The sequence below is a fragment of the Notamacropus eugenii genome, chromosome 1 (assembly GCF_028372415.1).
Source record: "Notamacropus eugenii isolate mMacEug1 chromosome 1, mMacEug1.pri_v2, whole genome shotgun sequence".
Lineage (NCBI taxonomy): Eukaryota > Metazoa > Chordata > Mammalia > Diprotodontia > Macropodidae > Notamacropus > Notamacropus eugenii.
Window position 1 is genome coordinate 121,530,236 of NC_092872.1, and position 72,089 is coordinate 121,602,324.

Below are 72,089 nucleotides of genomic sequence, written 5' to 3' on the forward strand. Positions count from 1 at the left end.
TTTAACTTCTGGGAACCAAGATGGCAGAGTAACTTGTAAGTGCTCTCCCTTTATTGATCTTGAAAAACTGAAATTCTGTTTCCCAGAAAAATTCTGCAATAGTGAGGATGGAAAAATTCTGCAATAGTGGGGCCCAGGAAAATTTCTGCAATAGTGGGGCCATCCTAAGGTGTAAAAAGTGACTCAGATAGGAGGCTAAGGAGATCATCAAGGAGAATCCCCCTTACTGAGACTGAAAGGGACAAGTGGGAAACCATAACTGTCACAGATAGCCCCATCTCAGTGAACCAGAAGGAGATTTTGAGCCTCAGAGGGGTTGAGCCAGTAAGCCCCAACACCAGGATTCCAGGCTTGCCTTAGGAAAAACAGGGAATCAGGGAAACACCAACGCAGAAAAAGGTTCACTAGTCACTGAGCTCTATCTAGTTCAGGGGATGAGGAAACCTACTGCAGTCGGACCACCTTTCTCAAACATCTCACACAGTGAGCTTCAGGGTAACCACAGGGAAAATCAGAAAGACTTTCCCTGACCTCAGCTTTGGCACACACCAATCAGATCAGCACCAGGTAAGCCACAGCATTCCAGTTTCTAGCTAAAAGAACGAGAGACCACAACACATAAAGCCTCTAGTTATCAGCACAAAAAATGTAACAAAGGGACCCCTGTGTACCATCAGCAGAGATTCCCTTTAAAAGTCAGGAAAAAAGCAATCATCATGAGCAAGAAGCAAACCAGAAGGCAATAAACATAGAATCTTACTATGTGGAAAAGGACCAAAACAGAAATTCAGAAATGGACAGCATTGAGACTATACTCACAACTGAAACCTCAGGAGAAAATATGAACTTGTCTCAAGGGAAAAGATCATTCTTGGAAGAGCTCAAGAAGGATTTAAAAAGTCAAGTGAGAGAGGTAGAAGAAATATAGGTCAATGATTTTAAAAATACAATTGACAAAATGAAAGAAAAGAATTCACTGAAGTGAACAGCCCCGTACAAAGGAAAATTGGCCAAATGGATGAGGAGGTACAAAACTTAACTGAAGAAAATAAATTCCTAGAAGGAATAGTTGGACAAATGGAAAAGGAGGCTCAAAAGTTAACTAAAGAAAACAACGTATTAAAAATTGGAATTCAGCAAGTAGAAGCTAATGACTCTATAAAACACCAAGAATCAATCAAACAAATTTTAAAGAATGAAAAAATAGAAGAAAATGTAAAATATCTCATTGGAAAAACAACTGACCTGGAAAATAGATGAAGGAGAGAAAATCTAAGAATTCTTGGTCTCCCAGAAATCCATGATAAAGAGAACCTGGACAATATCGTCCAAGAAATCATCAAGGAAAACTGTCCTAAGGTCCTGCATAAAGAGGGAAAACCAGTCATTGAAAAAATTCACCAATCACCTCCTGAAAGAGACCCCAAGCGTAAAACAGAAAGGGATATTGTTGGCAGATTCCAGCACCATCAGCTAAGGAGAAAATACGGAAAGCAGCTTGAAAGAAACAATTCAAATATCGAAGAACTACAGTCAAGATCAGATAGAACCTTGTAGCTTCTACATTAAAAGACAGGAGGGTTTGGAATATGGTCTTCAATAAGGCTAAGGTATTTCAACTGTAACCAAGGATCATTTATTTAGGAAAACTAAGCATATGCTTTCAGACAAGGAGATGGACATTCAATGAAATAAAGGATTTCTGGACCTTCTGGATGAAAACACCAGAGCTCAGTTTGATTATCAAATACAAGCACTCAAGGGATGCATAAAAAGATAAACAAGGGGAGAAAAAAAAAACTTGTATTCCATATGGGCAAACTGTTTGTATCCCTATGTAGGAAGATGATAATTATCAATCTTGAGAATTGTATATTTATTATGAAATTTAAAGGTATATACATGATAGAGAGGGTGGATATAAATTGACAGATGTGATGATGGAAAACGTGATTAAATGGTACAAAGGAATTATAATGGGAGAAGAGAAAAGGAAGAGGCAAAAATAAGTAAATTACATCACAGGAAGACGAAGAAAAACATTATAGTAGAAGAAAAAAGGGGGTGAGATGAGTATTGTATGAGATTTATTCTCATCTGATTTGGTTCAAGGAGGGACCAACATATTCAGTTAAATATAGAAATCTAAATTGCCCTATAGGCCATAGGATGGGATGGTGGAAAGAAAAGAGAGGGGAAGTTAAAAGGGAGGGAAGAAGTATTAAGGAAATAGGAGAATAAAAGTGATGGGGTCTTATAGCAGGGAGAAAAGACTGAGGGAGCTGGTGGTCAAAAATACAACTCTATTGTGGAGAAAAAGCGAGAATGGATGAATTAAAGCATAAACTAGGAAAATAGCATGGAAAGAGAGATAAAGCAAGCAATCATAACCGTAAATGTGAATTGGATGAACTGTCCCATAAAAAGGAGGTGGATAGAAGAATGGATTAAAAACCATAATTCAACAATAGGTTGTTTACTAGAAACACATTTGAAAGAGCGGGATACTCACAGGGTAAAGGTAAAAGGTTGGAGCAGAATATATTATACTTCAGCTGATGTAAAAAAAAATAGGTGAAGCAATCCTAATCTTAGACAAAGCAAGAGCAGAAATAAATATAATCAAAAGAGATAAGGAAGAAAACTATATCTTGCTAAAAGTCACCATAGACAAAGAAGCAATATCATTATTGAACATATGTGTACCAAGTGGCATATCATCCAAATTCTTAGAGGAAAAGTTAAGGAAGTTACAGGAACAAATAAAGAGAAAAACCATACTTTTGGAAGACCTTAACATCCCCCCCTCCAAACTTCATAAATCTATCCTCAAAATAAGCAAGAAAGAAAGGAGGTGAATAGAATTTTGGGTAAGATAGATATAATAGATATCTGCAGAAAACTGAATAGGGATAGAAAGTAATACATGTTTTTCTCAGCAGTACATGACACATACAAGAAGACTGATCATGTGCTAGAGCATAAAAACCTCAAAATCCAGTATAGAAAGACAGAGTCAAGGCATCCTTTTCAGATCATAATGAGATAAAAATTGTATGTAATTAAGGACCATGGAAAGATAGATCAAAATTTATAGGGAAATAAATAATTTAATATTAACAAATGAGTGGGCCGCTGGGGTGGCATGAAGCAGTGGGCAGAAGGACTGAGCGGCAGCCCATGTTGGGAAACCAGCAGCAGCTGAGCCAGTGAAAGCCACTGAGCCCCAGGTATAATTTACAGCTGCTCCTGAGACAATCAGCCCAGATATTAAACATCTGTGTCACCTTCTTGACCTTCCAGGAGCCAAAATGGCGGGGTGATCAGTAAATGTTCTGTCCCCTCCCCTTGTTGACCTCAAAAGAACCTTAAAATATTTCCCCAGAAAAATTCTGGACCAGTGGGAACGGCTGAAGGGATAAATAACCTCACAGCACCTGAGGCTAGGAAAATAGCTAAGGGAGATTCCTCTTACTGGGATGGAGGTGAACTGGAAGGAGAGGAGCCCTGGGGGGAGGGAGGGTGGAAATTCACACTAGGACCCAGGAGTGCCTCAGCACTCCAGGGGAAATGGGAAGACAACAGGGCAGCCAGGATCACCAACCCCTGAGCTAGCCTTTGCTCCAGCTCAGCCAAGGAGATCTCCTGTGAACAAACCATCCCTCCCCCCACACGAGCCTCAGGGCTGATCCAAGGAAATAGAAAACAAAAAGAGGGGAAAAAAGGCACCTACCCTTAGCATTTTCTCACCAGTCAGCTCAATACCAGGTTCTCCAGACTCTAACTGAAAGAACCAGAGGCCACAACCCAGAAAGCCTGACCATCATAAGCAAGAAGCAAAACATTCCATTTATTTTAGTTCGTCTATACAGCATGATTATAGTGAAAACGTATTCAATAAGAAAGTATGTGGAGATCCTATTGTATGCCATCTAGGAAAGGGAGTGGGATGGTGAGTGGTATGTGGGGGGGGGGGGAATCTAAGTTTTATGGCAGTGATTGTAGAACATTAAAAATAAACAAATAAAATATGCAGACTATGAAAAAAAAAGAATGAAAAGACAGAAGAAAATGTAAAATATCTCAATGGAAAAAGAACTCACCTAGAAAATAGATCCTGAAGAGAAAATTTAAGAATTGTTGGCCTACCAGAAAACCATGATGAAAAAAAGAGTTTGGAAAATATCTTCCATGAAATCATCAAGGAAAACTTCCCAGAAGTGCTAGATCAAGAGGGCAAAATAGTCATCAAAAAAATCCACCATTCACCTCCCATAAGGGATCCTAAACCAAAGACACCAAGAATGCAATTCCAGAACTATCAAGTGAAGGAGAAAATACCACAGACAGTCAGAAAGAAGCCATTCATATATCGAGGAGAAACAGTGAGGATCACACAGGACCTTGCAGCTTCTACATTAAAAGATCAAAAGATCTGGAATATGATATTCTGTAAGGCAAAGGAGATGGGATTACAACTAAGGATCAATTACCCAGCAATGTTCAGTATAAAATTTCAGCCAAGGAGATGGACATTCAGTGAAATAAAGGATTTCCAGACCTTCCTGACAAAAAGGCCAGAACTGAACAGAAAATGCGATCTTCAAATGCAGGTCTCAAGAGAGGCATCCAAAGGTAAACAGGGGAAAAGAAAAACTTGTAACTCAATTTGGGCAAACTGTTTACCTCTCTGTAAGGGATGATGATAATTGTTAATATTGAGAATTGTTCATCTATTATGAAATATAAAAGGGGCATTCAGAGATAGAGGGAATAGGTATAAAATAAATGATGTGATTAAAATGTGATTTAAGCATGGCAAGGGATTGTAGCAGGAGATGTGAAAAGGAGGAAGGGTAAAATGGTAAATTATATCATAGGAAGAAGTACAAATTATAGTAGATGGAAAGATGGGAGGGAGATGAGCATTGTTTGAGATATACTCTCATCTGATTTGGTTCAAAGAGGGAACAATAAACTTAATTAAGTTTATAAATCAAACTAGCTCTATAGGAAGTAGAAGGGGAAGCGGGAGGAAAGGGGAGGGGAAACTAAAAGGAGGGAAGAAATCGTAAGAGTAAAGGTGAGTAAAAGGGAGGGGGACTGAAAGAAGAAAGGAAAGACTGAAGGAGCTGGTGGCCAAAGGTGAAAACTCTATTGAGGATGGGAAGGGAGAAAAACTAAATGTACAAATGGTGGGAAAGAGGATGGAGGGAAAAACAGAGATTGTAATCATAACCTTGAATGTGAATGGAATGAACTCTCTCACAAAATGGAGATCTATAGCAGAATCGATTAAAAGCCCAAATCCAACAGTATATTGTTTACAAGAAACACACTTGAAACGTGGGGATACACACAGGGTAAAGCTACAAGGTTGGAACAGAATATATTGTGCTTCAGCTGATGTAAGAAAAGTAGGGATAGCAATCCTAACCTCAGACAAAACCAAAGCAGAAATAGATCTAATGGAAAGAAAAAAGGAAGGAAACCATATCCTGCTAAAAGACACCATCTACAATGAAGCAATATCATTAGTAAACATGTATGTACCAAGTGGTATAGCATCCAAATTCTTAGAGGAGAAGTTGGGGGAGTTGCAGGAAGAAATAGAGAGCAAAACTATACTAGTGGGGGACCTCAGACTCCCCTCTCTGAACTTGATAAATCTAACTTCAAAATAAACAAGAAATAAGTTAAGGAGGTGAATAAAACTCTAGATAAGGTAGTTATGATAGATTCTGTATAAAACTGAAAGGGGATAGAAAGGAATATACATTTTGCTCAATGGTACATGGCACATAGACAAAAACTGACCATGTTCCAGGGTATAAAAATCTCACGATTCAGTGCCAAAAGATAGAGATAGTCAATGCATCGTTCTCAGATCATAATGCAATAAAAATTATGTTAATAAAAGGCCATGGAAAGATAGATCAAAAATTAATTGGAAACTAAATAATATAATCAGGAAGGAGTGGATTAAACAACAAATCACAACAATTTCCAACAACTTCATTGAAGAGAACGAGAGTAATGAGACAACCTACCAAATCCTATGAGATACTGCAAAAGCACTTCTTAGAGGAAGTTTTATATCTTTGAATGTCTATATGAATAAAATAGAGAAAGAGGAGATCAATGACTTGGGCTTGCAGCTGAAAAAGCTAGAAAAAGAACAAATTGAAAATCTCCAAGTAAATATCCAATTGGAAATACTGAAAATGAAAGGAGAGATTAATAAAATTGAAATTAAGAAAACTATTGAGCTAATAAATAAAACTATTGAGCTAATAATAGTTTTACTCTTTATTTGTCCTTTTTTATTTGTTAATTTATTTATTTTAATGTTCTACAATAACTGCCATTTAACTTAGATTTTTTCCCCCTCCCTGCTCTCTACTTCCCCTGCTCCTCGAGAAGGCATACAATTTAACATAGGTTCTACACATACATTCCTATTAAATATATTTTCACCACAGCCATACTATGTAGAAGAATTAAATTGAACGTGAGAAATCATTTAACAAACCAAAATGTAATACACACAAAAAAGTGGTCTGCTACATTCTGTGATTGAATTCCATAGCTCTTTCTCAGGATGTGGAAGGCATTTTACCTTAAAACACCATTGGGAATTTTTTTAAGTCCTTGCATTGCATTGAAGCCCCAAGTCTACCACATAAAACTCTCATGCACTATGGTCTTGCTGTGCACAAAGTTCTCCTGGTTCTGCTCCTTTCGCTTAGCATCAGATCATATAAGACTTTCCAGGCCTCTCTGAAGTCTGTTCATCATTTCTTAGAGCGCAATAGTGTTCCATTACATTCATATATCATAATTTATTCAGTCATTGCACAATTGATGAGCATCCCCTTGATTTCGTTTTTGGCCAATACAAAGAGTGCTGCTATAAGTATTTTTGTACATGTGGGACCCTTTTCCATTTTTATGATCTCTTGGTGATATATTCTTAGAAGTGATAGTGCTGAGTCAAAGGGTATGGATGTCTCTGTAGCCTTTTGTACGTAGTTCCAAATGGCTCTTCAAATTGGTTGGATCAGTTCACAGTTCCACCAACAATGAGCTCTCCCACATGCTCTCCAACATTTATCGCCTTCTTGTTCTGTCATGTTTGCCAATCTGATAGGTGTGACGTGGTATATCAGAGCTGTTTTGACTTGTAACTCTCTAATCAATAGTGATTTACAACATTTTTTCATATCATTATAGATATCTTTAATTTCTTCTTCTTAAAATTGCCTGGTCATGTTCTTTGACCATTTATCAATTGAGGAATGACTTGTATTGTTGCACATTTGACTCAGTTCTCTCTATGTATTCTAGAAATGAGGCCTTTATCACAGACACTTGATGAAAAAAATTCTTTCCCAGTTTTCTGCATCCCTCTGAATCTTGGTTGCATTGAGTTTGGTTGTGCAAAAACTTTTCAATTTAATGCAATCAACATTATCCATCTTGCACTTCATAATGCTTTCTATCTCTTTTTTACTCCAAAGTTCTTCCCTTCTCCATAAGTCTGATAAATACACTATTCTTTGTTCCACCAATTTGTCCATAGTATCAATATTTATACCTAAATCGTGTACCCATTTGGACTTTATTCTTGTACGTGGTGTCAGATATTGGTCTCTCCCTAGTTTCTACTGCAGTGTTGCCCTGTTTTCCCAGCAATTTTTGTCGAATGGTGAGTTCCTATCCCAGAAACTGGGCTCCTTGGGTTTATCAAACAGGAGATTGCTATATTCATTGCGTATTGTGTCTTGATTACTTAGCTTATTCCACTTGTGTACCCTTCTGTTTCTTGGCAAGTACCAAGTGGTTTTGATAATTGCTGCTTTATAATACAATTTGAGAACTGGAAGAGCTAGGTCACCTTCCCTAGCATTTCTTTGTTCTTAGTTCCCTTGATATGCTGGACCTTTTGTTCTTCCAGATGAATTTTGATATTATTTTATCCAGCTCTAGAAAATAATTATATGATAGTTTAATAAGTATGACATTAAATAAGTAAATTAATTTAAGTAAAGTTGTCATTTTTATTGTGTTGGCTTGACTTACCCATGAGCAACTGATATTTTTCCACGTACTTAGATCTGACTTTATTTATATGAAAAGTGTCTTGTAATTGAGTTAATATAGTCCCTGTGATTGTTTTGACAGGTAAGCTCTGAAATATTTTGTTGTATCTACCCCAGTTTTAAATGTTATTTCTCTTTCTATCTCCTGCTGTTGGGCTTTGTTACTAATATATAGAAATGCAGAATATTTGTTCAGGTTTATTTTGTAACCTGAAACTTTGCCAACATTGTTTGTTGTTTCAAGTAGTTTTTTACTTGAATCTCTGGAATTCTCTAAGTATATCATGATATCATCTGCAAAGAGTGATAACTTAGTGTCTTCTTTGCCTATCTAATTCCTTCAATTTCTTTTTCTTCTCGTATTGCTAAAGATAACATTTCTGTACCATATTGAATAACAGTGGTGATAATGGACATCCTTGTTTCACCCTTGATCCTACTGGAAAAGCATCTTGCTTATCCTCATTGCATATAATTCTTGCTGATTATTTTAGGTAAATACATCTTATTATTTTATGGAAAGTTCCATTTATTCCTATTCTGTTTAATGTTTTCAATATGAATGGGTGTTGTTTGTGTCAAAAGCTTTTTTATCATCTATTGAGATAATCATGTGTTTTCTGTTACTTTTGTTGATGATGTGATCAATAACTCTGCTACTTTTCCTAATCGTGAACCAGCCCTGCATTCCTGGCATAAATCCTACCTGATCATAATATATTATTCCTGTGATAATTTGTTGTATTCTTTTTGTTAATATCTTATTGAAAATTTTTGCATCTATATTCATTAGAGAAATTGGTCTATACTTTTCTTTCTCTGTTTTGGCTCTTCTTGGTTTAGGCTTCACAACTATATTTGCATCATAAGTGTAGTTTCGTAGGACTCTTGCTTCATCAGTTTTCCCAAATAGTCTATATACTATTGCAATTAACTGTTCTTTTAATGTTTGATAGACTTCACTTGTGCATCCCTCTGGCCCTGTAGATATTTTTTTCCTAGGGGACTCATTAATGGCTTGTTCAATTTCTTTTTCTGAGAAGGGTTTATTTGAGTATTCAACTTACTCTTCTGTTAATCTGGGGAATTTATAAAATATTCATCCATCTTATTTAGATTGTGAAATTTATGGGCATAGTGTTGGGCAAAGTAATTTCTAATTCTTGTTTTAATTTACTCATTGCAGGCGAGTTTGCCCTTTTCATATTTGACATGGGTAATTTGGTTTTCTTCTTTCTTTTTTTAATCAAATTAACCATAATTTTATCAATTTTATTTTTTCCATATAATCAACTCTTAGTTTTATTTATTAGTTAGATATTTTACTTTTTCTTCTATCTTTTCATTCTTGCTGTCTCACAGAGTCATTAGCTTCTACTTGCCCAATTCTCTATCAAAATATTTTCTTCAGTTAACTTTTGCAGTTCCTTTTACATCTGTCCAATTATTCCTTTTAAAGAGCTATTTTCTCGAGTTAGTTTTTTTTTTACTTCCTTTCCAATTATTCCAATTTTCCTTTTAAATTCTTCTGTGATTTCTTTTCTCATTGTTTAAAAACCATTGGCCAGTTTTTCTTTTACTTCTCTAATTTGACTTTTAAAATTCTTCTTGAGTTCTTCTAATAATGCTCTTTGGGCTTGAGACTGGTTCATATTCTCTTGTGAAATGTCATATGGGAGAATAATCTCAATGCTGTCCTCTTCGGTCTTTCTGTTTTGGTCTTTGTCCCCAAAGAAAAATTCTATGGTCTTATCTTTTCTGGTTTACTTCTTGCTTATGATGGTAACCCTTTTCCTGACTTGTAAAGTGGATCTCTGCTTCTGGGGCACAGGGGGCTCTGTTCAACCATTATTTTGCTTAGAATTTGAGGCTTTGTGTACTGTGACCTCTAGTTATTTCAACTAGAAGCTAGAATACTGTAACTTACCTGGTGCTGAGCTGGCTGATATGCCAAAGCAGAGGCCAGGTGAAGTGTTTCTGAGTTTCCCTGTAGTTACTCTAGAAGTAGCTGTATTGCCTGTGGGCTAGGGGTGGGCTACCACAAGAGGTCTTCTCTCCCGAGCACAGACAGGCTCAGTGTTTGGCGAACTCTGCTTGCATTAGGGTCTTCCCTATTCCCTTGACTGTTCTGACACACACCTGAGTTTCTGGTGTTGATAATTGAGGGCTCCACTCCCCTGGGGCTGAGGATTTCCTTCCTGTTATCTGAGCTGGGGTTGTCTGGGACAGCTCTGGTCCTGCACTGGTCCCCTTCAGGCAAAGTGAGAGGGACCTCATGTTGCAATTTTCCTTGCCTCACAGGCTAAGAGATTGTTTATGCCTTTGGCTGATTCCACTGTTCCAGTATTTTTCATGGGGAAATATTCTATGAGCTTTCCAAGGTCAAGGAGAGCATTTTTTGATCTCTCTGACATGTTGGCCCCTAGAAGTTCAAATAGGTGACTTACACACATTTAATCTGCAGGTTGATAGTCTGAGGAGCAGCTGCTGCAGTTACATGGGGTTTTGTGGTTCTCTCTTTCTCAGTTCTAGTGGACTCTGATCCTGGGCTGATATGTTGGAGATTCAGCAGTGCTTCAGACCTCCTGGGGCTTCCTGCTTGGCTTTGCTTTGGCAGGGTCCGCAATGGTGCAGCCTGTGCATTGTGCACATCTCAGGCCCTGTGCAACAGATCATTCCCATCGACTTTGCAGTGTGTCCTGGGTTGGAAATCTGCCACACTCTGTCTCCTATTGGATTCTTCCAGTCTCAAATTTGTTCAGATTCTCTTTTTTTTAGAGGTGGCTGAAGGAGTTTATTTTATAACTTATGTGAGTAGCTGCTCTCACTCCACCATCTTGGCTTTGCCACCTCACTTTCAAGTATTTTGGTTAAGAGAACAGAGCTTAATAGACAACTTAGCTTTCATATACAAAACTCAAGAAAAACATAGAGAAGTAAATGAGAAAGAGAAATTATCAGGTACTTAATTAGTTTAAACTGTTTATAGTACTACATCAAAGATGATATTTATAACTCATACTACTTTTCCCATTTTTAGGGTAGATAGAAAGAGTGTATATAGACACAGGGCACAGGTGTGAGTTGAATATGAAGGCATGATATCTAAAAAGTAATATTAAGGGGGATAGGGAGATACTGGAAGAAAGAGAAACAGAAAGGTAGAATGGAACAAATTAACTCACACAAATGAGAAAAGAGAAAGCTTTTTTCAGTGGAAGGGAAGAAGGTTAATGAGAGGGTAGTGAGTGAGCATTACTCCCATTAGAATTTGTTCAAATAAGGTATAGCATACATTCTTAATTGGGTAGAGGAATGTATCTTACTCTACAGGAAATTAGGAGCGAAAAGTAATAAGAGAAACTGGTTAGGTGATAGATGGCAGGATAGATTGAAGGAGGGAGGTAGTCAGAAACAAAACACTTTTGAGGAGGGACAGTGTGAAAGGAGAGAGAGAATAGAATAAATGCAGGGGAAACAGGATGAGTGAAAATGGTTAACAATAGTAGTAATAGTAGTAACAATAGAAAACATTTTCTCTGATTGAGGCCTCATTTCTCATACATATAGAGAGCTGAGTCAAATTTATGAAAAATTGTGAGCCATTGTCCAATTGACTAATGATTAAATAATACGATCAGTTTGCAGGTGAAGTAATCATAGTTATCTATAGCCATATGAAAAAACTATTCTAATTCAATTCATGTATTGGAGAAATGCAAATTAAAATCATTCTGAGTCACGTCCTCCTACCACTAGATTGACTTATGGTATAGAAGGAGTAAATGACAAAAGTTGGAGGGGATGTGGGAAAAATGAGACATTAATGCAGCATTGGTGGAGATGTGAACTTCTCAAGCCATTCTGTAGAGCACTGTGGAACTATGCCCAAAGTGCTATAAAGTCATGCATACCCTTTCACCTAGTAACACCAATATTAGGTCTGTATCCCAAAAGAGACTAATAACAAACAAGAAAAGGAAAATACACACACACACACACACACATACATACATATATACATACACACAATATTTATAGAAACTCTTTTCTGGCGTGGGTGAGAAATTAGAAATTGAGGAGATGCTCATCAATTTGGGGAGGGCTGAATAAGTCATGGTATGTGATTGTAATGGAATATTTTGTTTTAAGAAATGATGAGCAGGATTGCCTCAGAAAAATCTGGGAAAATTTTAATGGGCTGATGCAAAATGAAATGCCCGGTGTGCAAAGTGAGAGCAATATTACAAGATGATTAGCTCTGAATGACTTATGTGTTTTCAGTAATACCACGATGAAAGACAACTCTGAAGCACTGGTGATGAAAATATGCCATCCATCTCCAGAGAAAGAACTAATAGTGTCTAAATACAGATTGAAGAGTATTTTTTTAAACTTTATTTTCTTGACTTTTGGGAAGGCCATGTTTTCTATCACCATGTAACTATTATGGATATATTTTGCTTGACTGCACATGTATAACTCATATTGAATTGCTTGTCTGCTCAATTGGGAGTTGGGTGTGGGGAGAAGGGGTAAGAATTTGAAACTCAAAGTTTCAAAAATTAATATTGAAAATTGTTTGTACATGTAGCTGGGGGAAAATTTTTTAAATGCTAAATTTAAAAAAGAAACATTGATGTGTGGTTTTATTTTTCTCTCTGGTTTACATATGAAAATCACATCTGTAAATTCATATGCATAATATTGTTATTTGAAATATATTAGCATAGCCAAGAATGAGAAATTTGAATTGATCTAGGTATTTAGGTGTATCTTTAATTGTATAAAAAGCAAGGGTCTTGATAGGATTCCAAATTTCCTATATATTTTTTTAAATTTATGTGATATTGAATTTGATACGTAATTATTTCTCAAATTCACTTAAAAATCTACACCATTCCCCCCTTGGTTTCTTTATTTTTTTATTCCCTCTTCAATTAATGAGCTTTTTAATATTTTGATATATATTAATACATTTCAGTCTTCAGTTATGTTGCTTTACCCTTAGGCAACATAACTTGTAACAGTCTACTCTTTATCTTTTTTATTTTCTTTTCATTTTTTAGTTTATTAATTGTGTTTTATTTCTTTTTATCAAATTAACAATTGTGTAGTCTATTGCATATTCTAATATTAAAACTATCTAGTTTTATTTATTAATTCAAAGTAGAATTGTCTCTCTTTTCTTTTGATTTTCAGAATTTCTGTTTTTTAGTGTAGGGGTTTAATTTGTCAGTTTTATATATCTTTTAAAATATGTGCATAATACTTTGATTTTATTTTTCCTTTGTGCAGAAGTTTGATTATTCAATCATTGTAATATTGACCAAATTACATATTTTTATGATTTGAATCTTTTTTTAAATGCTCTTTATCATTGCCATTAAGAAATGTGTTTAATATTTGTACTTTTTAAAGAGTATTACTTGGCCTTGCATATGTGAATTTTTGATGCCCATGCACATCTGAAAAACAAGTATTTTCCTTTTCATTATTATCCTGTAATTTCCTGTCATCTATTATATTTAACTTTCCTAAGAGTCTTTTCAGTCCTAAACATTTTTCTCATTTATTTTCTTTGTTAATATTTATCTAAATTTGAAATGAGTACATTGAATTCCCCAGTTATTAGAGACCTACAATATCTATTTCTCTCCCGGCTGAATTTACTTTTTCTACATGTACAGAGATGCTTTTCCATACATATAAACCAAGTATTATTTGCATTATATATTCTACCTTTAATAACACAGCTTTCCTAAATATATCTTCTAAACATGCATATATATAATATTATATACATATACATACATACATGCACGCATATATATGTATATATACATATCATATACATACATACATACATACATACATACATACATATATTACGGTTGTCTGCGTGAGATTATTATTTCAATTTCAATTTTTAAAATTTTGCTTGAGGCCTATTTGTCCGAATAATATTCCTTATTTTGAATCTATGTGAATTTTACATTTTAAGCATCTTCTTGCAAACAACATAATACGGATTTTGCCTTCTAACTCAATCTACTGCCATCCTGTGATATATTGGTTGGCTTATCCCATTCCTTCTGTTAATTAGTTTTGTTTCTCCCTCCATCATATCTTCTTGTAGTTTTCCCTTTCTTTACTTCCTTTCAGTTCTTTATGTGGACAACATGTAGAAAAAAAAAGGAATGAGATCAGTAGTAATAATGTATATTACTAGACATACTTTTTATACACAATATGTAACTGAAGTAGCCTGCCTCTGTCCGTTTGTCACTCCTTTCTTCTTCCAGATCAAACTCCAAGCATTGATTCTTATGCTTTATTTTCATTTAATCCTCCCTTTATAATGACCAAATACCCCCAAAAGTAAATCAGAAAGAATTCAAAATAGCGGGTACCTAGCAACATTACAAAAAAACATGGCTTCATCTTACATTGTAAACAACTGAATACTTCAATGGAATTCCGAAAGCAATCACATGTCAGAACCAGTATGGTAACAGCCTAATGAATAACTGTGTGGTAAAACAGAAAAAAATATTAGTAGAATGAGAGGGCCTAATACTTGTTGCATGTGTATTATTTGGGCAAGTTATTTTATTTCTCTGTGCCTCAGTTTTGCATCTGTAAAATGAGGGGCTTAGTACATGGTCCACAAAGATCATCATGCTTTAGCTTGTTATATCATAGCTAAGAATCTGAGGACGTCCAAGAGAAATTGAGATAATTCCTGGTCTTCAATATATCACAATATTTTAGTAATTTAAAAATCTGATTTTATTACTAATTTATTTGTTTTCAGTTTTCCTCAATCACTTTCATACTCTCAGATTTTTCTCCCCCTCCATCCTCCCTCTCAATCTTATATGGGTCGTACGCATACATTCTTATTAAACAAATTTTCACTAATATTAGTCATGTTGCAAAGAAGAATTAAACGTATGAGAGAAACATTGAGAAAAACACAAACAAAACACACACAAGAGAAAATATTCTGCTTCATTCTCCGTTTCAGTTCCACAGGTTTTTTTTTTTTTTCCTCTGGATGGGGATGGCATTTTACCTCGAGTCCTCTGGGAATATTTTAGGTCCTTGCATTGCTGTGAAGGGTTAAGTCTACCAGAAAAATGCCTCGCACATTGCATCTTACTCTGTACAACGATCTCCTGATTCTGCTCCTTTCACTCAGCATATATTTCAGATATGAGTTTGTTGTCACAGATATTAGCTGCAAAAATTATTGGCCAGTTTTCTCTTTTCCTTTCAATCTTGGTCCTTTGAATTTGTTTGTGCAAAAACTTTTCAATTTCATGTAGTAAAAATTATGCATTTTGTGCTTCATACTGTTGTCTTTCTCTTGTTTAGTCATAAACTTCTGCTTTTTCCATAAATCTGACAAATACACTGTTCATTGCTTCCCTAATTTGTTTATAGTATCAGACTTTATACCTAGACCATGTATCCATTGGGACTTCATTCATATGTATGGTGTCAAAAATTGGTCTATGCCCAATTTCTTCCACAGTTATCCTATTTGCCAGCGGCTGTATTAAAAAAAAAAATGAGTTCTTATCCCAGAAGCTAGGATTCTTGGGTTTACCAAAGAGGAGAGTGCTATATTCATTGACTACTATGTCGAGTGCCTAACCTATTCCTCTGATCTGTCCCTCTGTTTCTTAGGCAGTACCAAGTGTTTGAGTGAATGCTGTTTTGCAACACAATTGGAGATCTGGTAGTGCTAGGCCACCGAATGCATGTCTTTGCATTAATTCTCTTGATATTCTGTACCTTTTGTTATTCTATATGAATTATGGTGTTATTTTTCCCGGCTTTAGAAAAAAGTTTTTCTGGTAATTTAATTGGTGTGGCACTGTGTAACAAACTAATTTAGGCAGAATTGTCATTTTTATTATATTAACTTGCCCTACCCACGAGCAACTGGTGTTTTCCACCTACTTAGATCTGATTTTATTTTTGAAAAAAACTGTTTTGTAATTCTGTTCATATAGTCCTTGGGTTTGTTTTGGCAAGTAGACTCCCGGATATTTTATAGTATCGGCCCTAGCTTTCAATGGAATTTCTCATTCTAGGCGAAATGCAGATGATTTACATGTGTTTATTTTGTACCCAGAATCTTGGCCAAAGGTATTTATTATTTCAAGTAGTGTTTTACTTGATTCTCCAGGATTCTCTAAGTATATCATCATATCATCTGTAAAGAGTTACAACTTAGTTTCTTCCTTGCCAATTCTAATTCCTTCCATTTCTTTTCTTCTCTTGTTGCTAAAGCTAACATTTCTAGTACCATATTGAATAACAGTGGTGATAATGAACATCCTTGTTTCTCCCCTGATCTTATTGGAAATGGATCTAGCTTATCGTCATTGCATATAATGCTTGCTGATGGTTTTAGGTAGATACTGCTTATTATATTTTGGAAAATTCAGTTTTTTCCCTATGCTCTTCAGTGTTTTCAATAGGAATGGGAGTTGTATACTGTGAAAAGCTTCCATATGGTTTCTATTAGTTTCATTGTTGATGTGATCAATAATGTTGATAGTTTTCCTGATACTGAACCAGTTCTGCATTGCTGATATGATTCCTATCTGCTCGTAATGTATTATTCTCATGACAAGTTGTTGTATTCTTTTTGGTAATAACTTATTTAAAATTTTTGCATTTTATTCATTACAGAAATTGGTCTATAATTTTCTTTCTCTCGTTTTACTTTTCTTGGTGTAGGAATAAAAACCATATTTATATTATAAAAAGAATTTGATAGGACTCTTTCACCTATTTTCACAAATGATCTAGATAGTATTGGAATTAACAGTTCTTTAAATGTTTCAAAGAATTCATTTGCAAATCCATCTGGCCATGGAGATTTTTGCCTAGGGATTTCCTTGATGGTTTGTTCAATTTCTTTTTCTGAGATGAGGTGTTTTAAGTGTTCAACTTCCTCTTCTGTTAATCTGGGAAATATAATTTTTTCAAATATTCATCCATCTCACTAAGATTATCACATTTATGGGCCTGAAATTGGGCAAAGTATTTTCTAATTATTGTTTAAATTTCCTCCTCTTTGGAGGTAGTTCACCCTTTCCATTTTTGATATGGGTAATTTGCTTTTCTTTCTTTTTTTTTTAAACCAAATTGATCAAAGGTTTATCAATTTTTTTTTCACAAACCCAACTCTGAGTTTTATTGATTAGTTCAATAGTTTTCTCAATTTCAATTTTATTAATCTTTCGTTTTATTTTCAGTATTTCTAACTTGGTATTTTCTTAGGGAATTTCAATTTGTTCTTTTTCGAAATTTTCAGTTGCATGCCCAATTCATTGATCTCCTCTTTCTCTATTTTATTCTTGTAGGTGTTCAATGAAATCAAACTTCCCTTAAGAACTGCTTTTGCAGCATCTTACAAGTTTTGTTAGGTTGGTTCATAAGTGTCATTTTCTTGAATGAAGTTAATGTCTGTTTGTATGATATGTTGTTTAAACCACTCATTTGTTAGGATTAGATTATTTAATTGCAATTAATTTTTGGTCTATCTTTCCATGGTCTTTTATTACATATAATTTTATTACATTACAATTTGAGAAGGATGCATTGACTCTCTCTACATCTCTGCACTGGATTGTGAGGCTTTTATGGCCTAGTATATGGTCAATTTTTGTACGTGACATATACTACTGAGTAGAAGGTATATTCTTTTCTATACCTATTAAATTTTCTCCACAGATCTATCATGTCTGCCTTATCCATAGTTCTATTAACCTCCTCAACTTCTTTCTTGTTTATTTTGATGTTACATTTATCAAGTTCAGAGAGGGGTAGGTCTCAGTCCCCTGCTAGTATAGTTTTCCTGTCTATTTCTTCCTGTAACTTCCTTAACTTCTCCTGTAAGCACTTGTATAGTATAACACTTGGTGCATATATGTTTAGTAATGGTATTTCTTCATTGTCTGTGGTGCCATTCAGCAGGATTTAGTTTCTTTCCTTATCTCTTTTGATTAGATCTATTTCTGCTTTTGCTTTTTCTCGGATTATGATTACCATCCATGCTATTTTACATCAGTTGAAGCAAAACATATTTTGCTCCAGACTTTTTCATTTACTCTCTTTGAATCCCCCTATTTCAAATGCGTTTCTTGTAAACAACATATTTCTGGATTATGGTTTTTGATCCATTCTGCTATCCCTCTCTATGTTTTATGCTCATTCTATTCACATTTGCAGTTATGATTAATATCTGTGTCTTTCCCTCCATCCTGTTTCTCCCCATTTATGCTTTTAATTCTCCCTACTCCATTTCACTCCAGAGTAGAGTTCTAATTTTTTGACACCTCCTACTTCAGTTTTCCCTCCCTTCTGTTAGGCTCTCTCCCTTTGTTTCTCCTTTTCCCTTACTACTTCTTCTCTCCCTTTTAACCTCCCCTCCCTTATCTTTCTCCTTTCCTCTCCTACTTCTTATAGGGCAAGTCAGATTTCTGTCCTTAACTGACTTGGTTGTTCCCTCCTAGAACAAATGCGATGACAATAAATCTCAAAGAGTGCTCATCTCCTTCCCCTCTTTCCCTCTTCTGTAATACGTTTCTGTACCTATTCTTGTGATGTAATTTGGCTTTTCCTGCCTCCTCCTTTTCACATCTACCATTAAAATCTCTTCAAACCCTTATATCACATTTTTTATCATCTCATCATTTTATTTATACTCTTTCACTCTCTCTCTCTCTCTCTCTCTCTCTATATATATATATATATATATATATAGATATAGATATACATATCTAGATATATATATATAGATATAGATATATACAGATATATATATCTTCAAAATATCATAATAGACATACAATTCTCAAGGTTAACAAGTATCATCTTCTCTTGTAGGGATGTAAACAGTTTGCCTGTATGGAATACCAAGCTGATTTTTTTTTTACTATGTACCTTTATATACCTTCCTTGAGATATACTAGTAGATTAAATTTTCTATTGATGTCTAGCTTTTTCATCATAAAGATCTGGAGATCCCTTATTTCATTGAATGTCCACCTCCTTGCCTGAAATATTATGATCGGTTTTTCCTGCGTAATTGATTCTTGGTCTTAGTCCAAGCTCATTTTCCTTCCAACATGTCATTTTACAATTTGTCCGATCTTTCAATGGAGAATTTGCACGTTCTTGTGTGATCCTGAATGGAGTTCCTACATATTGGAACTGTTTCTTGCTTACTGTATTTTCTCCTCAACCTGACAGTTTTAGAATTTGTCTAGAATATTCCTTGCTGTTTCTATTTTGGGTCCTCTTTCAGGAGGTGATTGGTGGATTTTTTCTGTCTTTTTTTTTTTTTTTTACAAATTATTTTATTTGTTTTCAGTGTTCAGTAGTCACTTACATTTTTCACCTCCCTCTCCCTCATTTCCCCGTCCCTCCTCACTCCCTCCCTGAGATGGCATACAATCTTATATAGGTTCCACACATACATTCCTATTAAATATGTGTTGCATAGAAGAATTAAAATGAATGGGGGAAATCATAAAACAAAACAAAGCATAATACAAAAAAAATAGTCTGCTTCTGTAGGCAACCCAATTCCATAGTTCTTCCTCTAGATATGGAAGGCCTTTGTACCTCAAGAGTCCATTGGAAACTTTTTAAGTCCTTGCATTGCAATGAAATACTAAGTCTACCAGAAAAATTTCTCGCATACTGTGGTTGTTTCTGTGTACAAAGTTCTCCTGATTCTGCTCCTTTCACTCCATATCAGTTCACATAAGTCTTTTCAGGTTTCTATGAAGTCTTCCTGTTAATCGTTTCTCATAGTTCAATAGGATTCCATTACATTCATATACAACAACTTGTTCCCTAATGGGCATCCCCTTGAATTCCAGTTTTGGGCCAATGCAAGGAGAGTTGCTATAATTTTTTTTTTTTGTACATGTGAGACCCTTTTCCATTTCTATGATCTCTTTGGGATAGAGTCCGAGAAGTTATATTGTTGGATCAAAGGGTATGCACATTTTTGTAGCCCTTTGTGCATAGTTCCAAATTGCTCTTCAGAATGCTTGGATCAGCTCACAGGTCCACCAACAATGAATTAGTGTTTCAACTCTCCCACATCTTTCCCAACACTTATTATTTTCCTGTTTTATCACGGTTGCCAATCTGATACGTGTGATGTGATACCTCAGAGTTGTTTGGATTTGCATCTTTCTAATAAGTAGTGATTTAAGCATTTTTTTCATATGATTATAGATAGATTTAATTTCTTCCTCTGAAAACTACCTGTTCATATCCTTAGACCATTGATTAATTGGGGAATAACTTGTATTTTTGTACATTTGCCTCATGTCTCTATATATATTAAAAATAATGTCTTTATCACAGACGCTCTTTGTAAGAATTGTTTTACAGTTTTCTGCTTCCCTCCTAATCTTCCTTGCATTGGGTTTGTTTGTTCAAAAACTTTTCATTTTAATCTAATCAAATTATCCATTTTGCACTTCATAATGTTCTCTATCTCTTGTTTGGTCATAAATGACTCCATTCTGCATAAATCTGTCAAATGTAGTATTCCTTACTCCCCTAATTTTTTATAGTATCAATCTTTATCCCTAGATCATGTATCCATGACTTCATTCTTGTGTACGACGTCCAGCATTGGTCTATGACCAGTTCTTGCCACACTGTTATCCAGTTTTCCCAGCAAATTTGTCAAACCCTGAGTTCTTATCCCAGATGCTGGGGTCCTTTAGTTTATCAAACAGTAGCTTGCTATACTCTTTAACTACTGTGTCTTGAGTACCTAACATATTCCACTGGTCTACTCCTCTGCTTCTTAGCCAGTACAAAGTGGTTTAAGTGATGGCTGCTTTATAATACAATTTGAGATCTCATAGGACTAGGCCACCTTCCCTACCATTTCTTTTCCTTAGTTCCCTTTTTATTCTGGACATTTTGTTCTTCCAGATGAATTTTGATGTTAACTTTTCTAGCTCTAGAAAATAATTATCTGGTAATTTCATTGCTATATTACTGAATAAGGAAATAAATTTATATAAATTTTCATTTTTATTATATTACCTCGTCGTCTCCTGGAGAAACTGATGTTTTTCTCTTGACTTAGATCTAACATTATTTGTGAAAAAACTGTTTTGTAATTGTGTTCATATAGTCCCTGGGTTTGTTTTGGCAGGTAGACTCCCAGATATTTTATAGTGTCTTTCATCGCTTTAAATGGGTTTTTTTCTTTCTATCTCTTGCTGCTGAGCTATTTAATAATACGTAGAAATGCGGATGATTTATCTGGGTTTATTTTGTATCCTGAAACTTTGCCAAAGTTGTTTATTATTTCAGGTAGTTCTTTACTTGACTCTCTGGGATTCTCTAAGTATATCATCTGCAAAGAGTGATAACTTAGTTTCTTCTTTACCTACTCTGATTCCTTCAATTTATTTTTTCTTCTCCTATTGCTACAGCTGGCATTTCTAACACCTTCTTGTTTTGCCCCTGATCTTACTGGAAATGCATCTCTTTTATCCCCATTGCCTCTAATGCTTGCTGATGAGTTTTAGTTAGATATTGCTTTTTATTTTTTCCAATGACTACTTTTTCCCTATGATGTAGGACCCTCTAAGCAGTTTTCCATGATGATTCTTTGGAAGATATTGTCCAGGCTCCTTTTTTCATCATGCTTCTCGGGTAGACCAATAATTCTTAGACTTTCTTTCCTGAATCTAATTTCCAGGTCAGTTATTATGGAATGATATATTTACATTTTCTTCTACTTTTTTATTATTTAGATTCTGTTTGGCTGATTCTTGGTTTCTCATATACTCATTAGCTTCTCCTTACCCAATTCTATTTTGTAATGGATTGTTTTCTTCGGTTAACTTTTGCATTTTCTTTTTCATTTGTGCAATTGTTTCAGTTGTGTTTTGTATCTCTTTCTCCATTTGTCCAATTTTCTTTTTAAATTCTTCCATGAATTCATTTGCTCATGTTTTTAAAAATCTTTGCCAAATTTTTGTTCTACTTCTTCAAATTGACTTTTAAAATTCTTGTTGTGCTCTTTCAAGAATGCTCTTTGGGCCTGAAACCAATTCATATTCTCTTCTGAGGTTTTAGAAGGGGGTACATTTCAGTGCTGGTATTTTTATTATTCATGTTTTGCTCCTTGTCCCCATCGTGAGCTTCTCCTTTTTTTTTTCTTTTCTGATTTGCTTCCTGCTCATGATGATTGTCCGTTTTCCAGGCTTTTAGAGTGGATCTCTGCCTCTGGGGCACAGAGAGCTCTGTCTCATGGTTCCTGTGCTTAGAACTTGAGACTTTGTGTATTGTAACTTCTGCTTCTTTCAGCTAGAAGCCAGAATGCTGCAGGTTATCTGCTGCTGAGATTGCTGGTGTGCCAACATAGAGCTCAGGTGAAGTCTTTCTGAGTTTCCCTAGAGTTACCCTGAAGCTTGCTGCACGAGCTGTGCAGGAGTGGTGGTCTGCATACAAATCTTCTCTCAAACTAGAGCATAGGCAGACTCAGCTGCTGGTGAACCACCTTCTGTACTTGTGGGTACCCAATTCGCCTGCCTATGGTAAGGCACACCTGCATTATGTGCTCCACCCCTCTCGGGCTCATAATCTCCTCCTGGTTTGCTGAGGTGTAACTGTCTTGGACATCTCAGTTCTGCACTGGTCCTCTTCATCCACAGCAAAAGGGACATCCCTTTCCTAGCCTCTCAGGCTAAAAGAGTGTTGACCCCTTGGACTGATCTTGCTATTCTAGGATTTTTTTCTGGGGAAATATTCTCTGGATTTTTCAATAGGAGGGAGATAGCACTTAAGAATCACTCAGCCAGCTCCCCCTATTCCAGCTTCGCAACCAGGTTGGGCTCCCTTCCTCCCTCCTTCCCTCCCCTGCAGCCTGTCCTCCTGTCGGCCACGTTGGGCACCAGCAGGGTGAGAGGCACTACAGGGTAGGGGGCAGACAGGAGGGGAGGAGGAGGAGGGAAGAAGGGGGGACACCAGAGTCACCCCCTCTCTTCATCCTGCCCCTTGGCCTCCACTGGATCAGTCGCGGTGCTGCGGCCACCTTTGCAGGAGAATATATAAAAAACTGGAGGCCAAGATGCTTCCTTTTGAAGACAAATGGTTCATTCATAGGATATAAGGAGAAACCTCAAGATGTGGATTTACCTTACCCCCTTAACAACTTTTCAGTAGCAAAATGCCAGCTCATGAAAAAAGAACGACCAAAATCAAATACATTTATTATCAGATGCCTCCAGTGGACCACTGTTATAGAATGAACATCTCGTGTGGATACTCCAGAGGAAATGGAAGAATGGACAGAAGCTATCCAAGCTGTAGCAGATAGACTTCAGAGGCAGAAATAGGAGAGGATGAACTGTAGTCCAACTTCACAAACTGACAATATAGGAGAGGAAGAAATGAATGCTTCTACAACTCATTATAAAAGAAAGACAATGAATGACTTTGACTAGTTGAAACTATTGGGTAAAGGCACTTTTGGGAAAGTGATTTTGGTTCGAGAGAAGGCAAGTGGAAAATATGCTATGAAGATTTTGAAGAAAGAGGCAATTATTGAAAAGGATGAAGTGGCACATACTGTAACACAAAGTAGAGCATTAAAAAACACTAGGCTTCCCTTTTTAACATCCGTGAAATGTTACTATCAGACAAAGGATCCTTTGTGTTTTGTGATAGAGTATGTCAATGGAGACGAGCTGTTTTTCCATTTGTTGAGAGAGTGAGTGACCGCAAACACTTCCATGGTGTAGAAATTGTCTCTGCTTTGAACTATCTACATTCTGAAAAGCTTGTGCACCGTGATCTCAACTTGGAAAATTTGATGTTGGATAAGATGGCCACATAAAAATTACAGATTTTGGACTTTACAAAGAAGAGACTACAGACGCAGCCATAATGAAGACGTTTTGTGGTACATCTGAGTATCTTGCACCTGAGGTATTAGAAGATAATGACTATGACTGTGCAGTAGACTGGTGGGATTTGGGGGTTGTCATGTATGAAATGATATGTGGGAGATTACCATTCTACAACCAGGATCAAGGGAAACGTTTTGAGCTAATACTAATGGAGGACATTAAATTTCCTCGAACTCTTTCTTCTGATGCAAAATCCTTACTTTCAAGACTGTTAATAAAAGATCCAAATAAACGTCTTGGTGGAGGTCCAGATGATGCAAAAGAAATTATGAAGTATAGTTTCTTTGTTGGAATAAACTGGCAGGATGTATATGATAAAAAGCTGGTACCTCTCTTTAAACCTCAAGTAAAGCCTGAGACAGACATCAGATATTTTAATGAAGGATTTACAGCCCAGACAATTACAATAATATCTCCTGAAAATATGATGAATATGGTATGGACCACATGGACAATGAGAGATGGTCACATTTCCCACAGTTTTCCTACTCTGAAAGTGGACGAGAATGATCCTCTTGAATTCTGCTGCATCACTGTCATCTTAGGTTTATTATCAAAAATTATTCCTGGGCATCACCAGTACTAGCTATTCCATAAGATAGTGTAGCAGATGGCCTGCGTCCCTACATGGCTCGGTGATGTGATGAAGAAGAAAGACACAGGAGGCTGAAGAAGAAAGATCAACTCCACTTTATTGATCTGAGGGTCCAGATATTTATAGACAGAAATTGCAAGCCTATGTGACATTCTGCTTGTCTCCACCCTAATCAGACTGTGAGCCTAGTGGGCATCTATTTTACATATCCCTTGTTTTCTGTAATTCTCTTGTTTGTCTCAAGGAGAGAGCAACATCTGGGAGGCATGGAGAGCCATTCTGGATGATAATGAGCAGAGTCTCAAAGAACTATCCCAAGGTCTATCCTGATCTTGTCAACCACACTCCACCATGGCCCTCAACAAGATAGCAGAAGCACTTTCAGACATTGTCCCAAATTGAACAAGATTCTTCATCCCTCTCCCCCTTTTATCTTCACCCCTGCCCCCATCCCCTTTTCCCCCCTTCATCCCTCTCTTACAAACATTTTCACAGGCGTGAACACACACAAAGAGACACAAACACACTTGCCTTTTTGTTTTTGCATGAAATTTTATCTCGGTCTAAGGTCTTATGCTATTACTGCTACAGTATCACTATTACAGCAACTTTAAGAAGTAATTTTGTAATTTTTGGAAGTCAAGAGTCCTCCATTATGCGTTTTTGCACTAATTGTGATCTTTTGTTTTTCCCTCACCTCAGAGGTTATAAAAGAGATAAATTGGTTGTATATGGATTTCTTAACTTTCTAGAAGGTGAATCAGAATATTAACTAGGCTAAGAAGACTTAGTTCCTAACGTTTTCTTGCATCTGTTTGTGCTGGGCCAAATAAGCAATTTGAAGAGGGTGGTGATATACTTAGCTTTTAGTAATTTCTTCTACCTACACTTCATGATTTTCAAGAAGCAGTACATGCCACCAGGAAGCATTGTCCACAAGGGCCATCTTACTTAGCTAATTTTATCATAGGTAGTAATGTGAGAATGCCAAATAAAAAAGTTGAGATAATTCATTCTCACACACTCTTTCCTGTTCTTCCCCATACCAGAACATTTTAGGTATCAAAATAGGAAAGAAAGCAGTCAGGATTATATGTGTTCGCTTTCCTTTGAACTTTTACAGTTAAGTACTTTGTGACGTTAATGTACTTCTGTTTGCCATACTCTGACAAAATATTTGCATATGCCTTTATATCCTTTTTTTAGATGTTAGGCAATAAAAAGGAAGAAGTTGAAGGCGGGAAGACTTTGTTCATCTCTTTTTCTTCTTTGATATACTGTATCCAATTAAAATGTTTTCACTGAATATATGGAATAAAACAACATATGAAAGAATGTGAAAGGCATTGCATGAAGTAGAATGAACATTGAATATAACGTTTAGGATTTGGATTTGAAGCCAGACTATACCATTTACGGTGTGAAACTGGTAAAGTCACTTAACCTCTAGGGAGCTATTTCCTATTTTAAATCTATGTGTGAGAGACAGAGAAGGGGAGGGAAACATTTGGGAACTTGCCCTAAAAAATGATATGGCATTTCTCTTATGCCAAAATAAAAAACCTTAAATAGAAGGCAATTTTTGTCAGTTCTGTTGTCATCTATATCAGTGTCCCAACAATCTTAGTAGTTTTAAATCTCAGTACCTCTAAGCTGCACTAAGATTTGGGGGACATAGGTATAACGCAATAGTTTATTACCGTCTTTAATTGACAGCTGAATTGACTCAGAGAACTGAGAACTCAAATTAACCAAGTATGAAAATAAGACAAGTTAAGATTTGGTGACTCCAAGTGTGTAATGTTAAGTTTAAGTCTCCGCACTGAGGAATGTTATATAAATATTGATATCAGATGTAAATGGGTAAAAGTGGTAGTCAAGGCAGCCCAGCGTGTCTGAATCTGTTCTGTTATTAACGATCTCTATTTCCATGGGAATATTTCTTAACTATTATGAGCAATTGTTTCCTCATATGTAAAATTGTGATTATACCCGTAGTCTCCATTTCACTGAGTTGGTGTGAGATTCAAGTGGAATTAGACAGAATTTGTGAGCTTTAAAACGTTACATTAATGTCCATTTCTTATAGTGCTTAGGACAGAATACCATTGTATGGTGTTTTGTATCCAAAAGTGTTGCCTTCTGGACCTAAGGGAAGCTGTAGCACCTACATACAAAGCAGGCGGTTTATATACCTGTGCTTGACACCAACCACTGGGACTATACAAGTCATATCCTGCATCATATGCTAACTACAACAGGATTCTATTCTTCATTTCTAACTTTAGGAAGAAATTAGAATGTGTTAACAGGTTTTACATTTCTGGTGTTTAGTCACTAATCAGAGGAAGGATTTGACCTATTTGAAAAGTGGATCATACATAACTCCTCAACCCCTGTCATTTCTCTCAATGGCAGTACATTCAAAGGTTTTAAAATTGCAGCTCCTTCTGGATTCCCCAAAGAGTATCTGTGCACTTTTTCAAATGGCTGTCCTCCAGATTCAGGTTGACCTTCAACACATCTGAAATGTCATTCTGCCCCAAGACACATGGGACACTAAGACAGACATCCTCATTAATGCCATAGAGTTCTTAATCATGGTGGAAATTGAATGCACTCTCCTAAGATTCTTCATAATACTTTCTGCCAGATTTGCCACAGACAAGTCAATGGCCCAGGAAGTGTAGCCCTTCAGTTTGATTACTTCATAAGCACTTTCAACCACCAATATGTATGAACTTTCAATATGTATGAACATATTTCCAATGCTTTGCATCAACATCAGTTTCCAAAGAAGGATGAAGGTCTTTAGAGACACACTGGCAAGATTCACACCACTCCACACAGGAACACTGGAGTCTCCATGTTCCCCAAACACCCATTCATGACAACTTGAAGAAAGGACACCAAGTCTCTCCCCCATTAGGTAACAGAAACGAGCAGAATACAGATTGCAACCACTTCCAATAATACCGTTTTTAGGAAAGTCACTTAGCTTCAGGCCACATATGTCAAAACATCCACTGGGTTGTAAACAATAAGCAGCTTGCAATTAGGGCTGTATTTAACAATATTGGGAATGACGAATTTAAATATATTCACATTATGCTGCACCAAATTAAGACGACTTTCTCCCTCCTGTTGATGTGCCCTAGCTGTAACAATGACCAGTTCTGAGTTTGCATTCACACTGTAGTCTTTGCCAGAAACAATCTTTGGCGTTTTGAAGAAAACGCTGTCATGTTGGAGATTCATCATCTCTCCCTTTAGTTTGTCTTTTATTACATAAACTAGGGCAAGTTCATCAGTCAGTTCCTTAGTTAAGATACTAATGGCATATGCCATTACAACTACACCAACTCCAACAACAGTGATCTTGTTCTAGAAAACCTGATCTTCCTTTAGAACATTCAAGATAAGATGGTCCTTGAGAGTTGGAGGATAGCGAGGTCGTTGGTCAGGCTGCGAAAGTTCTGAGTTAGATGTGAGGTTGCTGCTCCCAGACTCCCATGACCCATAATCTTACAGGAGTGCCTTATGCCCTGAGTGGCTAAGTTAATTGCCTATGGTCATTCAGATAGTAAGTATCAGAGAGAGGACTTGAGTTCAACTCTCATTGATTTTTAGGAAAGCACTGCATCCATTACACCATACTGTTTTTCCTTCACCCTCAAATCCAAGTTAAAATCCTTGTCAATTAGTCTGATGTCTAATAAGTTAATGGCATGACTAACCTTGAAAAATAAAGAGAACTAAAATAGGTAGAAGCATCACTGGACCCCTTGGGTTCTGTTTTCAATTTCAATGATGTAGGCAATAGGTTTCTAAAAAGGAATCATAGTTGCAATCAGCAGGAATGAGAACTTAACTATTTTATTAGGAGAACCAGGCATCCAGGGGGGAATCTTGACATATGGGTAATGTTTATAGGAAATTTCAGTGGCACAGCAACCTGGCAGATACAATTACTGTAGCATCTGACAAGGAATTAGATTTGTTTATAGAAGCTTCGGGGGAAAATGAGGAAGTGCTATATTCAAAGCATCTGGTGTTTTGAGAATTGACTTGAATAGTGAAATATTGAATGGGAGTGCAAAAATTATTCATTTTCTGGCATTGTTTCTTAGCCCCATAGGTCTGGACACATGGGGAAAAGAGCTGAAAGATTGTAAGATGAGTAATTTTTTGGAAAAAAATTATCCTGAAAGTAGTTTAAACAATTAACAGACAGTCTGCAGATGCAAGACCATATGAAAAGTTACTACGTACAATATCCTCTTTTGGGATGCTTTAAAAGGAGCTGTTATCTAGTTCTAGCATTTATGAAATGTAAACATGGGCACAGCCTTACTTAAGCAGGGTTCTCAGAAAATTCACTGAATGGCTCTGCCTCATTAACTGCATTTCTTTCCAAGAACTGCACGAGGAGTAAGAGAATGTGTTCTATATGGCATTGAAGGTGACAGAGCCTTAATGAGATTATAATATGAAATCTTCTTCATATGCTTCCTGACTTGTAAGATGAATGATTTTCTAACTATGGCAAATATGACTCTAACTGCAGAAGATTTCACTCATGCCAGTGAACAGAGTCTCTCCATGTACTTTGTTGTTAGTTGTTCAGTGATGTCTAACCCTTCATGACCCCACTTAGAGTTTTCTTGGCAAGGATACTGGAGTGGTGTTCCATTCCCTTCTTTAGTGGATTAAGGCAAACAGAAAGTTGTCACTTGCTAGTGAATATCTGAACCTAGATTTGGACTCAGCTCTTCCTGACTCCAGATACAGTACCCTATCTGCTATGTACAGACTAAGCTTAAAAGCAGCTACCAATGGCAAAAGTTCAAAAGAAACAAGGAGGATGTGATCTTAGGTTTCTTTAAAAGAGGAGTAGTAGGAATTCCTGGGTCACAAGATGAACAACCCTGTGTCCAGAGCACTTTGTACAATCTTGATTAATTCAACAAACAAACAAACCCAGAAGAGAAAATATGCATCAGATTTAGAGTAAATACACCTGAATCAACAGTGTTAAAAGAGAGAACTGTAATTCCAGAGTACTCATGATGAAATATGCTACCACCTGTAGATATAAATGGCCTCAAAATAGAGAGTGAGGAGTATTTGTTTTTTGGGCATTTGCTTTGCTTGAGTATAAATATTTATTACAGATGTTGTTTTCCCAATGTGTGTGTCAGTTGGGAGTTGGTTTGGGAAGAGAGGTTAGGAAGGGAAAGAATGACATCCTAAAAATAAAATCAAATAAAAAAATAGTCTGGTAATGGCAAAGAAGATATCAAGGTGTATTCTGACTCCCCGACAGGGATTTAAATTTTTTCTGTTTTTCTATAAAATAATATATACACAACGACATATTTGACTACATGAATCTAAAGCTAAAGGCCAAAAAGATAATTAGACTTGCCTCAAGAGAAGTAATACTGAAAGTAACAGAAAGTTCTCACAAATGTTTCAAAATGCAACTCATATAATTAGTATTTTACCTTATTCCTTGAAACTAGTCATTACTAAGATTGGGCCTTGAAGACTTCTACTTCTTTAAAGAGGGTGGAATATATGTGTGAGGCACATGTAAAAGAAATTCAAGACTTCTAAAATGCAGCTGATTCTTAGACCTTTTCCCTTCAAGTCATCTAGTAGTGGGTTTGATCTAACTTTTCTTACATCCTTGTGTACATAATTGCATCTCAGCTGAGAAAACTCCAGACATTCCTCACTGGGATCAGAAGTCTAAGATCACTACATTCAAGGCCTACAATTGTGTCTGTGGTTTTAGAAATATTGTATTGGTGCAAAGAGCTATAGATAGTCACCCACTTCTGGAGTTATAGCTCCTAAGTTTTAACAGCAATTTTGGTAAAAATGATTTGGAGTCTATACAGAAAGAGAAAAGAATGGTAAGAAAGTCATATGAATATCTGTTAAAATAAATGGGTGTGTTTAAGGCTGGAAGAAAGACCAATGGGTGTTATGATGATTTTTCAAAAAACTTGAAGACTCTCCCTTTCCCTTTTCTCAAGATGGCAGACAAAACCCCCAAAGAAAACAAAGGAATAGTAAGTCAAAAAGAAAAAAAAAAGAGAACAAAAAGGAAGATGTGGCTGAAAAGGTGGTGAAAATTTTTTGAAATCACTGCGGTCAGAACTCAGTCCTAACCCAAGGGATTGCTAGATACTCCAGGTCTGCAATGTGTTCCCAAAAAGCAACGTATAAGCAGAAATACGCTGCACCAAAAACTCTGGTTGAAAGGAAAAACAAAACAGAGAAGGTACCTGCTACTATCTTAAAACCAGTTAGTGGTGATAAGAATGGAGGAACCCATGTGGTAAAAATTCTCAAAATGCATAGGTATTATTACTCTACTGATGATGTGCCTACGAAGCTCCGAAGTCATAGCCAAAAGCCCTTCAGCCAGCATTTAAGGAGAATAGCATCATCCCAGGCAATTAACGAGAACCACTACTATCATGCTCATTGACCCACAGGGACACTTGTCCACAGGGACAAATGAGTGGTTTTCCTGAAGCAGCTGACTAGTGGCTTACTAGTGGTGACCAGACCGCTGATCATCAACTGTGTTCCTCCCAGAAGGATCCCTCAGAAATTCGGAAATTTGTCATTTCCACCTCTACCAGGGTTAACCTTTCAGGCGTAAAAATTCCAAATCACCTTACTAATGCTAGCTTCAAGAAGAGGCTCCATAAACCTAGACAGCAAGAAGGAGAGAACTGTTTTGATACAGAAAAAAAGAAACAAGAGATTACAAAGCAGTGCAAGGCTGATCGGAAAACAGTGGAATCAAAAAAATTCCTCACCTCCATGGATATTTGCATTCTGCATTATCTCTCTCCAAAGGAGTTTAACCTCACAAACTGGTGTTTTAAATGCCTTGCAGAGGACTCTTATTGAAATATTTGGAATAGCAAAAAAAAACAACAAAAAATACTTGAAGACTGCTGGGTAATATTGGATAAACCATTTAACTTCCTTGGGCCAAGGTTTCTTCACTAATAAAATGAGAGTGCTAGATTAGTTTCTCTTTCAGTTTCTTTTAAGCTGTAGATCTATGTTTCTCAGAAGCTTCAGTACAGTGATTTCATTTAATGAAAAAGTTACTGTTTGAAGCTGGTCAAAAGTTGCTTCCAGAAATAGTAGATTTCTCATTATTAAGGTTTTCAAGTAGAGATTTATTACCACTCACTTAATAAGTTATAGAATAGATTCTTATTCAGATGTAGATTGGACACATCATCTCTGATGTCACTTTCCACTGATGAGAAGCTTGTGCTTGAGCTTGAGCCCTAAGATTATGGCTCTAGAAGCCTCACAATCTCCCAGTAGGCCCTTGTTCCATGAGAAATTTTTTTTTTTGTTGTTGCAGGCCTCACTCACTCTGTTATCAGAACAGACCCAGGGGTGCCTGGTCCAAGGAATTTTGTGCCTGGCTGACCCAAGGTCTCTCTCTCATGTCAGATCTCTAAGGTCAATGCCTCTAGCAAAAAAGAAAAAAAAAACAACAAAACAGTCTTTCTCCCTCAATGTCTAGTATAAAGTTATCTCTGCAGACTCCTTGAATTTTCCAATCTTTGGATCACTGAAGACTGCTTGCCAAAACACCTGGACTCCTTGCTCTACCTAATCAGTCTCTCTAACATTCCTTTACCTGCCCCTTTTCTATAAAAGCTTTAGATTCAGCTCCATCAAGTTGGAAGTTCTCCAAAGGAACTGCTACTATTGGCATTAGAATAAACGTTTTGCCACTTAAATGAAAGAAGGCTTGAGTGCGTGAATTTGTTCCAGGCAACTCTGCCTTGGCATATTCTGGGTCCCAGAATGCCTAAAACATATCAGCAACCAAAACCTATTCACTGCTATGTGATTCTGTGATTAGATGGCCTCTGAGATTTGTTCCAACTTCGAGATTCTGTGACAAATTTCCTGGGATCTCTGTCTAATATTTGCTTCTGACCCCAAATCTCTCTCCTCTCTTTGACCTTCTACTCAATACTACACAGGTAAAACATTTCATTTAATTAATAGTTTTCTTTACCCTTCTCTCCATTGTCAAGCTGCTATTAACTTATCAAATAGCATCTTGCATTATCAATATCCATTGATAAAAGACAATTTATGGATTAAAAAAAATAGTATTGACTGAGGGTGGCCACTATGCTATTGGTAAACAAGGGGAAAATCTTTGACTTGGACTAAGAGTGAAAAAATTTTGGCTTTGTTTTTAGAGAAAATCGTTTAGCATACTGCAAGTCGCCTGAGGGCCATAAGTGGGGCTGCAAGTTGTACATGTCTGACTTAGATCCAAAAAGATCTTTAGAGATTAAGTAGTGTAAGACTTTTCCTTGTCTCAGACAACTGAGGGAGTACTGAAAGTTTGTAGGTCTCTGACCTTTCTCTGAAATCATGGAATAACACAAAATTCAATACCCCAGGAAAGCTGTAGCAGGAATATTCCAGACCTTCCCTGCATAAGTACCACGGAGTCCAGCTGTAACATCATGTCCAAGTTGACTAAGTAGGCTGAAAGAATGAAGAAACAAAAACACAATCATGTCATAATGAGCTATTTGGTTAGTAGGGACACTCAAGACACAAACACAGAAGAAAAGAATGACTATCAAGTATCTATAAGCAATGTTTCAAAGTAAAACACAGATTGGTCACAGACTCAGCTATAATTCTTGGGAGACAAGAAGATGGGAATAAAAAAAGAATTAAAAGTGTTTTATAAATTTTGGTGCTTGATGAAAAAAGTGGAAAAGGTATGAGAAATCTAGAAGAAAATATTGGAAAGGGAAATATCAACTTAGCACGAGAGATACAAAACCTTCCCCAAAGCACAAACTCCGTGAAAATTCCACTAGACAAATAGAAGCCAATGACGCAAGAGTCAATAAGAAGTGTAAGAACAAAGTCAAGAGACTGAGAGTATTTGATAGCAAAAAAACCCCCTGGAAAATAGATTGTGAAGAAAATATTTAAGAATCTGTGGAGTATCTAAAGCCGTGAACGAAAGAAGTGAAATACTGTATTTTAAGAATTCTGCAGTAAAAATTACCCATATCTCTTGGAACCAGAGTACAAAGTGGAAAGAGAAAGAATGCACTACTCACTTCCGGAAGAAAAAAAAACTCAGAAAAAAAGTCCTAGAAACATCATAACTAAAATACACAGCCTCCAAGTCAACAACAACAAAAAATTGTTGCAAGAAGCCAGAATCTAGAAGGAAAGAATGCAACTACTGAAGAGTCACAGTCAGAATCACACATCATCTACAGCCACCGTCATATGGAAGTGGAGAACTGGGAACATGATATTCCAGAAGGCAAAGGATATGAGCGTACAGTCAAGAATAATTTATCTAGAAAAACTGAATATAATTATGGGGGAAAATTAGAGTTTTAACGAAACAGGACTTCTAAGATTTCTTCATGAAAAGATAAGAACTGTGGAGCATATTTGAATCACTATCACAGAAGTGAACAAAAATATGAAAAAGGCAAAATGAATGAATGATAGTAAAGGATTACACAAGGATAAATTTAATTAAAATGTGGGAAGATGATATGCCCTCCCATTCCCCTTGTGACTACAACTCTGATCCATACCATCATCAGGATTTATAGCAGAAACAGCATTAAACAAAGTCAGGGAGTGGTGCTGTTATGTCTCCATGACCTTAAGAATGGAAAAAAGAAGGAGTATACTGGAAGAGAGGGGGAAGGGAAAAGAAGCTTAGGAAAAAGTATCTCACATACGCAGAAAGCACAATTAACTATGTATACAAACAGGGAAGACAGTGTGGGGGGATTGACTGATACGTGAACCTCACTTTCATCTCAGCTGGTCAGAGGAAAGAATTCACAAACGGGAATTCATTTCATTCAAGTGAAACAGGAAGGAAAAGGGGGGATTAAAGAGAGGTAGATTAAGGAAGAAATTAATCCTAAACAGAACAAATTCTTTACTGTTCTTTAGTCATTTCAGTCATGTGACCCTTTTTGAACCCATTTGTGGTTTTCTTAGCAAAGCTGCTGGGGTAATTTGCCCTTTGCTACTCGGGCTCATTTTACAGAAGAGGAAATGGTGCAAACAAGGTTAATTAACGTGCCCAGGCAACATAGGTAGTGTCTGGAGCCAGATTTAGACCCATGTCTTACTGACTCTACTCTATCTACTGTGAAACCCAGATTCTTTAAGAAATTCTAAGAATGTGTAAAAAATATCTATAGTTCTTTTTGAGGTAGAAAAGAATAGGAACCCACAAATTGGAGAATGAAGGAATTATTGAATGAATGAACAAAATAGAATATATGAATGTGATGGAATATTATTGCGCTGTATTCTTATCAGCAAAATCATCAACCAAGATTCCAGGGAGTTAGTGATAAAACAAGCTTACTGCGTTTCACCATATAATCATAACAGATTTTTAACCAAATATTTTTTTTTTGCAAAAAAGATAAAGTTTGAAAAAATGTGTGCCCATCTTACTTGTCCTTTAGTTTCCACCAGTTTCACACTCACTTCTCACTCACTAAAAACTCTTTCCACATCTGTGTTTCCATGCTCTTCAGGAAAAACAATCACTTTCAGTTTGAAGTTTGCAGAATATTTTTTTTAATTTACTCATAGTCAGAAAGAAATGCTTCTCATGTTGATATATTGCTGGCAGATGAACTGTACAGCTTAGCTAGCACAGGAAGATGAAGTCTTACCATATCATGTGACTTACTCATGGCAGCTTTATCTTCCTGCCCACTTCCGCTGTGCCTATGGCACATTGAGCAACTGGTAGTTGTTCAATGTACTGCAGCGCTCTAAACAAAGCACACAAGTTAGCTTTTGGAAATATACAGACTATGCACATGAATTGAGAATTTTAGGCTTGTGGCTCACAATATGCAAGACATAAATGTTTATGTCTCTGGTGAATACATTGCCATTCTGTTTATCTTTTAAGTGGCATGATGAACAGAACTATACCATGCAATGATTGCATGATGAAAGGTTATAAACCAATTTTTGCACTAAAAAAAATGGTGGTCTTGTGGTGAAAACTGTGCAGTGAAATACTCAACTTCTGGCAGAGATGAAAGACTCAGAATGAAGAATAAGATGTGTGCGTGTGTGTGTGTGTGTGTGTGTGAGTGTGTCTATTAGGACAGGTGGAACATTATTTTGATTGATAATACACTTTTGTCATGGCTCTTGCTTTTCTTGTGTTCTCAGTTCAGGTGTGGAGGGTGAAAAGGAGAATTTTGGTTTTTTAAAAATAGAAATTTTTAAAAAGAGAAAACGAGAACTCTGCTTGACACCATGACCAATCACAATTCCTGACGACTGATGATGAAATGTTGCCTACCTCCTAAGAGAGAGATGATGGATTCAGAGCACAGATTTATATATCTGTAAATGTATGTGTTTCTAGATTGGTATAGAGAGAGATGTGTGTGTAAATATGTATTTATATTTATATATGTTTCTGTATGCATGAGTGTGTTATATGGCGAAAGAGAAATATTGTTTTGCTTGACTACACATATTTTTAAGATTTATTTTTTCTCACTGACTTAAGGGGTGGAGGGTTGAGAGGACAGAAGGCTGTCCTTTCTTTGAAAAAAATAAAATAAAAAAAAGAGATTAACCAGATCAAACTCCTTATGCAGTAAATGAAAGCCACAGGAAATATAACTTGCCCAGAGTCAAACAATCAAAAGACTGGTGAGCAGCTATAACACTGGTTCAATTGGTATTCTTGGCTCTAAGGTTTAATCTATAAACCGGAACCTGTTGGCTGGAAATTTCATACAGCTGATTGTATGTTTGCCTTGATTCTTAGCATTTTAACCTTTGCTTTAAGGCCATTGGTATGCATATGATCTCATTAGTGACTTGGATCAATTTTCACTTCCTTTGATTCTTGTCTCATGCTCCTTCCTCTTACTGCCTATATAATATCCATTCTAGCTGTCTGTAAAGGAGCTGAAAATTTTGTACTACTGAATTTTTTTGCTACTTTAGGAAAGCTAGGATAGAAGTTTTAACGTAATCATCCTTCAGAAATGAAGAGCACTATGCTATCCATTTATTTAGGCACAGATGTCTCCTCCTCCCTTCTTCAGCCTTTCAAAAAGAAAAATAAAAACAGTAAGTGTCGGTTGGTAATTTTGGTAATGGTGAATAACAAAAGTGGCAAAAGTACAAAAAAGAATGAGTCATTATTTTCAAGGTTCTCTAAATGCTTATATCAAGATTTTGCAAGCTGGGGTTGATTTATAAAAAATGATTCTCATTTTAATTTTTTATTTAAATTTTGGTTGTTTTTCTTTCAATTCACAGGAATTTATTTTCTTTCCTCCTTTCTCTCCCCCACTGAAAAAAATTAAAAAGGAAAGACAGGAAAGGAAAATACTTGTAACAGACATCCACAGTCACAGAAAACAATTGACAATGTTTAAAAATATATATCTTTGCAGGTAGGAGGCTTCATCGCAGATCCTTTAATATCTTGGTTGTTCATTGCAATCATCAGAGTTCTTATGTCTTTCAAAGTTGAATCTTCAGAATATTGTTATATAAATTGTTCTTCTCTTTTCTCTCTTCAGAAGTCAGATCAACTATTTCTGCAGTAGCACTTCTAAGCAGTTTCACTTACATTGCATGACTTCAATTTTAGTTTCAGTTCATTATGAATATTTTTATGTTGACCTTCTGTCAACATAAAACCTTATTAGGTTTGTACTTATTAGGTTTACGTGCGCGGGCACATGGGCGAGCGTGCATCTGTGTGTGTGTGTGTGTGTGTGTGTGTGTGTGTGAGAGAGAGAGAGAGAGAGAGAGAGAGAGAGAGAGAGAGAGAGAGAGACAGACAGACAGACAGACAGACAGACAGAGAGACAGAGACAGACAGAGAGACAGAGACACAGAGAGACAGAGACAGAGACAGACAGAGAGACAGAGAGAGAGAGACAGCTTTGGGAATAAATGTCAGCTTCTAAAATAAATTATAATTTTCTAATACTTCTCTTTTGCTTAAAAAATAACAATAAACAGCCCTTTTTAGTTTTACTCATCTGGTTACATATCAGGATGACAGTATTTCAATCAATTAACCTGAACATTTGGAATTAAGTTAAGTTAAAATCTTCATGTTATTTAGGGAGGAAATTCCATTTCACTTTAGCATGCAAATCTCATTATGTGTTTGAGCATGAGAATTTTGGAATTATAGGATACAAACTATGTACAGAGAGCCAGATAAATAAATGATGACACTTTGCCCTTCTTTGTATCCTCAGTGCTTAGCACAGGATCTAGTATGTAACAGGCACTTGATAAATTCCAACCAATTGACTGAAAAAAATTGTCTAGTATAGCCTCAAACAAAAAAGTATTATTTCTCATATCAGCCAACACCACTAATGGGATAAGGATTCTCCTTTTTGGACCAAAATATTCCTTTTATTTGGGGGGAAAATTCCATTTCCCTTAAGTATACAAATCTCAGTATGTGTTTGATTATGATAATTTTGGGATTATAGGATACAAACTATGTATGGAGAGCCAGATAATAGGTACATACCTTGATTTCAGAACGCAGCTTGGATAAAGTCCTAACTGCACTTTTTAGTTAGATCTAGCCTGCTGTAAATTCTTTACTCCCAGGCTTTGAGCTCTTTGCATCTTTTCCTCTTTAGCAAAGTTGCAAAATACTCTCCAAAATGATTGGAGCAGTACACAAATCTACCAATAAGAAGTTAGTGTTGGAATTTTCCCACAGTTTCTCCAGAATTTATAATTTTCCTGATTTGTCACATTAGTCAATGTGATAAGTACGATGTGGTACCTAAGAGTTATTTTGATTTATATTCCTTTAATCAATATTGATTTAGAGGATTTTTTATATGACTATAGATAGCTTCAATTTCTTCCTCTGGAAACTGTCTTTTTATATCCTTTGACCACTAAGCAATTGGGGAATGACTTATATTCTTATAATTTTAACAGAGTTCTTTTTAAAATTTTTATTAATTTTTTAAATATATTCATTTAATTTATTTTAATTCTCTACAATCACTACTATAAAACTTAGATTTTTTCCCTCTACCTACCCCCACCACCTCCCTCCCTCCCCAAGATGACACACAATTCTATATAGGATCTACACATATGTTCCCATTGAAAACACTTTCATTATAGTCGTATTGTATAGAAGAACTAAAAAAATGAGATAAATCAAACCAAAACATAATGCATACACATGCACGCGCACACACACACACACACACACAGAAAATAATCTACTACATTCTGCTGTTGAATTACATAGCTTTTTTCAATGAAAGTGGAAGGTATTTCACCTTAGAAGACGATTGGAAATTTTTTTTTCATGTCCTTGCATTGCTATGAAGATCTAAGTCTACTAGAAAAAAATTCTCGCACACTGTGGTCGTTGTTGTACATAAAGTTCTCCTTGTTCTGCTCCTTTCGCTCAGCATCAGATCATATAAGTCTTTCCAGGCCTCTCTGAAGTCTTCTTGTTCATCATTTCTTATGGCCCAATAATATTCCATTACATTCATATACCATAATTTATTCACCCATTTCCGAATTGTTGGGCATCCCCTTAATTTCCATTTTTTGGCCACTACAAAGAGTGCTGCTATAAATATTTTTGTACATTTGGGACCTTTTCTTATTTTTATGATCTTTTGGAGATACAATCCTAGAAACAATATTGCTGGGTCAAAGGATATGCACATTTTTGTAGGTAAATTAGATTTCTATATCCAACTGATTGTGTGTTATTCCCTCCTTAAACAAAATCCCAGGAGAGTAAGGCTTAATTATTTTCTTTCATTTCCCCCTTCTTTCCCTCCATTATGAAACCTCTTTCTTCCCTCTTTTATGTGGGATGGTTTGATACATTCTACATCTCCCTTTTTCTTACTCCTACTACATTCCATTCAACAGTAAATTTTATTGTTTTTAGGTTTTCTCCCATCATATTCTGCTCACCCTGTGTATATATGTGTATACATAAATATACATACATATACACAGATTGTATATGTATATATATATGTACATTATATATATACATATACCTACCCATGCATATGTAATACCTATGTGTGTGTGTGTGTGTGTATTCCCTCTAATTACCCTAATATTAAAAAAGGACTCATGAGTTACAAGTAACTTCTTTCCACCTGGGAATGTAAACAGTTCAACTTTCACAAGTTCATTCAGGCTTCTCTTTCCTGTTTACCTTTTCATGCTTCTCTTGATTCTTGTATTTGAAAGTCAAATTTTCTATTCAGCTCTGGTTTTTTCAACAAGAATGCTTGGAAGTCCTCTATTCCACTGAGATTCCATTATTTCCCCTGAAATATTATATTCAGTTTTGCTGAGTAGGTGATTCTTGGACTTATTCCTATCTCCTTTGACCTCTGGAATATGACATTGCAAGTCCTCCAGTCCCTTGGTGTACAAGCTGCTAAATCCTGTGTTGTCCTGATCTTATTTCCAAAATGTACAGGGCTAAGGGGAGTGCGAGTCCCGTGATCAAGGCCATAGCTGAGCAAAGCCTGTTCCTGTGGGACTTGTGCTTATTCAAACCCTGGCAGAAGCTCTCCATCACCCTGGAAGCTGATGTTCCTGCAGATACTGACGTTTTCTGCAGAAAAGTTGCAATTGGTTCTGGGAACTCAGGAACTAGCTTCAGAAGCAAGATAAGCTTCGTTACTTGCTTTGGGTGCAAGGACGTGGGTAAGTCCTGAGATGGTGAAGTAATGGGATGAGCTCAGTCTGAATGTCATTCTGGTTACAGCCTTTATAAACCCTGATTCTCAGCTGAATAAAGAGAGTTGCCTTACATCCTGCCTCCTGTCTCATTCCTTGGGTAGCAAGATCCTCGTCTAGGTGAAAGAAATCCAACACCACAATATGTGAATTGTTTCTTTCTGGCTGCTTGCAATATTTTCTCCATGACCTGTGAACTCTGGAATTTGGCTACAATGTTCCTAGAAGTTTTTCTTTCGGGATGTCTTTCAGGAGGTGATTAGTGAATTCTTTCCATTTCTATTTACCCTCTTCTTCTAGAATATCAAGACAATTGTCCTTGATAATTTCTTGGAAGATGATATCTAGGCTCTTTTTTGATCATGGTTTTCAGTTTGACCACTAATTTTTTAATTATCCCTCCTGGATTTTTTTCCATGTCATTTCCATTGTTTTTCAAATGAGATATTGCACATTGTCTTCTCTTTTTTCATACTTTTGGTTTCTTTTTTATCATTTCTGGATTTCTCAGATAGTCACTGGCATCCATCAACTCCATTGTAATTTTTAAAGAACTATTTTCTTCAGTGAGCTTTTGAACCTCCCTTTCCATTTGGCGATTTCTACTTTTTAAACCATTCTTCTCCTCATTGGCTTTTCGGACCCCTTTTACCATTTGAGTTAGTCTGTTTTTAGAGGTTTTATTTTCTTCTCGATTTTGGGGGGGTCTTCTTTAGCAAGGTTTTGACTCTATCATGAGACTTTTGGAGTTGTTTTAGAACTTTGCATTGCTTTGAAGAGCTAAATTTATCAAGGATAGTCATTGTACAGTGTGCCCGTAACTGTGTAAAATGCTTCCCTGGTTCTGCTCACCTCACTCAGCCTCAGTTCATATAAGTCTGTTTGGATTTTTTGGAAGTCCACTTCCTCATCATTACTTATAGCACAATAGCATTCCATTGCATTCATACACCAAAAATTTCTCAGTCATTCCCCAATGGATAGACATGCCATTAATTTCCAGTTCTAGTCCACCACAGTAAGATCTTCTATAAATATATATTTTTGTACATGTAGATCCTTTTCCAGTTTTTAAGATCTCTTTGGGATACAGCCCATTCAAAAGGTATGCACAGTTCCACATTGCTCTCCAGAATATTTAGATGAGTTCACAAGTCCAACAACAATGCATTGGAGTTTTAATTTTTCCATATATTCTCCCACATGTATAATTTTCCAATTTTGTCATATTAGCCTACCTTATAGGTGCCATATGGTGCCTAAGAGTTGTTTTGATTTCTACTCTCTAATTGACAGCAATTTAGAGTATTTTTTCACATGACTAGGGATAGCTTCAATTTCCTCCCTTGAAAACTGCCTGTTCATATCTTTAACCATTTATTAATTGGGGCATTGTTTTTATTCTTCAAATTTGATTCAGTTCTCTATATATTTTATAAATGAGGCCTTTATCAGAGACTAGGGTTGGAAAAATTCTTTCCTCATTTTCTGCTTCACTCTTAATCTTGATTTCATTAGCTTTGCTAGTACAAAGACTTTTTCACTTAATTAAATCAAAACTAAAATGGAAATCAAAAAAAATCATTTTGCATTTCACAATATTCTCAGCCTCTTATTTGGTCATAAATTATTCCATTCTCCATAAAACTTACAGACAATTTGGGATATGGTGCATGATATTGGTCTATGCCCAGTTTCTACCATATGATTTTCCAGTTTTCCCAGAAGGTTTTGTCAAATAGTGAGTTCTTATCCCAGAAGGTGGAGTTATTTTCTTCTTTCTTAATACCTTGGTATTGTTCCCAAGTAAGTGACAATCTATCTTTTGGGATAATACTCTCATTCATGACTACATTCAACAAGCTACAAGCAAATATGAACTTACTATAATCCATGTACTTCTCTAAGCACTGGGGATGAATATCAAGACAATAATGGTTCTCTCTTCCCCAAGTCGACATATTATGGAATAGAAAACATGAAAATAACTGAGGGCATATAAGCTGTAAATAAGATAGGTGACACATAATCTTCAAATTCTTGGTAATACCCAGAAGACCCTCCTACTTATCTAAGCTGAGCCTTGAAGAAAGATAGAGAAAGCTGAGTTTAGCAGTCAGACCACTTAATATATGGAACATATCAGTCAATGAAATTACACCAAGATTAGAGACCCACATGTTGTATTCCAGGGTTTTCAAATAGGCCATAGAGTATTTAGAGGAGAGGAAAGTATAAGAGGAATGGAAAAGTAAGGGACAAGGTAATAAAAATCTTTAAATGACAAAGAACTTTATACTTAACTGTTTAGTGAATAAGGAGGTACTGAAATTCTTTGAACAAGATTTGTTGACACAGTCAGATCTACATTTTAGAATAGTCATCTTGACAGCTGTGTAGAGAATGGATTAAAATGGGGAGAAACTTGAGCTTTCTTTATAGACTTCATCATCACTGTTGCCTTTTAGTATTATGTGCCCAGGTTTCTGACTTCACTGTTCCTAGTGGCTATCTCAATGGACCTCATTTCTCAGACCCCATGCCATCATAGCTTCTACCACAGCCTGCATGATCACTGTGATTATGCCCTAATAACCTCTGGTCAAAGTAATTGCCCTTCCTTGGTAGTCTAGGCTAGTCAGGATATTGTGGATATCTATTGAAGGGCCTATGATTCAGAACTCATCTGTGTTGACAGTCCAAAACAATATTGTTGCCACTCAGTTCTTGGAGGGGGATGGTAAAAAAGATAACTCTGCAAGAAGAGATAATAAAAGATAACTCTAGACATTATAAAGTGCCTGGGAATGCACCTGCCAAAACAAATCCCTTCCAAATTTAAACAAAATTAGGAAAAAAAGCTTTTATTCAAATAATATCAAATTTAAATAATTACAGAAATATTCACTCTTCATAGGTAGTCAAGAGCAATATAATAAAGATTATGATTTCACTCATACTAACTTACACATTCAATGGCATCCCAATTTAAATAACCAAAATATTTTTACTGAATTAAGAAAATATAGTAAGATAATTCATTGGGAAGAACAAAAGTCAAGAATATTCAAGGAACTAATAAAAATATAAAGGAAGATGGTTTAGCAGTGCCAGATCTTAAACTATATTATAAAGCAGTAATTATCAAAGCTACCTAGTACTTGATAAAAAACAAAAGGGTAGATCAATGGAAGAGAACAGGAATATAATTTATAAGAGTAAACAAATGTAGTATCTTTATATTTGACTTAAGATTTGGGTATAAAAGTTAATTATTTGGTTAAAAAAAAAGAAAGTTGAGAAAAATAGAAATCAGTATGCCAGAAACTGGTCACAGACAAGCTCTTACAACACTTACCAAGACAAGGGCAAAACGGATACATGACATAGAGATAAAGTGAGATAGATACTGCAAGATAATTGGAAAAAAATATTACTTATAAGAAGTATGAATAGGTGAACAATTCATGAATAAAAAAGTGAGGGCCAAGTTGGGTGTAAAATGGATAATTTAGATTATATTAAATTACAATGATTTTGTACCCATAAAACAAATGTAACCAAGATGACAAGGGAAGCAGAAAATTGGAGGAAAATTTTATAGAAACTTTTTTCAGATAAATATATCAAATACACACACATATAGATAGGTAGATATAAATTTTGTCAAATCTGTAAGAGAAAAGAGTAATTGCCTAATTGATAGTGAAAGCATATCAACAGGAAATTTTCCAAAGAAGAAATCAAAAATTTTTATAGTCATATAAAAATGCTTTAAATCATCGCTGATTTAAGAAAGGCAAATTTAAACAACCTTGGATATCATTTTACACCTACCAGACTGGCTAAAATGATTGAAAGGGAAACCAACAAATGATGGAAAGGGTATGAAACAATTGCAACACTAATTCATTGATGGGAGGATTGCAAACTGATCCAATCATTTTGGAGAGCAATCTAATATTGTGCCCTAAGAGTTACTAAGTTGCCTCTTGACGCAGCATTACAACTACTAGATGTATTTCCTAAGATGATTAGGGAAAATGTTTCTAGCAGCTCTCTTTGTTGTGGGAAAGAAATGGAAATGGCAGGGATGACCATCAGTTGGGAAAGGGCTCAAAAATTTGTGGTATATGGCTGTGGTGGAATGCTACCATATCATAAGAAATGATCAGCTCAATGATCTTAGACAAAAACATAAGAAAAACTTGCAAGAAATAATGAAGAATTAAATTAGAACTAAGAGAACATTTTATACAGTAATAGCAATAATTAAGAATGGAAGAGAGAATAAGTCATTTTGAATATTATAATTATCTGGGGGGCAGAACAAAGATGGCAGAGTAGAAAGAAACACATAGGCTAGCTCCAAACCCACAGCCCATAAAAGGTCTGTAAAAAAGATTCTGGAGCAACAAATTCTGGAGCAGCAGAAGCCACAGAACAACAGAGCAGACGAGATTTCTGTTCCAGAGAGACTTGACGCGAAAGGTCCATCGCGCCCCGGACCAGGAGCCGAGCCCAGACCTGCCGTGGCCACGTGGCACCAAGAGGAGCGGATTCGAGCAGGCTTCAGGGACAGAATCTCCAGCAGCCACACAGGTCCCTCCACCCACAGGTGACAAGGGTCGGTGAGAGAGTCTTTTTGGGTGGCCAACAGGGGAGTGTGGTGTCCCTGTGGCTCAGGCCCCCTCTGGAGGCAGCAGCGGATGCAGAAGCAGACCAGGGCTCCCCAAGCAGACAGGAGCTGGGATCCATTGTTGAAGGTCTCTGCATAAACCCCCTGAGGGAACTGAACCTGTGAAGCAGCCGTGCCCTCACCTGAGCACCTGAACTTGATCTCACACAAAATAGCAGCCCTGCCCCTGCCAAAAGCCCTGAGGCTGGGAAGCAGCATTTGAATCTCAGACCCCAAGCGCTGGCTGGGCGTATCTGCAGGCGAAGTGGGTGTGAAGAGAATATTCAGAAGTCAGGTCACTGGCTGGGAAAATGCCCAGAAAAGGGAAAAAACATGAGACTATAGAAGGTTACTTTCTGGGTGAACAGGCATTTCCTCCCTGCCTTTCTGATGAGGAAGAACAATGCTTACCATCAGGGAAGGACACAGAAGTCAAGGCTTCTGTATCCCAGCCCACTCAATGGGCTCAGGCCATGGAAGAGCTCAAAAACGATTTTGAAAATCAAGTTAGAGAGGTGGAGGAACAACTGGGAAGAGAAATGAGAGACATGCAGGTAAAGCATGAACAGCAGGTCAGCACCCTGCTAAAGAAGACCCAAAAAAATGCTGAAGAAAATAATACCTTGAAAAATAGGCTAACTCAATTGGCAAAAGAGGTTCAAAAAGCCAATGAGGAGAAGAATTCTTTCAAAAGCAGAATTAGCCAAATGGAAAAGAAGATTTAAAAGCTCACTGAACAAAATAGTTCTTTCAAAATTAGAATGGAGCAGATGGAGGTTAATGACTTTATGAGAAACCAAGAAATCACAAAACAAAACCAAAAGAATGAAAAAATGGAAGATAATGTGAAATATCTCATGGGAAAAACAACTGACCTGGAAAATAGATCCAGGAGAGACAATTTAAAAATTATGGGACTACCTGAAAACCATGATCAAAAAAAAGAGCCTAGACATCATCTTTCGTGAAATTATCAAGGAAAACTGCCCTGAGATTCTAGAAACAGAGTGGAAAATAAGTATTCAAGGAATCCACAGATCACCGCCTGAAAGAGATCCAAAAAGAGAAACTCCTAGGAACATTGTGGCCAAATTCCAGAGTTCCCAGGTCAGGGAGAAAATATTGTAAGCAACTAGAAAGAAACAATTCAAGTATTGTGGAAATACAATCAGGATAACACAAGATCTAACAGGTACTACATTAAGGGATCGAAGGGTGTGGAGTAGGGTATTCCAGAAGTAAAGGGAACTAGGACCAAAACCAAGAATCACCTACCCAGCAAAACTGAGTATAATACTTCAGGGGAAAAAGTGGTCTTTCAATGAAATAGAGAACTTTCAAGCATTCTTGATGAAAAGACCAGAGCTGAAAAGAAAATTTGACTTTCAAACACAGGAATGAAAACAAGTATGAAAAGATAAAGAGCAAAGAGAAGTCTTAAGGGACTTGCTGAAGTTGAACTGTTTACATTCCTACATGGAAAGACAATATTTGTAACTCTTGAAAGTCTTCAGTATCTGGGTACTGGGTGGGATTACACACACACACACACACACATGCACACACACATGCAGACACACATAGAGACAGAGTGCATAGAGTGAATTGAAGAGGATGGGATCATATCTTTAAAAAAATGAAATCAAGCAGTGAGAGAGAAATATATTGGGAGGAGAAAGGGAGAAATGGAATGTGGCAAATTATCTCTCATAAAAGAGGCAAGCAAAAGACTTTTTAGTGGAGGGAAAAAGAGGCGAGGTGAGAGAAAAACATGAAGATTACTCTCATCACATTCCACTTAAGGAAGGAATGAAATGCACACTCATTTCGGTATGAAAACTTATCTTACAGTACAAGAAAGTGGGGGATAACGGGATAAGCAGTGTGAGGGGGAGGATGGAAGGGAGGGAATGGGGAGGAGGGAGCAATTCGAGGTCAACACCCATGGGGAGGGACAGGATCAAAAAGAAAACAATAGAAGTAATGGGGGGCAGGATAGTATGGAGGGAAATATAGTTAGTCTTATACAACACGACTATTATGGAAGTCATTTGCAAAATTACACAGATTTGGCCTATATTGAATTGATTGCCTTCCAAAGGGAAGGAGTGGGGAGGGAGGGAGGAAGAGAAGTTGGAACTCAAAGTTTTAGGAACAACTGTCGAGTACTGTTCTTGCCACTAGGAATTAAGAAATACAGGTAAAGGGGTATAGAAAGTTATTTGTCCTTATAAGAGAAAAGAGAAGATGGAGACAAAGGCAGAGAGGGATGATAGAAGAGAAAGCAGATTGGTGAAATTGGTGAAAGGGTAAATAGAATGCTCAGTGTTTGGGGATGGGGAAGGGGACAAAAGGGGAGAAAATTTGGAACCCAAAATTTTGTGACAATGAATGTTAAAAGTTAAATAAATAAATAAAAAGAAAAATATTATTATTATCCAAATCAACTATAAAGGACATACAAAAGAAGATGCTATCAGTATCCAGAAGAAGAGCTGATGAATGATAGTATCTATAGCAGAGTTTTGCAGATATATATATATATATATATACACAATCACACATGTATACATATATGTATGTATGTAAGTATACATATATATTTGTGTGTGGATATATACATCACACGTACATATATGTATATCCACCTATCTATCCATCTATCTCTATACATGCATATCTCTTTGTGTCTAATCTTTAGGGTGGGTGTGGGGTGGGAGGGAAGCATAAAAGAAAAAAAAAATCACACTTCCAGCATTCAAGATCGTGGAGTGAGCAGTTGTTCATTCTCACCCTCCATTATTGACCACTAGGAAAAATATCACTGGAAAAAAAATCCTGGAGCAGTAGAGCCAGCAATAAGGTGGAGTATCCAACTTTTACACTGAGAGGTTTAGGAGATTAAGAGGAAAGGCCCCTCTTCCTCTGGTGGAAGGGGAGCTGTACAGTATCAGAGGTATCCTGGATAGTCTGCAGCAAGCTGCTCCACAAAAGAACAGCAGGTGATCTTGAGGCCCACGGTGGTGGATAGGGAAATAGCCAACACCAGGACATCACATCTCAGGTGTCTTGACATGACCAGGGATACTGGCAGACTCCAGGTAAGAGAAACACCATGAGTACTGATGGACAGGTGCCAACCAGCAACTGAATTTGCCTGTGCTCTAGCACAATCCTAGTGAGGAGGCACAGAGACCGAATCTGGTCTAGGAACACACCAGCCAAAATCACCAGCTCTAGCTCAGCAACAGATAAGCTAGCAGAAACCTAGAGCAGCCAGCTGCAGCACCTGAGACCCCACCACACAAAGCCAAGTAGCTTAGGACAGTATCCTCTACCCCTGAAGCACAGATCAACTATAAAATCCAGGAAAAATGACAAAACTACGAGCAAAAGGCAAGAAAGAAAAACACTCACCGTAAAGAATTATTATGGTGACAGGGAAGATCAAAACAAAAATGCAGAAGAGAACAATATTGTCAATATACTCATATCTGAAACCTCAAAGGGGAATATGAAAATGTCTGTAGTATAAAGCACCCTCTTGAAAGAGTTCAAGAAAGATTCTTAAAAGCAAATAAGAAAGGTAGAAGAAAAATTGGGAAAAGAAATGGGAGCTATGGAAGAGAGAGTCAACAGCTTGGAAAATATAGGGCAAAATGGCTTGTAGAAAACAATTACTTTAACAATTCAGTTGGTAAAATGGAAAAGGAGGTACAAAAACTATCTGAAAAAAAATTCAGTAAATCTTAGAATTGAGCAAATGGAATCCAATGACTCCATGAGACATCAAGAATCACTCAAATAAAATCAAAAAAAATTTTAAAAATAGAAGAAAATGTACAATATCTCATGGGAACGGGGAGTTAAATGACCTGGAAAATAGATCCAAGAGAGCTAATTTAAGAATTAATGGACTACCTGAACGCAATGATGAAGAAAAAGCCTGGACAACATCTTTTAAGAAATCATCAAGGAAAACTGCCCTGAGGTTCTAGAACCAGAGGGTAAATTATTCATCTAAAGAATCCACCTCCTGAAAGAGATTCCAAATTGAAAACATCAAGGAATATTCTAGCCAAATTTCAGAATTGTTAGATGAAGGAGAAAGTACTGCAAACAGCAAGAAGCTATTAAATGTCGGGAAATCAACTAAGGACCTTGCAGTTTCTCCTATAAAAGACAGGAAGGCTTTGAATATCATATTTTGAAAGGCAAAGGAGCTTGAATTGCAAACAAGGATCAACTTTCCAGCAAAAGTGAGTAAAACTTTTCAGGTGAGAAGATGGATATTCAAAAGAAATAGGGGGCTTCAAAGCCATGCAGAAGAAAAGAGTGGAGCTAAATGGAAAACTTGATCTTTAAAAAATAATATATTTCTTTTTAGTTTTCAACAATCACTTCCAATTTTTTTTTAAATTTTCTCCCCCTCATTACTCCCTCCCTCCTCAGAATGGCATGAAATGTTACATGGGTTCTACACTTAGATTCTTATTAAACTAGTTTTCCCATTAGTCATGTTGTATAAAATAATTGAACAAATGAGAGAAACAACGTGAGAAACAAAAAACAAAACATAACATTACACAAGAGAAAAGAGTCTGTTTAATAATGCATTACAATTCCATAGTTCTTTCTCTGAATATGGATGGCATTTTGCCTTAAGAGTCCTTTGGGAATGTTTTAGGTTCATGCTTTGCTGTCAAGGGCTAAGTCTATCAGAAAGAATCACCGCATACTGTGGCTGTTACTGCGTATAATGTTCTTCTGGTTCTGCTCATTTCACTCAGCATCAGCTCACATATGTCTTTCCAGGTTTTACTGAAGTCTTCTATTCCATTCTATACTATTCCATTACATTCATATACCACTACTTCTTCAGCCATTACCCAGTTGATGGGAATTCCCTCGATTTCCACTTCTTAGTCACCACAACAAGAGCTGCTGTAAATATTTTTGTACATGTGGGACGTTTTTCCATTTTTGTTTTCTCTTTGGAACACAGTCTTTTAATGGATATTACTAGGTAAAATTGTATACGTAGTTCTTTGGCCATAGTTCCAAATTGCGATCCAGAATTGTTGGATCAGTTCACAGCACCGAAAACAATGAAACAATGTACCAATTGTCCCATATCTTCTCTAACATTTATCTTCATCCTGTTGTGTCATGTTAGCCAATCTGATAGGTGTGATATGGGACTTCAGAGTTGGTTTGATTTACATCTGTCTAATCAATAGTGATTCAGACAATTTTTTCATATAATTATAGATAATTTTAATTTCTTCCCCTGAAAACTGCCTGTTCATATCCTTTGATGATTCATCAGTTGGGGAATGCTTCTATTCTTGTACATTTGATTCAATTCTATATATATTTCAGAAACGAGGCCTTGATAACAGTCACTAATTGTAAAAATTAATTCCCAGTTTTCTCCTTCCCTCCTAATCTTGGTTGCATTGGCTTTGTTTGTGCAAAAACTTTAATGCAATCAAAGTTATCCTTTTCACATTCCATAATGTTTCCTATCTCTTATTTGGTCATATATTTATCCATTCTTCATAAATCTGACGAATAAAGTATACATAGCTCCCCTAATTTGTTTATAGTATCAGTATTTATACCTAGATCGTGTTCCTACTTGGGCTTTATTCTTGTTTACATGTCAGGCTTTAGTCTATGCCCAATTTCCCTCCCACTATTCTCCAGCCGTACCAGCAGTTTTTGTCAAACATTTAATTCTTATCCCAGAAACTAGTGTTCTTGAATTTATCAAACAGTTGACGGATTGATCATTGAGCATTGTGTTTCGTCTACCTAATTTATTCTACTGATCTTCCCCTCTATTCCTTAGTGAGTCGCAAGTGGTATTGATGATTGCTGCTTTATAATAAAATTTAAGATCTTGTATGACTAGGTCACCTTAGTATTTCTTTTCATGAATTCCCTTGATATTTTAGAGGTTTTGCTCTTCCAGATGAATTGCAATATTAATTTTTCTAGCTCTACAAAATAATTTTCTGGCAGTTTGATTGGTATGGCACTGAATAAGATTCTACCTAAATTAATTTAGGTAGAATTGTCGTTTTTATTATACTATCTCAGCCTACCCACGAGCAACTGATGGTATTCCAGTTACTTAGATCTTACCTTATGTGTGTGAAAAATGATTTGTAATTGTGTTCCTATAGTCTCTGGGTTTGTTTTCACAGATAGACTCTCAAATATTTTATAGTGTCTACCATAACTTTAAATGGGATTTCACTTTCTATCTCTTACCGTTGCATTTTGATAGTAATATATAGAAATGTAGATGATTTTTGTTGATGTAGTTAGTATCCTGGAATTTTTCTAAAGATGTTTACTATTTCAAGTAGTTTGTTACTTGATTCTCCAGAATTCCCTAAGTATGTCATCATATCATCTACAAATAGTGATAACTTAATTTCTTCTTTGCCTATTTTAATTTCTTCAATTTCCTTTTCTTCTCTTACTGATATTTTGAGTACCATATTGAATAACAATGGTGATAACGGACTTTCTTGTTTCACATCTGACATTTTGGGAAATACGTCTAGTTTATTCCTATGACATAAAATGTTTGTTGCTGGTTCTACTATTAATTATTTTAAGGAAGGCTCCATTTATTCTTATGCTCTCCATGGTTTTCAATAGGAATGGCAGTTGCATTTCGTCAAAGGTTTTTTCTATATCTGTTGAGAGAATCATACACTTTCTATTAGATTTGTTGTTGATATGACTAATTACCCTGAAAGTTTTTCTAATATTGAACCAGAGCTGCTTATTGATTGAATCCTACTGGGTCATATGATAGGTTGCTGTAACCTTTTCACTAATATCTTATTTAAATTTTTTTGCACCTACAGTCATTAAGGAAATTGGTCTATAATTTTGACTCTCTGTTTCGGCTCTTCCCAGGCTAGTTACCAGAACCATATATGTACCATAAAAAGAATTTGGAAGGAGTCCTTCACCAATTATCCCAAATATTCTATATAGTATTGGACTTAACTTTTCTTTAAATGTTTGATAGAATTCACTTATAAATCCATCTCTCTGAGGAGATTTTTTCCAAATGAATTCATTGGTAGCTTTTTCACTTTCTTTTTCTGAGATGGGGATATTTAAGTATTTTATATCCTCTTATGTTAATTTCTATTTTGTAAATATTCATCCATTTCTCTTAGTTAAATTTATGGGCATGCAGTTGGGCAACGTAATTTCTTATTGCTGTTTTAAGCTCCTCCTTGTTGCAGGTGAGTTGATCCTTTACATTTTTGATATTGGTCATTTTGTTTTCCTATTTTTTCAGCCAAATTGACCATAGGTTTGCCAGTTTTGTTGTTTTTTTTTCATAAAACTCACTGTTTTATTAGTTCAGTGGTTTAAATTTCAATGTTATTCGCCTCTCCTTTAGTTTTCAGTTTTCCTAAATTGGTGTTTACTTGGGGATTTTCAATTTGTTTTTATTCTAGTTTTTTAGTTGCATACCAAATTCTCTGATCTCCTCTTTCTCTGTTGTTTTCATGTAATCTTTCAATGATATAAAACTTTCCCTAAGATCTGTTTTTGCAGCATCTCATAAGTTTTGGTATGCTGTCTTATTATTGCCATTCTCTTGAATGAGGTTCATGATTGTTTTAATGATTTGTTTAACACATTGATTCTTTATGGTTAGATTATTTAGTTTCCAATTAATTTTTTCATTTATCTTTCAATGGCCATTTATTACATATAATTTTTATTGCATCATGATATGAAAAGGATTCGTTGACTACCTCTTTCTTTCTCCACTGTATTTTGAGGTGTTTATACTCTAGTGCATGACCACTTTTTCAGTATGTGCTTTGTATCACTGAGAAACAGGTATATTCCTTTCTATCCCCATTCAGTTTTCTCCAGAGGTCTATCATATCAACCTTATACAAAATTCTGTTTTCTTCCTTAACTTCTTTCTTGTTCATTTTCAGTTTAGATTTATCAAGTTTACAGAGACAGATTTTGAGAATACTCACTAATATAGCTTTGCTCTCTGTTTCTTCCTTTAACTCCCTTACCTTCTCCTCTCAGAATTTGGATGCTATACCACTTGGTGCACATATGTTTAGTAATTATTTTACTTTATTGTCTATGGCACCTTTTATCAGGATACAGTTTCATTCTTAATCTCTTTTGATTAGTTCTATTTTTGCTTTTGCTCTGTCTGCTATTAGGATTGCTACCCCCACTTAATATATTCCACTACAGTCTTTCACCTTTACCCTGTGTGTATCCCCCTATTTCAAATGTGTTTCTTATCAACATCATATTGTACGATTATGTTTTCTAATCCATTCTTCTATCCAGCTCCGTTTCATGGGAGTTCATCCCATCCACACTCACAGTTATGAATTCTGTCTGTGTCTATCTCTCCATTCTATTTCTCCTAGTTTTTGTTTTAATTTCTCCCTTCTTCCGTCCTTTACTTTCCATCACCGCCTCCCTCAGTCTATCCTGTCTTCTATCAGCCCCTTTCCTTTTCCCTTACTACTACTTCCCTCCCTTTTAATCACCCACCCCCCTTCTATCCCATTTCACCTCCTACTGTCTATGGGGCAAGCTAGGTTTCTATACCTGAGTATGTCACCACCTCCTTGAAACAAATTCAAAGTGGAAACAATGTTCATCTCTCTCTCTTCTTTCCCTCTACTATAGTATGTTCTTGTTCCTCTTCATGTGATGTAATTTACTCTTTTTTTACCTTCTCCTCTCCTCCCATTAAAATCCCTTCATGCCCTTTAATTAGACTTATCTTCACATCAGTTAATTTATATCCACTTCCTCTATGTATATCCCTTTTAAATGTCACAATAAATAGACAGTTATTAAGATTACCAAGTATCATTCTCCCATACAGGGATGTAAACAGTTTGCACATTTGAATAATAATTTCCCCTTTCTTTATCTTTTTATGCCTTTGTTTAGTCGTGTATTTGAACTTTAAATTTTCTATTGAGCCCTGGCCTTTTCTTTCGGAAGGTCTGGAAATCTCCTATTTCATTGAATGTTCATCTCCTTGCCTGAAAGATTATGCTCGATTTTGCTTTGTAATTGATCCGTGGTTGTAGTCCATACAACTTTTTCTAATGCAATATCATATTACAATCCCGTCGATCTTTTAATGAAGAAGCCACAAGGTCCTGTGTGATCCTGAATGATCAGCTGCTCAGTGTTTGAATTACTTTTTCTGGTTGCTTTCAGTATTTTCTCCTTGACCTGATAATTCTGGAATTTGATAACAACATTCCTTGCCATTTTCAACTTGGAATGTCTTTCAGGAGGTGATTAGTAGATTCTTTCGATGATTATTTTGTCCTCTGAATCTAGGACCTCAGGGTTCAGTCCCTTGACGATTTCTTGGAAGATATTGGTCTTTTTTTTTCATCATGGCTTTCTGGTAGACCAACAATTCTTATATTTTCTGTCCTGGATGTATTTTCCAAGTCAGTTGATTTTTCCAATGAGATATTTTGTATTTTTTCTATTTTGTTTTTATTCGCTAGATTTTATTTGACTGATTCTTGATGTCTCCTAGAGTCATTAGCTTTTACTTGCTCAATTCTATTTTTTAATGAATTGCCTTCTTCAGTTAGTTTTTATGCTTCTTTTTCCATTTGTCCATTTTTCCCAGTTAAGTTTTGTACCGCCTTATCCATTTGACCAATTTTAATTTTTAAGGAACCTTTCTCTTCAGTGAATTATCTTTTTTCATTTTTTCAATTGCATTTTGAAAATCATTTGCAATTTTACTTCTAGCTCTCTAATTTGACTTTTAAAATCCTTCCTGAGATCCTCCAAGAATGCTTTTTGGGTTTGAGACCAGTTCATATTCTCTTTTGAGGTTTCAGATGTGGGTATATTGTCAGCATCATCCTCTTCTGAATTCCTATTCTGTTTTTCCCTTCCCAAACACATTCTATGGTCTTTGCTTTTTTGATTTGCTTATTATTCATCAGCATTTCCTTCTTCTTGGTCTTGGTGTTGGTCATGGACCTCTTCTTCTAGGGCATAGGGGGTTCTGTCCTACGTTTCTTATGCTGGGAACTTGGGGTCTGGTTTATCCCTTTGTGTTTCGTGGCATCTGGTTCTTTCTGCTAGAACCTATATAATGCTTCAGCTTATCTGGTGCTGAACTGCTGGTGTGTGCCAAAGTCGAGGCCAGGTGAAGTCTTTCTTAGTTCCCCTGGAGTTTCACTGATGCTCCTGCTGTGAGGTGTGGGTGCAGGGTGGTCTGTTTGTGGAAGGTGTGTTTCTCCCGTAGGTCTGAGCTAGAGCACAGGCAGGCTCAGTAGCTAGTCAACCTCATCTGCACTTTTGTAAGCCCAATTTCCCTTGCTTTTCTAAGGCACTCCTGGGGTCCTGTGATGCTGCTTACCAGCTACATTTCACCCCTTCCATTTGGGGTTCAGGCTTTTCTTGTCCAATGAGGCAGTGTTTCTTGGGACACTTCCAGTCCTGCACTGGTCCCTTTCAACAACAGGAAGAGGAACCCTTTCTGTCAATCTCTCTAGCCTCCCAGGCTAAAAATCATGTTCATGTTCTTTTAGCTCCACTATTCCAGAATTTTTTCCTAAGGCAAAATTCTCTGGGTTTTTTAAGGTCAACAAGGAGAGGGTGACAGCACATACACTAAACTTTGTCATCTTGGCTGCAGGAAGTTCAAGTGGATGATTTTCAAATATTTAGTCAGCACAGGAGTGGCTGCCACAGCTGCCATAGACCCTGAATTTCTCTTTCACTCTTTTTCACTGAACTCCCATTCTCTGCAACTCCTGCTTCTGTTTCAGTCCACCAGGGGCTGTATCTGACCTTCTATGACCTCGTGTATGCCTCCATGTGTTCTACTCTTCCCCAGTACTGTGTAACAGATTATTCCTATCCAACTTCCAGGTTATCCTGGCCATGCAGATCTGCCACAGTCGGTCTCTTGGGGTATTCTCCCACTCTTAAATTTGTTCAGACTCACATTTTAGAAGTATCTGAAGGAGTTTGTGGACGAACTCAGGTGAGTCTCTACTTTCATCCCATCATGTTGGCTCTGCCACCAGAAAATTTGATCTTCAAATAAAGGACTCAAGATAGGCATAAATAGGTAAAGAGGAAAGAAAAAACAGCAACATGTTATTCAATAAGGGCAATATTGTATCACTACAAGGGAAGATGATACTTGTAACTCTAGAGGACTGTATCATTATTATGACGTTTGGAATGGGAATATATGGAGATTGTGGGTATAAGTTGACTGTGATGTGATTATAAAAAATCCAATTAAGTGTTGAAAATGGTTTGTAATGGGAGAAGAGGAAAGGAGGAGGGAGAAAGTCATAAATTTCATCACATGAAGTTCAAAAAGGGACAGAAGTGAAGGACATGAGCTTTGTTTCAACCTTACTCTAATCAGATTTAGCTCAGTTAGGTGTAGTAACCTAACTTACCTTATAGGAAGTGGGAGGGGAAAGGGGAAGGAGGGATGTATGGAAGTATGTGTGTGTATGGAAGAGAGGGAAGAAATAATAGGGGGAAAAAGAAAGAAAAGAGCGGAGAGTGAAAGAAGGGAGGACAGATTGAGGGAGGTAATTGTCAAAAGCAAAACTCGAGGAGAGAGGATAATACAGGAGAGAGAAAGGTATAAATGGGAAAACAGGCTGCAGAGAAAGACACAAATACTAATTATAACTGGAAATGTGAAAGGGGTGAACTCTCCCATAAAACTGAAGCAGAGTGGATAGTAGAATGGATTAAAAATCAGATTCTTAGAGTATGTTTTTTTTTTTACAAGAAATATATTTGAAATCGCAGAATACACACAGAGACAAGGTAAAAATCTGGAGTAGAATATATTATGTTTCAGCTGAAGGAAAAAAATGCAGGGGGTAGTAATCCTGATCTCGGATCCAACAAAAACAAAAATATATCTGTAATCAAAAGAGATAAGGAATGAAACGATATCTAAAAGGCACCATAGATAAAATAATATCATTACTAAACATGTGTGCACCAAGTGATATAACATTCAAAATCTTAGAGGAGAAATTAGGGGAGATACAGAACAAAGAGATAGCAAAACTATACCAGTGGGTGACTTTAACCTTTCCCTCTCAGAACTAGATAATCTAACGATAAAATAAATAAGAAAGAAATTAAGGAGGTGAATAGAATTTAAGAAAAGTTAGATGTGAATCACCTTTGGAGAAAACTGAATGGAGACATAAAGTGACATGCCTTTTTGTCAGTGGTACATGGGACTTACACAAAAAAATATTAAAATTAAAATGATTAAATTTTGGGAGCATGAAGTCTCACAATTCAATGTAGAAATGGAGAAACATGAAATGCATTCTTTACAGATCAAAATGAAATTAAAACACTTGTCTTAAGGGACCATGGGAAGACAGACTAAAAATTCATTGGAAACTAAATAATATAATTTAAAAATATGTAGGTCAATCAAGAAAACATAGATACAGTCAGTAATTTCACCCAAAAGAATGTCGAGACAACAAACCAAAACTTTTGTGATGCAGTGAAATTGGTTGCTAGGGGATGTTTTATATGCTTACGTGAATAAAATAGATAAAGTTGAGATCAATGAATTGAGCATGAAATAAGAACAGCTAGAAGAAGAACAAATTAAAAATCCATAATTAAGTACCAAATTAAAAATACTGAAAATCAAAAGAGATATCAATAAAATTGAAATTAAGAAACTTAGTGATGTAATCAATGAAATTAAGAGCTGGCTTTATGAAGAAAAAAAACAATAAAATAGATGACCATTTGGTTAGCTAGACTTAAAAAAAGAAGAAGAAAATCAAATTACCAGTATCAAAAACGAGAATGGTGAATTCACCAGTAATGAAGAGGAAATCAGAACAAGAATTGGGAAGTATTTCGCCCAACTATATGCCAATAAATTTGACAATCTTAGTGAAATGGATAAAAATTTACAAAATAAAAACAGCCCAGATTAATAGAAGATGCCATAAAATATTTAAATAGCTCATTTTCAGAAAAGACATTTAAAAAGCCATCAATGAGCTCCCTAAGAAAAAATATTTAGGTGTAGATGGATTTATCAGTGAATTCTATCAAACTTTTAAAGAACAATTAATTCCATTAATCTACAAACTATTTGGGGAAATAGATGGAGGAGTCCAATGAAATTCTTTTTATGTTAGAAATATGGTTCTGATACCTAAAGCAGAAAGAGAAAAAATAGAGAAAGATAATAATATACCAATTTCCCTAATGGATATAGCTGCAAAATTTTAAAATAAAACAGTGGTAAAAAACATCAGAGCAACTTATCTCAAGAATAATAGAGGATGACCAGGTAAGATTTATACCAGGAATGCTGGGCTGGTTAAGTATTAGGAGATCTGCCAGCACAATTGATCATATCAACAATAAAACTAACAGAAATCATATGATTGTCTCAAAAGATTCAGAAAAAGCTTTTGACAAAATACAACAACCATTCCTTTTACAAAACACTGGAGAGCACAGGAATAAAGGATAAAATACTAAGGAGCACCTATCTCAAACCTTCAAAAAAACGTTACCTATAGTAGGGATAAGCTAGAGACAATACCAGTAAGATCAGGGATGAAGAAAGAATGTCCATTATCACCACTGCCATTCAATATTGTACTAGAAATTTTAGCTTTAGCAATAAGAGAAGACAAACAACTGTTGGGAAGAGAATAGTGGATCCAAAGGTCAAAATGGATCACAACTATATAGGAAGTGTCAGCATCCAGGCAGGAGGGACTATGAAAAACTAATGGGAACTGGAGAAAGGGAATGGGGTGGGGGGAAGGTAACAGATTAATTGTCAAATAGGGGGAAAGAAGTAGCTTCCCTTAGACATTATAACCATAATATAAAATAATATATAAATTTGTTTTAAAAAGGAAGCAAATAGCTGTACATGAAGTTGAAAATAGGAATACCGTTGCTGACTTGAGAGTTTAGGATAGTCATGGAGGAGGTGATGTTTGAATTGGATTTTAAAGCAATATGTATAGAGCATATGGTAATGTAACGGTTAAAGAAAATATTAAGGGATGCTTTTCCAGTACTTTGTAAGGCTACTACTGAGGGGGTTTATTCTGTAACTTTGGAAGGTCCTAAAGTCCTTTTCCCCTTATCCTGAAACACCATAAAATTCCTCCTTATGTTTAACCACCATAAAACTCCAAAACCACATCATCCTTAACTTGTAGAAAAGTTCATATAAGCCTAGCCCCACAAAAAAGCCAGTACATCACCTGTAACCTTGTTAACACAGGACAAGTTTGTGTGGTTTTCATGTTGATAAAAGTTCCTGATGTCTAAAGAGAATGTCTAAGTGAATTCTTTCCTACCTGCTCTCTTGAATCTGACCTCAACAAATTCTACTGAATCCAGGGATCCAAATAATAGTTTGATCCTGCTCTGACCTTCTCCTAGCCACCATAATAAGAGGAAGGACCCTTTTATGTGTTCTTTTCCTCAGATTTTAATGTTCCTACTGTCTTCCTGGCTGTGAGACAACCAGAGTTTGCAGACACTCGGGGGCATCTGAAGTTCCACTGACTTCTGGGTAGTCAGTCAGACTGTGGACCATTGTATACGAGGACGTCCTTATGCTGAGTCACTGTAGGAGGGACAGAAAGTGCCCTTTGTCCAAAGTTTTATGGACCTATCTCAAGACTCTGATGTCAAATGAAAACAGCAAATTTCTTTTGGAGAGACCATCCTTCAGACTTGGCCCCAAGATTTGGGAGAAAAATTCTGAATTCCCCAAAACTTGGGAGAAAATTCCTAAATCTGCTGATTCCCTGGACATGCTCGATAACCCTGCTGTGCTACTTGAGGGAGAAAAATTCTGAATTCCCCAAAACTTGGGAGAAAATTCCTAAATCTGCTGATTCCCTGGACATGCTCGATAACCCTGCTTGTGCAACTTCCCCTTCTCCTCCAAATTCCCCTTCTTTCCTTGTGGCTTCATCACTCTTCCCCCACTCCCCCTTCCCCTCCTACATACGATCTTTATCTTCAACTGCCACATCCTTACCAAATTCCTCCCCTTTCAATCCACCACTCTATAGTCCCTCTAATATTCATCAGGAAATTTCCTTCCTTGAGACCTCTTCTCCTCTGAAGCCTTCAACTTCCAACTGTCCCAACCTTACAAACCCAGCCCCACTTCTCCTACTATGGGAGGTCCCTAGTGCCTGGTGTTGGACACCTACAGTCCATGTCCCCTTTTCTATGTTGGACCTGGCCCAAATTAAAGAGAAGGTGAGTTCCATTCAGAGAAAGGAACTAACAATTTCTCTGTATTTTACCGTTGTTTAACCACATTTGGAGTTGTTCAGTCCCTGTAGTTTAAAAAGGATTGAAGACTCTATGTCATGTGACAATCAGCTGAAGGAACTAAAGATGCTTAACATTTGAACCTACAAATTTCTTCCTTAAACAGTATTAGCAACAGTCTGGAAAATAACTAGGGCAAAGAAATTTTGAAGGAACATAGAATTGCTAATAAAGAGGATCTCTACCAATGTCATTGCCCCACAGAAATCTTAATCCACATATTATTCCTTTTTTTTGTCATTCCCTTCTCGCTCTCACGGCCCTTCTTCCCCAGTTCTGTACCGTATTATCAGCAATGGATATGTTTGTGGAAGAAATAGAAACATTTCCTTATTTATAGAATGCAGAGATTATTTCTTACATGCTTGAGAAAATCCTGATTTTGTGAGGGCAAGTTGGTCTGCCTTTCAAATATCATTTATTCAGATGTATCGTTTTATAACCAAAAAGCATTCCTTTCTCTCTATTCATCATATCATCCTAAATTTCAATGAATGTAAGGGAAAAACACAATACTTTTCCTACTTAAATCATTAATATGAAGTTTTAGGACTTCAGCAGAACTTGCGTTTCTGTCGGTAAAGTCTTTTTACTTACCTTTTCCCTGGGCTAAGCCACAAGCTCTAGGAATGGCAATTATTTTTCAGTGCTCCATAGAGTAATCATCTTTGATATTCCCCACAAAGATTATGATTACTTAATGATCCCTTTAATACTTGGTTTCTAAAGGAATAAATTCTAGCCTTTAATTACTTTGATAAATGAGATTTTTTTTTTATGAATCTCTACACATTTGTAACAAGTATATCAAAAGGAGATAGCAGGATGAAAGTCTTTGTAGCTTAAAATAAATAGACTATGATCGTTATATGATTAAGCATCCATTATCATGCAACATATCAGGGCAATTAATGGGATGTGTTCTAAGTTAGCATCAAAGACAAGGGGGATGTTAGTTTTGTCTCCTGATTTGTAACTGGCTACAATGGTTTAATCAAAAAGTCTTTGCTATATATTGCTAAAGGCTATGCTTTTTGCCACAAGTAGCACAATTTCCTGTTGGTCACTGAATCAAAAAAAGTGATTTCATGTAGTAGGCATTAAATGAAAAATTAGATTTGGGCTCATAGTTCTATTATGGTCAGTACCTTTTGTCTTTTTCTTCTTTCTTTCCTTTCCTTCCTTTCTTCCTCCTTCCCTTCTCTATGTATCCATTTCTTCTCATCTCCCTTTTCCTCTCCCTTTCCCCTCCCCTCTCCTCTTCCCTTGCTCCACTTGTGCAATGTCTTTTTTTTGTACTGAATGTTGGGATTTCGATAATTGTAAACAATACAAAACTCTAGGCTTCTGCCTCCTACTGCAGGGGTACTTTGGGACAAGGATGTGAATGGGACATGGGGTCCCCAGTATAGGAACATAGCTTAGGAATGTAGGCTCCCAAGTGGTAGAACTTTTTTTGACTGGTAATGAAGATTCATGGCTTTCCACTTTACTCTTTGGAGGCCAGGTAGACCATGAAGTCTGCTACGAGGTTGTGGTAACCATACTCATTGTCATACCAAGAAATGAGCTTGACAAAATGGTCATTGAGGGCAATACCAGCACCAGAATCACAGGTAGAAGAGTGTGTGTTGCTATTAAAGTCACAGGATACAACCTGGTCCTCTGTGTAGCCCAGGATGCTCTTCAAGGGTCCCTCTGATGCCTACTTCACCACTTTCTTGATATGATCATATTTGGCAGGTTTCTCCAGGGGACTGGTCAGATCCACAACAGATATATTGAGAGTATGAATGCAGAAGGCCATGCCTGTGAGCTTCCAATTCAGCTCAGGCATGACCTTGCCTACAACCTTAGCATCACCAGTGGAAGCAAGAATGATGTTTTGAGCAGCACCATGCCCATCATGCCACAACTTACCAGAAGGATCATCTACTGTCTTCTGGGTAGTAGTAATGGCATGGACTGTAGTCATGAGTCCTTCCACAATGCCAGAGTTGTCATGAATGATCTTGGTGAAAGGTGCCAAACAGTTGATAGTGAAGAAAGCATTACTGACAGTCTTAAGGGAATTATCATATTTCTCGTGGTTCACTCCCAACATCAAAAGAAGGGGCAGAGGTAATGACCCTCTTGACTCCAGCCTTCAAATGAACCCCACCTTTTTCTGTGGTGGTAAATACTCGAGTGGACTCTACAACATACTCAGCTCCAACATCTCCCCATTTGATATTTGTTGGATCCTGCTCCTGGAAGATGGTAATGGCTTTTCCGTTGATCACCAGCTTCCCATTCTCAGCCTTGACAGTGCTCTTGAACTTCCCATCGGTGGAGTCATATTGAAATATGTAAACCATGTAGTTAAGGCCAATGAAGGGGTCATTGATGGCCAAAATGTCTACTCCATCTGAAGTGAATAGAGCCCTGGTCGCCAGGGGCCCAATATGACCAAATCTGTTGACTGTGACCTTCACCATCTTGTCTCAGGGATGCAACTGAAGCAGCAGATCCTGACACCAAGCTTGGGAGAAAAGCCAAAGCCATTTGTGCAAGTTCTACTCTGACAATAAAGGCTTTTATAATTAGTGATTGGACTCATTCCAGGTCTTCTTTTTGACCTGGAGGGTGGGGTGGGAGTGGGGGTGGGGTTTGGCTCAAGGGTATTTTTGTTAACAATACTTACCCCATTGATCTCTGGAGATTTAAGGAGATTTAATACATCACACCCTGTTATAACAATTAGTAAAGTTTTGGCGTAAGACAGTATGATGGCCCCTCGGTATATGTGGTCCCCTTTGCTTCTATATGAATCTATATCAAAGAAAAAATTAAGATCATAATCATAATAACTTACCTCCCCTAGTTAAGAAAATTTCTAGTATTAAGGCAAAGGTTTTCCTCTCTGAAATAATTTAAATTTATGTTTATCTTTAGATTTCCTCTTGCCACTTAATATTTGAGGCAAAAAATAGGTTTACCAACAATGTTTAGGTAAAATAATTTAGAATATATTACCGTTGCTATTACTACATAGTCACAGGGAGGGAAAGTCAAAGAAAAAGTAAATCCTTTTATTTTACCCTCATTCCAGGTGAATACACTAATACACACACAAATATACATATGTGTGTGTGTGTGTGTGTGTGTATTCACCTCAGTAGAGATGAATATAGATGAAAGCTTATAGTCTTCCTCAATTTCTTCCTTCTCTACCAAAACTTAGCCCTCCTCTTGGGTTCTCCTTTTAATCTGTCTTTTCAGTTTCAATTTTTACTTGTCTGTTGTCTTTACGCTCCTGATTTTTTTTTTTTTGTTTTTTTGCATCAGCTCATAACACTCTATATGGGATTGGAGAGCCTGACCACAATTCCTGCCTCTGTTCAGCTCTTGAAGTTGCCACCCCTTAATACTAGTCATTCTTTCTCAGGTGATATATGTTCAGTTAAGAATCCCTGAACATTACTGCTGTCTGCCTTCTGCATTCTGAAACGGTAAAGAATCTTAAGAATCACAGATTTCTCTCAGGGCTGAGAGATAGTATTTGTCTGTCGGAAACTAAAAATTCTAGGATGAAAGTCAGTTCTTTGACTCTTATTATGTTATGTGAGTAATAGTGTAGAAAATAAGATATCTGATTACCTGTCACATCTATCTGCTACATAGCTGGCCTACTATCTCTTTTAGTCTTACATAAATTGTTGACATTGATATCATTTCATGCTATAATTTATCATTCTGTACATCCCAGATAGATTTTCAGCATAACTGCTGAATAGGACTGGATAGAAGTCCATTTGTTCCCATCCCAACTCTTCACCTCTACTTTTTAATGCCATTCTTATTATTAATAAATTTATACCTTTCCCCCTAATCTTAGGAGAGTGCGAAGAGGTTGCCTGCTTAACAATTTTTGACACTATCATAATTATAACTGACAACAACAGTTGTTTGGAATGGTAGGATCATCTTATCTTGTCCTATGGAAAAAGGACAGTTTCACTAATCTTTGGATCTTTTGTTGAGAATGCAGAAAAAATGATGACCTGGGGACTTGATTTAGCATTATGTAACTGGAATGAAAATAGTATACAAAATGTGAAGACAATTCTTCATGATTCACAGAAAAGAATAGGTTCTCTCTCTCTCTCTCTCTCTCTCTCTCTCTCTCTCTCTCTCTCTCTCTCTCTCTCTCTCTCTCTCTCTCCTTCTCTTTCTTTCCCTTCCCTTCCTTTTCTTTCCCTCATTCTACTTGGAGTAAATGAATAATGTCCTTCTATTTTATCTTCCTTCCCCTGGAATGGTAAAATAATACTTTGACTCTTCTTTTCCCAGGTAGTTATTCACTTCTCCCTGGGTCCTCTCCTGGTTTTAATTAGTGTAATTGAAGCCTATGAATTGACCTTGTTCAAATTAAAGTTGTTTTCCATTTTGGTAAAAATCTACATAAGGTGTATCTATAGCATTGTTACACTTATCAATCTAGTAACACTGTTTACGAAAGAAATAATGCTAGACTGACATAACCTCTAATAAAGTCATGATGTCCTTTTATGATAATTACTTCATTTTCTGATTATTCATTAAGTATCATTTAATTTTATATCCTGTAATTTTACCAGAAACCAAAGTCAAGTAAACTGGCCTACAGTTTGCTCATTATACTCTATACTTTCATTTTTCAAAATGGTTCAGTTATCATATTTACCAGTCCGTTTAGGATTTGTAGACTTAGCATGCTTATTAAAACTTAATGAGAGACAATTGGTCCTGGATTAGTGTTTTCTTACTTATCTGGACTTTAAAATTCCTATCCTTAATTTATTTTCCTCTTTCAAACAACAGAACACTAAAAACAGCTGATCTTGTGTTTTTTGGCATTCCATGATAGCCCCAACTCATTTGGAACTTTATCTATTCTGAGAGTAGTTCCCAAGGACAATGCCATATTTTGCACTAGGTATTTAAACCTTATGTTGTTCGACCTTCTGTATGTCTTTTAAAAATCTAAGTTCTACTCAAAGCTTTCAAAAGGCTTCACAAAAGTACATACCCTTTGACCCACCAATATTATTTCTAGTACTTATCCCAAACAGAACATATAAATTGGAAAGGGTCTCAAATGTACAAAAATATTTATAGCAGCTCTCTTTGTGGTGGCCCTAAACTGGAATTCAAGGGGATGCTCATCAATTGGAGAATGACTGAGTGAGATGTGGTACATGAATGCAATGGAATACTATCGTGCTATAAGAAATGATGAACAGGAAGATTTCAGAGAGGCCTGGAACGATTTATATGAACTGAAGCTGAGTGAAAGGAGTAGAACCAGGAGAAATTTGCACACAGCAACAACCACAGTGTGCAAGGAATTTTTCTGGTAGACTTATTCCTTCATAGCAATGCATGGATCTAAAACATTCCCAAAGGACTCTTGAAGCAAAATGCCTTCCACAGCCATAGAAAGAACTATGGAATTGTATCACAGAATGAAGCAGACCATTTTTTCTTGTGTTACATTTTGTTTTGTTTTGTTTTGTTTTATGGTTTCTCCCATCCATGTTAATTCTATGCAACATGACTAAGGTGAAAATATATAAGATTGCACTCCATCTCAGGGAAGGAGTGGGGAGGGAGGGGGAAAGTAGGGAGAGGGAGGAGAAAAATCTAAGCTATATGGAAGTGATTGAAAATAAATAAAATTTTTAAAAATCTATGTTCTAAAATTAATTCCATGAAGTCATTTTTAAACAACACTCTCCTTTCTCCCTCCTTAGAAATGTTTCTTTGGGTCTAAAAGTTTAATTTTGAGAATTTCCTATTCCTTCTCTGCTGAATTCTCATGTGGAATTTTAAGCCATTATATGTTATAAAATTCTGACCCTAGTAGATAAGATCTTGTCAAGTATGAAGTTTGTCCCACAGGTCAGAAGCTCTCTCCCTGTGCAGAGATTCACTGATTGAAGAATTAGAAACATAATTCTAGAACTGCAGTACATGATACAGTGATTTGACTGGGTATTTAATATTGCATTTCTTCTAAGCTGGCACAAGGGACATGTATGCAGACATTGCCCTCTGGCAGACATTTTATCTAAAATGGCCTCCTATCTTAATGACTTTACATTCTCCTTCATGTCAACACCTTGGCTCCATTTTAGTGATACATCTTACTTCTTTATAAAATCAGAGCTACATTAATTAGCTCTTTGACTTGTTTCCTGTCATTTCATTCTTGTTAGTTTAACATCTTACACAGGAAATGACTAATTAAAGCACTACATAAGCAAAAGATAAATATGATTGTTTCTATTACATATTACTTAAATATTTTTTTTTTATTCTGACAACCAACTCCAAATATTAAAAGAGATTTTTTTTTTAGGCGTGGATGGTTGTCTCACCCAGGACACTATGGTAGGGCTCTGTATCACTATGGCAATATTCAGAGCACTGGTGGTGATTATGAATATGACAGTGTAGTTCTCAACTGCAAAATATAAAAGACTCTCTGTATAGAAGGTAGAAGAAAAACATTTATTTAGACACCAGAAAGTGAAATCCCAGAACCATAAAGCAAAATTTGTCATGGTGCCCAAGAAATAAATAAACATGATCACAGCAGGGGCAAAACCATTCCCAAACCTTCCCTCCCCACTAGCCAGGGCCTTCTTACTATAAACTGTCAGAAGCCTGAGCTTTGCTGTGTTGGTTGACCTGTGTTCTTTCCCCTCTGACCTGATCCCGCTCACTCACTTTTTCCTGGTTCTACTCAACCCTTCCTTTTCTACCTGTTCAGCAATCTCCTCCTACCATATGTGACTTAAGCTTCCTGGTGATTTAAGTAGATCATATGGACCTATTAAGGAATGAGAAAGATCTTTCCATTTAAATTACTACTATAGACTCTTCCAAGTGGGAACAGTATTCATACAACAAATAATTCACTGGCCTACAGGGATATTAGGCTAACCACTTCAGACATTCTTTGAGTTTTTGTGATCTTCTCTTCTGTATCCATATAAGCTTATAGGGCAGGATATATAGGCTGCCAATCAGATACTAGGGCTGTAGAGAATACAGGAACTAAATAGCATGGAAAGCATCGCAGGAAGAAAAGATTTCTTTATATTGCCATATTGTACTTATGAGTTATTTCCTCCATAGATTTTTTCTGTATCAATGAAACCTGAAATCCACTATCTATAATAAAACACATTCCCTCAGGAAAGCTCTCAGTTGTCTTTATGTTGTGTATCTTAGGAAATGGAGTATCATCTGAATCCTTCCCCTCCAGTCACTAATAGAAGAAATGGTTTTGTATTTCATTTTGCACTAGACTTCATGGCAGTGAGCAGAGTTTGGATTTTTTTCTCTTTGAAACTATTATTGCTATTTTTGACTAGAAAATTCAGTAATATAAGACAATACTCTCTGGAAGTAGTTCTGGACAAGAGGAAGTCATGTGTATACTAGGACACAGGTATATTTATGTAAGAACATAACATTGGCTAATTCCTGTTTCAGTACCTGTCACAAGAAATGTTGGCATTCATAAAAGACTTAGGGCAAGGAGCTCCATGTCTATTGTTTTTGTCCTGGTGGAGAGGGTCACTGAAAAAAGTGGAGCACAGCGGTGCTCCAGAGAATGAGAGAAGTGAGTTGTTACTGGGGAAATGCAGACAGGAAGAGGTAGTTAGACATAAGTAGAGACTGGAATTGTGATTTTTGGTGTAGGGAATACTAAGATAAGGAAACTTCCTCTACTGTAGGTCAGTACCTTCTGTACAACTTATATAGTCTTAGAGGGTTGCCTAGAGCACTGTAAAACTGAGTGACTTATATAATGTTATACAGCCAACGTGTCAGAAGTGGGAACTGAATCCAGGTTTACTTGGTTTTCAGGCCAACAAATTATACCTGGAAATTTGAGTGTGACAATGAAGTCAGTTTCAGAGAAATCTTAGTCAAAACTCCATTCTTTAGCAGTTGTACTCCTGACTGAGAGAATAGAGATGTTTCAAGGGAAGAGTTTGCCTTGCACTATTAGAGACTATTATGGGCTATATCTTCTCTTCTAATTGAGGCTTCAATGAATATTTAGGAATTCTTGGCAGTGATTTAAAGTGATGTGTGCTGACAGACACCAGCTCTGTCTTTAATGACGTGAAGATGACAGCCATGACAAGCAATGGGATCACTTTTAGAAGAGAAGAATCATTATTAGATAGGAGATTCAATTGCCACCTCATAAAGGGATCAAGAAGTTATAAACATTATATTGAAGGACAAGTCTGTCCATCAATCTATCTTGACATTGCATAGGGACACTAAGAAAGATCCCATCTGGGATATAGTAGGTAGTAGACACAAGCTCACAAAGGTCACATTCTAAAATTGGACAGAAAAAGTGAGAAAGGAATGCTCAGTGGTAAGTGGTTCTACTGAAACAGCTAATTGCAAGAAAATAGAATGAAAAACAGGAGTATTACAGATTCCCTAGAACCTGGTTGATTTCTCTTGATAAGGAAATAGAAAATTGTACCTTCCTTTGTTCCTTTGGCTATTGAAAATAGGTCAGTTGTCCTATTAATTGTCAGAGTACTTTCTCATGTATTAGTAAGGGGTAATGGGGGGGGGGAGTTGTGGGGGGTGGGGAATGTACTCAGGAAAATATGAATTGCCATTTGCTTCCGTTGTAAGGCAGTATTGTCTCATGTGGGTGTTGTCCTTCAGGCTTAGGACTGGAACAAAATAAGACACTCACAGATCATCTAACATTCAACAAAACAAAAAGAAGTTTACTTGACAGAAGCAAATAAAAATATTAATCAAGGATAAAGTGTTGATTGATGTAACATAATTTGTTAGATAAACACCAAATGATGGCTACTCGCTAATTTTCCAGTTTTTTTCTCACTATACAGAAAAGCAAACATACACCTTATATATGTACATATATACATATATGTATATCACATATACAATAGATGTGTGTATATGTATGTTTATCTGTGTGTACATAAACACATACACATACATACATATTATAGGTGTGTATGTATTATGTGTATATGTATGTGATTATGTATACACACTTATACATAAACATTTTATAGATGGCTTTTTTTAGAAGCCTCTGAAAACTTGTATGAACTGCTGCAGAATAAAATGGACATACACAGGAAGACAACTTATACTAAAACTTCAGCATTATAAAAACGAACGGTTTTGAAAGCCTTAAGAACTCTAATCAATGCGATGACCACTATTGCAGAGGACCAATGAAAAATGCTATCCACCTCTTGCAGGGTGGTAATGAGTTACTGTGTGGAAATAGATACACATTTTTGGATGTAGCAACATGGAAGTTTGTTAGTTTGATGTTGTATATTGTTTGTTTGCTTTTATTTCATTTGGTTTTTTACCAATTGGAGGAAATGCACACTAGAAAAACCAAATGATTTTTAATTGAAAAATAAATTGATGCAACATAGAAAGATAATGTTCTAGGTCAGGTATGCCCAGTGCCCCTTGCCTCCATGCAGAAATGCATCTAGACAAAAAGGTGTGCTCTCAAGCAGAGTGAGAACCATCAAATCCAACGTTAACAACTCTTTGTTTACTGGATTGCGGATACCTCAGGTGACCTAGAAGCCATGACAAAATCTCAAACTCTAGTTTTCTGAACCAGTTAATTTTTGAGGACAGCTTCTCCACCTTTTAGATTCAACAGAGGGCTGGCCAATGATTGATCCATTGCTGTATATTCAATGGGCAGCTTAATGATCTTGCTCTTGGAAATGCATGATGGAGACACCTTTTTCTTCTCAACTTCATAGAATGCACAGTTATCCTCTGACTTGTTCCTGTTGATTCACTATGAAGTTACAAAAAAGTCTTTTAATGTATTCTAATTTTAATGAATTTTCTATCTATCTCTCTTCTCTGTCTCTCTGTGTCTCTCTGTGTCTCTCTGTGTCTCTGTCTCTGTCTCTGTCTCTGTCTCTGCCTCTCTCTCTCTCTCTCTCTCTCTCTCTCTCTCTCTCTCTCTCTCTCTCTCTCTCTCTCTCCTATTCTCTGTCTCTATCTCTCTGTCTCTCATGAGGTAAGAACTGTTTTGGGACTCCAGGTCAGAGAGGGCCCTATGTATCATCTAGTTGCCATGTATATATCAATGCATGGTACCTCTGCTTCCATTGTCTTTCTTTTCCCTGAAAAAAGTAAAATGAGCAGAAGAAACAGAACAGGCCATGTTATGACTTGAAACATTCAAAAGTTTGTAAGAACTATCATTAGGGGACTTTTGGGAGACAAGATGGCAGACGAATCAGTAAGTCACTCTCATTCTCCCTTACTGACCTTGAAAATCCCAGAAAATAAAAGCCCAGGAAAAATCCTGGAAGAGTGGGGCCAGTAGAAAGACAGGGTGCAGCAGCTTTTTTAGCTTGTGAGACTAGGGGGATTAATGGGAAAAATTCCTCTCACTGTGACTGCGGGGGATCAGTAAAGGGCAAGAGGCATATCAGCAAGCCAATGGCAAACCCATCTAAGCAAACCAGCAGGAGATTCTGATGGTGGTGAAGCTGGCAATAAAGGACGCCAGGACCCCTGCATTCCTTCATCAAGACAAGGTAACTGGTGGATACCAGCATGGAGAACTTGCAGACAGCAGTATGAAGAACCGCCATTTGTGTGGTGGATGGGTGTCCACCAGTGGCTGAGTCTACCCATAATCTAATGCAGCCCCCAGCCAGGGGGCAACCTCCAGTGACCAGACCACTCCCACCCCTACACTTCAACCCACAAGCTTCAGTATGACCTGGGGAAAATGCAGCAAAACCCCACATAGTATCTGCACACACCAATCAACACCACTAGCTCTAGCTCAGCATCAGGTAAACCACAGCCTCCAACTACAAGACTCTGAGATCCCAGTACACAAAGCCAGTACCCAAATCCCTAGTCCCCAGCATAAGAAATATGGGGCAGTGCCCTCTGTGCCCCAGAAGCCGAAATCAACTTTAAAAACCAGAAAAAGGCAAGCTCAATGAGGAAGAAACAACATAGAAAATCAAAGACTATAGATTCCTATTATGGGAACAGGGAAGACCAAAACACAAATCCAAAAGAGGATTGTATTGTCATTGTACCCATATCTGAAACGTCGAAGAGGAATATGAACTGGTTTAAATTTCAAAAAAGCCTTCTTTCAAGAAGTCGAGAAGGATTTTAAAAGTCCAATTAGAGAAGTAGAAGGAAAAAATTGAAAAATTCCTTTAAAAATGCAATTGACAAAATTGGGAGGAAAAGTGCACTGAAGAAAACAAGTCCTCAAAAAGTAGAATTGGCCAAATGGAAAAGGAGGTACAAAAGCTATCATCTGAACCTTGCCCAACTGAAACAAATAGCCATGGTGATCAAATTTAATGAGGAACCTTAAGGAGCTAAGTGTTTGGCCAAGTCCA

The 72,089-nt window shown here is 36.6% G+C and overlaps 3 pseudogenes; 1 reads left to right on the top strand and 2 right to left on the bottom strand.

The window, feature by feature from the left end:
- Positions 1 to 23,267: 23,267 nt before the first annotated feature.
- LOC140523951 (RAC-gamma serine/threonine-protein kinase pseudogene) lies at positions 23,268 to 24,595 on the top strand (annotated as a pseudogene).
- Positions 24,596 to 27,112: 2,517 nt separating this feature from the next.
- Positions 27,113 to 59,872, bottom strand: LOC140507093 (L-lactate dehydrogenase A chain pseudogene; annotated as a pseudogene).
- Positions 59,873 to 62,113: 2,241 nt separating this feature from the next.
- On the bottom strand, positions 62,114 to 63,101 carry LOC140523957 (glyceraldehyde-3-phosphate dehydrogenase pseudogene; annotated as a pseudogene).
- Between the last annotated feature and the right edge of the window lie 8,988 nt (positions 63,102 to 72,089).